Genomic DNA, 60,948 nt, shown 5'->3' with positions numbered 1-60,948 from the left:
GCAAGAGCCCAAACTCTTCAGATCCCTCATTGGCCTCCCATCGGTTTGGGATCAAAGCCCCTGGAATTGTGACACGGCTCCCGAGGCCTGGCGCCGGGTTCTGAGATGGAGTAACTCGTCCTGCAGCAGCCGCTCACTGTCACGCTGTGACGGAGCCGAGGACGGGGACGGCGTTCAGGTGGCTGGTGCACGAGACGGTGCTGAAGGCCCCGCTGCCCCCAGCGAGGAGTTCGCAGGGGGGCCGGCTTCCTGGACCTGCCTCCTGCCTCCTGCGTCGCTTCATCGCTCTGCCAACGACCACGGCACTGTCTCTGAGCCGGCGGGGCGGGTGATCGGAACCTTCTAAAGGCTCTCTCTTCCCAGGCCAGGAATCCGTGACTTCCTGACATTGAAGCAGAACCTGAGTGTTCAAAGGAAGCCTCCAAGGCGGACAGGGCTCAGTTCCTGGCGGTGGCTGCGGGAGCGCTCGTGTGGAGGGGGCAGGTGACAGCCACATGTAGCAACATTAAAGGGGCCGAGCTCCTGTGGGCAGCCCAGCCTCGGCTCCACCCCCCTTCTCCCTCCCACTCCTTCCCCCCTCCCCTCCCCCCTCCCCTCCTTCTCCTCCTTCCCCTCCTTCCTCCCTCCAAAAAGGCCGGTTGCCCTCGAGGGCCCAGGACTCCTCCCAAGGCGTCCTGAGTGGGTGATGGCGTGAGCCGGCGGTGGGGTGCGTGGAGTGAGGCCCGGGGCTCCCACACATGCGCTTGGAGGTTGGTGGAGGCGCTCTGGGTCTCAGGGTTTGGAAAGGTGCTGATGGAAGCCATGCACACCCCCCGCGGGCGGCCGCCCTCCCATGTCCCCTGACACTCGGCTCTGACTTCAGTGACGCTGGACTCCTGCCCGCCCAGGACAAACGCGCCCAGGCCCGCGACCTGCCCGGGCGCCTCAATCGGGACGAGTCCCCTCGAGCTCGCGAATCGCGACGCAGGAAGTGTAACGTGGTTCCAGAAACAGTGGCGCTGGTTTCACAGCCCCGCGCCCGCTGAGGCTTTTGAAAGCGGGAGCATCGCAAACCCCAGACCAAGGGGCAGTGGGAGCAGCAGTCGGAGCCTGAAGACACCAGAGGGAGCGGCGCCCCAGGCCGGGCAGGCGGCAGGCGGCAGGCGCAGGAGCTTAACAGGACGGCCCCCACTGTCCACCCAGGGCCAGGGCCCCATCCCGCCCCGCCACCGACCGGGAAGGTGACCGTCTCCATCCTCGGGGTCAGGGGAGGTGCCTGCTCCCTGAGACATGGGGGACAGAGACCTGGGCCGGCCAGGCCGGGCCCCTTCCTCTCCCGTCTCCCCTCCCCGCTGCCATCACCCCTCCCCTGTCCCGGGAATTTCCCTTCAGGCCCCGAAAGTGACTGTGGTGCTGGGCCGTGACGTGACGGTGGGGAAATGAGGCTGAGGGGAGCCGCTACCGAACACGAAGGACAGCGTGGAAGTGCTGGGTCCCGCGCGTTATACGTGGTCTTTCAAGGCCCTCGTTTTGCTGGGATGAAATGAATGTGTTGCTGGCAAACGAGCAGTCGAGATACTCCTCGTCCGTGCATCGCGCACCTGGCAGCCGGCGGCCTGGGCTGGGCCGCTGCGAAGGCGCCCCGTGCATGCAGCTGGGCCTCGGCCTAGGCCACGCGGGCCTCGCTCAAAGCCACGGCTCCCTCCTGCACACGCTCCCGGGGGCCTGGGCTGGGAGCCTGGCCACGGGGTGCACTGGAGGGACCAGGTGACCGGCCGGCTGCTCTGAGGAGTGTGCCCAGAGTGCCCAGCACCACCGGATAGTCGCTGGCCTCGAAGTCAGCAGCGGTGACCCACCCGACCACACGCACGCACGGCCTCGGAGAACCTTCCAGCAGAGCAGGTGGGGGAGGGAGCAGCCCACCCGCCGTGGGGCTGGACCAAGGCGGTCTGGCTGGGAGGCTCCACCAAGATCCAGAGCCACCGAGACGCTCACGGCCGCCCGTGGATGTGGGCGTGTGGACGCTGGGTGCCCGGGAGGGGCGGGGTGGGGAGGCTTCTGTTTGAGGCTTTTTAAATGGAAAATCAAAGCCGCGAGCTTGGCCTGCGGAAGCATCGGAAGTTGGTTGTGCTGACGGCACGGATCCCAGAATAGGAAGCAGCTGGAGAGTCAGCTGGAGAAAAACAGGGCCTGCGACTCCCTCTCTCCCCTTCTCTCCCACGTCAGCCCCCTACACACACACACACACACACGAGCACTCATACACGAGCACTTACACACACGGGCGCACACACACACACTCATGCATGCACATACACTTATACACACGCTCACACACACGCACATGCACACATACACGCATGAACACACACACTTATACTCACACACTCACACTTATAATCACACACACTCACATACATACACTCACACGCACACACGCACAGGCTCACACACAAATACAACAGGGAGGGGAGGAAACTGCAACACACAATTGAGAAACAAAAGCTGAAATGCACATGGAGCCCAGGGAACTGGCTCGGCCCCTCTCCCTCCAGGAGAAGTGGAAAGCATTGCACCCGGGAATAGAGGCTCCTGCCCATCACACCCCCGGGGAGAGCAGGGACTGCCCATCTGCAGAGCAGAGCGCTGGGCACCCCGTCCTGCCCAGGCCCCGGTCAGTGAGGCGCTGGCTCCTGCCCCTGCCCAGGCCCCGGTCAGCGAGGCACTGGCTTGGGCATGGGCCGGTCCCAGCTGCCCAGAGGCTGAGAGGCTGGTCCTGGGCACGACCACAGACAGGCCACACCTCATTGCTCCGCCACTACCTCCTTCTCCCGCCCTGGCTGCCCGGGTTCCCAGCAGGGAGGCTGGCTCCAGGCAGAGGATGGATCGCCGACTTCTGGGATGTGAGTTGGAAGAACAGGAGGAGCGAGGACAGGAGCAGCGGTGGGCAGGCTGCCCTGGGGGCGGGAGACTCTGATGTGCTCGCTCTGGCGCGGCAAGGACTTCAAACTGTTCCAGACGATCCAGAAATCAGTCTCCCTTTGGATCGTCAGGCACCGGCCACAGGAGCCTCCTCGGCCAGCAGAGCCCCTTCCGCAGGAAGCTGCCAGGCGTGGGGAATGCGGTTCCAGGCTGGGTCTTAACAGCCAAGGCCGGGCCTTCTGAATCCGAACCCGGGTTTCTGATCACAGGCGGCGCGCTGGGAGGAGACCCGGCAGCCAGCGCCCACCGGGCTCCAGGCCTGAGCAGACGGCTCCTCATCCAAAGAAACCGGCAGAAAAGAACCCGAATAGTTTCTGAAATGCTCCTGCAGTAGGAACCGTGGGGCACTGCGCCCCCAAGAAGAAACCCACTTTGAAAAGGAGTTGCTGCAGGAAACAGAAGTGAGCCACAGGAAGCACCTCTCGGTTTACAAATGAGGCCTCCAAAGGAGGTAACAGCGAGATGGTCAGACACTGGGTGCAAGGAAGGGGGTGTGTCCAGAAAGGTCGTGAGAACTAAACAGAGACCAGAAGAGTGGACAGCGGCGTTGGAAGCAGCAGAAAACAGCACGGAAACAGAAGAGAATTGGATCAGTGACGTCCGGGAATGGGGGGGGGGGGGGGGGGGGGGCGGGTTGGGGTTGCTCACCACAGGGTGGGAGGGTTTCCAGCTACATGTCGCAGACAACACCCTCTCGAGGACAAGTCAGGAAGCTGTCCTGAGGAAGGAACAGGGAGAGGCGGTCTGAGATGCGGCGCAAGAGTCAAGCAACGGGCTATGGAAGTTCCTGAAGGAGAAGCCACCTGGGGGGCAGCTGGTTAACATTGGTCGACCCCCATGCACCTCCCCCGCCCCTGGACCTGATGGCTCGGAGACCTGCGCAGGTGGGACATGGGGTAACAAGCCACCAGGGCAGCTCGCCTGGGACAGCAGGACGTTGGCAACGGCCTCAGCCCATTCCGGAGGGACTGGCTCTGTCAGGAACCAGGAGGATTCTCCGTGGTGGTGTGGTGAGACTTCCCGGGCACACGGTTAACTAGGAAAAGCCAGCTGTGGAGAGCATCCTGCCACTTGCGCACAGGGGAGGGGGAAAGGAGTCCACCCGCATAGATTCATATTTGTTTGTTGCTAGGACTGAATTACGCCCCACCTCGTCCATATGTTGAAGCCCTGACCCCCCCCCCCCCACCACCACCACCATGTGACTGTATTTGGAGAAAAAGACTTTAAGGAGGCAAAGTTCAATGAGATCCTAATGGCGGAGTCCTAATCCTGCAGGACTGGTGCCTTTTTAAGGCGAGCAGACACCAAGGTGCATCTGCGCAGAGAAGCAGCCGTGTGCGGACACGGTGAGAAGACGGCCGGCTACACCCCCGGGAAGGGCATTGCAGTAACATCAGGAGCAAAGACAAGGAGGCTGGTTTTCCTTCATTACCTAATGTTCTGGGTAAGCGAACAAGCCAGAGTAAGACATGAATATTGAAAGGGGTGACGTGAGGAGGGGCAGAGACAGCGCTGTCACATTTGCAGCTGACGCATCCACCGGATCAAGCCCCGTTCAAGATCTCCCGCTGGCTTCCCCGAGCTCTCAGAACCGAGGCCAGACTCCTTGCTGGGTCTCCAAAGTGCCCCCTGGTCTCCCCTGCCTGCCCCTTCAAGCTCATCCATGCCACTCACTCTAGGCCACCGGCCTGGCTATTCCATGGATGCACAATGCTCGTCCCTTCACTTCCTGTTCCCTTTGTCTGGAAGTCCTTTCCTCAGGGCTCTACAGGGCCTGTTCTTCCTCATCCTAACAGTCTCAGCTCCGAATCGGCCCTGAGTTGTGTACCAGTGGCAGCCCGCCCCACCACTGTCCATGTGAGTTATTGGTTCACACATTTCTCTCCTGCCCCCCCCCCCGCCGCCCCCAGAAGACCACTCCAATGAGAGGGGGGCCTTGTCTTGATCGCCTCTGTGCTTGGCGTGAGCAGGAAATGAAGCGCGTGTTTAATTATTTTAATTGACTAATTAAGAAAGAAAAGCACAACCAAGGGCTTGGCTTATGTGTCTGGAATAAGATCCAAACAGGCGGGTTTACTTGGGAAGTAACGGAGCTGAAGCTGCAGGTTCCTCACCCAGACACCCCCCTGGGAGGCCCTGGGTCTAATTTTTATTTTGCAATTTTGTATTTTAAAAAAGTTTTGTTTTAAAAACATCCTCTGAAATTGGATAAGCTTCACCCTCCCCCAAACCTGGCTCTGTTTCCGCCATCGAAGGTCGTAACAGACCAGAGGTCAGGGGCCTGGCCCGAGGCAAATCCTGATGATTAATAATAATAATAAACAATAACGACAGCGGTGACAGCAGCCAGAGAGGGGTAATAATAACACCAAGCAGCGAGAGCGGCTGCCAGGCAGCAAGCACCGTGCTGGTCCTCACCACCTTCTGCTCTGTTCCTTGTACCCACTTCTGAGATGAGCAAACCGAGGCTCAGCGGGTCAAGAATTTTGCAGAGCGAGCTGATGGCCACGGCTTAGATGCCGTAAGAGGGATGAGGAAGTGGCCCCTGAATCCTATGGGCTGAGCTGAATTTTGCCAGAGGGCTCGGCCCCCTCTGCTCGGGGCCTGTCTGCCCTTCCATTGTCCTGCCGCCCCCGGCAGGCACGTGTGGGACCCTCTGTGACGTTGTTGTAAGAGTCGCCCCTATCGCTGGCCGTTCCTGTCCTTGGGAGTTCGCCTGCTCGCCCGCGTTCCTCCCCCGGTGGACTTTGCTGTTGGAAATGGCCGAGCAGGGCTGACCCGTCCGTGTCCCTGCGCCCAGGTGAGCCGCGTCGGGGTGAGCGCCGGCGCTGGTGGCCCGGTTCAAGGTGAACGAGTCGACGATGTGCTTCAAACAGGCGTCTTTCAACCGAGACGCACGGGAAACACGCTCAGGAGGGGCCGGGGTGCGAACGGGAAGGGCCGCTCGGTGTTGGGGCGACTGCAGAGCAGAACTACCCGGAACGGCCGCAGCTCCTGGGCCCCAACAGGTCAGAGCGTCTCGGGAGCCTGCACCCCTCCACCCACCCCCGCAGGGTCGAGGCCGGATCTCCGGTGCCATCTCGGGCACACTGGCCGAGTGTCTCTTGGAATCACTTCACTCACACAGACGCAGGACACGCTCGCCCCTCCCCCTGCCCGTCGCCCATGGCGCCCCGGGTCGCTGCAGGAGGGGGTGATAGGCGCCCACCCTCCCCGTGCAGACAACAGGCCCTTCAGCGGCTGCTCCGGAATCAACAGGCGGCGGCGGAGGGAGGGTCCGTGTGGCTCTGGCCTGGCCGCCGGCCGCGGTGCACAAAGGCCCAATGTTCTGGCCCGACCGAGGCGGCTCAGGGTTCCCTCCGGGTCCCCCGTCGCACCCGCAGGCTCGCTGCCCGCTGTTTTCTCAGGTGTCGTGTCAGCGTCGGCTCCGGATGGGGAAGCTGGCGGCCCTGCCTCAAAGGGGCTGGCGCCTGGCACACGGGGCTGTTCACGCAGAGCGTGCACAAGGCCCCCTCTTTCCTGAGGGCGAGGGGTCTGGGCCACGGGCCGGGTGAGCTTGCAGAAGGGCCCGCAGGAGAAGCCCGCGCTGGTGGGGAGGGCTGAGTGGGGGGGTGTGGGGGGAGGTTGGTGCCGGGCAAGAGGGCCCCTGGGGAATCAGAGGTTCATTCATTCCCTAGACCAGCCGTGGGCAAACTACGGCCCGCGGGCCAGATCCGGCCCGTTTGAAATGAATAAAACTATTGAAAAAAAGACCGTCCCCTTTTATGTAATGATGTTTACTTTGAATTTATATTAGTTCACACAAACACTCCATCCATGCTTTTGTTCCGGCCCTCCGGTCCAGTTTAAGAACCCATTGTGGCCCTCGAGTCAAAAAGTTTGCCCACCCCTGCTCTAGACCAAGGTCAGGGTTCTGATCCCCTCTGTTCACCCCTTTGGTGAAGGAGGGCCCCCGGCCTCTGAGTGCGGTAACCCTGGGAGGAATGACCATCCTGCGGAAGGCGGGGGGTGGGGGGGGTGGCGGGGAATGAGGGGGAGGCCAGGAGAGGCTCCGAACACCACCCACCAGGAGGGCGGGGCTCCGCGGGGCTCTGGGGACAGGTGACAGGCCCACAGGGAAGGCGCGGAGGCTGAAGGGCAGGGGACAGAGGGCTGTGGTCACCTGGGGGTCTAAGATTTCCAAGAGGGGCAGGTCGGACACCCCGTGGCTGGGAGCGCGGGCTCAGCTGCTGCCGGCGGTCGGAAGGGAGGGCCTGGGAGCGAACGCAATGAAGCAGACGGACTGAGTTTTCGGTGCTACTCACGTGGGCCGAGGGCCGGGCCCGCTCAGGGAGGAGAGTCCGCGGGCACTGGGCGTGGTTGGCTTCCCGGGCGGGGACCCTCGGCTGTGTGAGGAGCTCCCGGCGTGGGGGCCACGGGCAGCGGGTCACATCCTCACAGTCCTGGGGCTGCCCGCTCGGGCAAACCGGGGACACGCTGCCCCTGGTGTCCACGTGGCTCCCCCTTGGCCTCCGCTCAGCTGTCACCTGCAGGCTCGCCCTGATGGGCCCGGCCCATGGCCTCATCTCTCAGTCCTCCGCCCCCCCACCACGTGCTCATGTTTCCACGTAGCCCTTGCGTCTTATCTGTCCAGCGTTGGACACAATGTGTTTATTAGGTGGTCTGTCAGGTTCATTCATTGACGTGTTCCCACGCCTGAGGTGGAAGGAATGACAAGTCCCGGACAGGGCACCTGTCACCTGTCACCTGCTCAGCGGGTCCCGTCATCCCGAGTCGCTCGGCACGGAAATGCCTCCTCTCTCACTACCCCGTCACCACCCACCATCTCAATGACCTCGCTGTTGCTTCACGGGCTGCGTCTGTCCCTGTGGCTGGCATGAGGGCACCACAGTGCCAGGAAACTTCTGTCTCGTTCAGCGTCCTGTCCCTCCAACAGTGCCTGGTACAAAGCAGATGCAGTCAGTATGTTCTGGAAGTTTCTGTGGAACGCCCCACTATCAGCCTGCTTTCCAACAGACCCTGAGGCTGCTCCCAGCCACATGGAGCACAGGCCTGGGCACTGAGCCCTGGGCGGTGTTTGCTGAAGGAGGCCACTTCCGCTGCCTGCGCGGTCGGCGGACGGAGGGGTCAGAGTCTCTCTTTGAGCCGATGGCTCCTTTGGATCCAGGGGGTCCAAGGGCAGGAGTGGGAGGCGCAGAGCCCCTCCTGCCCGCGCGCCCACAATGCTGCCTTTCACGGCCTCTCGGACGGGGTCGGACGCCGCCTGCCAGCCGTGAGGAGCGGCGGCCGGCTCCACAGTGAGGCCTTGTTCTCGGGCCTCTGCCTGAACCTGCTGGCGGGCGGGGAGCCCTCCCGGCGGCTCAGCTCTGTCTCGGGGACTTAAAGTCGTGTCTGCCTTCTGGGGGTGATGTGTGGCCGGGAGCAGCTGGGTGACCACACTCCCCAGCAGAACGGGCCCCCGTTTTCCTTACGATGCGGCTCTGGTCTGCTCCCCTCCCCCCACACCAGTGACCCCGGGGACCAGCTGCTGACCCACCCAGATGTCACAGCCACGTGCACATCTTCCTGGCCTGACGCCCGTCTTGGCTGGGACGGCTCAGCACGGCTCCCACCCACGGCCACCGAGTCCCGCCTCAGACACCTGCGGCCCCTCCCGCAGGCGTGGCCTTCAACCACGAGGGACGAGGAGATCATCGTCCGGCGGCCGGGCCCCAGCGCGAGGACCCTGAGACGGTCGGTGCCACGGGCACCCTCACTGCTTTGCTCGCCTCCTGGGCTGCGCCCCCTGCTCTCCCCTCCCGCCCCGGCCTTCCTGGCTCACTCCCACCGCACCCTGTGCCTGAGCCCCTCAGGCCCGGGAGCCCAACCTTAGGCCCCACGACATCCCCACGCAGAGGCAGTTTGGAGCCGCGCAGAGCAGCGCGGTGCGTGTTCGTGGGGAAACGCAAGGCGTGAGCTGCTGAGGACACGCCTGAGATAAAAACCAGCTCAGGGCCGTGGGCCAGCAGAGCGGGGCCGGCTGGGGCCTCTGAGAAGGCGCCCAGAGGGTCTCCGTGGGGCGAAGTGTTTCCCGTTACGCCTGGGCCCCCATGAAGGTCTGCCGTCTGCACTCCCTGAGCGTCTGGACTGGTGGGTCCCCAGACAGGCAGCAGGAGGGCGGTGTGGTTTGGGGCCAAGGGGCTGGCGAGCTGGCCATGGCGACTGTCAGTGCCTGGGGTGGGGGGACAAGGGGTAGGGGCACAGGGGGCAGGTGAGCTGCTCCCTTGGGTCATCTGAGGCCCCGGCCAGGGGGACCACTATCACAGCCCGGTCAAAGGGGGGCACGAGCAGGGTCGGAGGCGGGCCTGTGAGGACAGGGCCACGCGCATCCACCAGCCCTGGCAGCTCGGGGATGGGGCCACGTGCAGGCAGCGGTGGGGGGCGGGGCTGCGGTCTGGGGGACAGTGTGAGTGAGGGGCCTGGCGGGCCTGGACCGGGGGTTTGTCTCTGAGTGCGGCCGGTGCGGGCAGACGCGTCGTTTGCACTGACTGGGAGCCGCACTGGCCTCCGCAGGTTGGGTTTCCAGGTAACAAGGGGCCTGTGTCCTACCCCGGCTCCGGCCCGGGCTGCAGGCCAGGCGCCGCCTACACCACCACGTGGCCACGAGAGGACGGGGCCTGGGCCGCGGCCTGCCCTGAGCCTCTCAGAGCCGTTCTGTCCCGGGGCCGAGGCGCTCCCGGAGGTCTGAGGGGCGCACCCGTCCTGGGCGGGTGGCACCGAGGCCGTTCCTCCTCTGTGGCCGCTCCCTGTGCCGTGTGCCCTGTCCTCCCGGCTTCCCTGGGCCTGTTGCGGAGCCGGGGCCCCTGGGTCCTGGGGATCGTAGACCAAGTGGTGTCGCGCAGGCACCATCACACACAAGGCCTCCAGGGTTCGAGCACCCCAAGAAGCTCCCATCTGCCCCCCAACCCCAGGCAACTCCTGAAATCTCACAGTAATTTGCCTTCACTCGACCGTCAGATAAGTGACTTTTTGCAGTAGGAGCCTTTTTAAAGGATTTGAAAATTATTTTATTTTCCCGCTTCGTGGAGTGTGAATGACAAGCTATCTCTGTCTGTGTGTAAGGTGCACAGGTGAGGAGTGGCTATCCCTGCACGTTACAGCGCAGTGACAGTCCGGCTGGCGCACACGTGTGTGTGTGCGTGCGTGTGTGCGCGCGTGTGTGCGTGTGCGCATATGTGTGTATGTGTGCGTGCGTGTGCATGCGTGCGTGTGCGAGCGCATGTGTGCGTGCGTATGTGTGCGTGCGCGTGTGTGCGTGCGCGTGCGTGCGTGTGTGCGTATGTGTGCGTGTGTGCGTATGTGTGCGTGCATGTGTGTGCGTACGTGCGCGCGTGTGTGTGCGTGTGTGTGTGTGTGTGGCACGCACACTTGAGCCCTGTTCTGCCTGGCCTGTGAGCTCAGTGGTTGAGTGTTGACCTGTGATTCCGGCTGAGGGCACACGCCCGGGTTGTGCTCGACCCCCAGCAGGGGTGCAGGAGGCAGCCCGTCAGTGACCTTCCTCTCTCCTCGATGTTTCTCTCTCCGTCCCTTCCCCTTCCTCTCTACAAATCAATAATAATGTATTTTAGGGGGAAAATGGATTCAGAACTTACAAATAAGACTTGAAACAAAAACCCCAACAAGGATTTGAGTGCAGCGAGTATTTAGGGAGAGGGTCCCAGAAAAAGCCAGAGGGCGGGGGTGGGGGGGGTGAGGAAGGGGCAGGAGCCGGAAAGGGTGTGTTGGGGGCCGGTTACTGCTCTGTAACCCATTCCGGAGCCTGGGAGACGGGTGGTCCCCGCCTTAGCGCGCCCCCTGGTGGCTGCTCCCGGTCACACCCCTAGGAGGCCTCCCAGGAGCTCCCGAGCATCACCAGGCCTGCGGCCTCGCCAGGCGTGTAGCATCCGCCCCCCCTTCCCTCCCGGTCCCCTGTGGCCCCTGCAGGGTGACGGGGAAGGCGAGGGCCCTGGGTCTCGGTGTTCTCCAGCCCCGTCGCTGCTTCCCTTCAGCCCCTTCCCTGAGCCCCAGGCTGGGGCGGCGTGGTTCCCGCCTGGTGCCCGTCCGGCCTCGCCCACCCCGCCTGTTTGCACGAGCGGCTCCACTGTTTGCTCTGAATCAGGTGTGACCTCCCTGATGGCCGTGTTTGTCAGCAGCTCTGGTTTATGACCTGGGACAGGCCTGGGCTTAGGGGCGCCTCCCCTGGGATCAGCGGGGCTCCCTGCTGCTGGGCGACCGCCTCCCACGCAGAGCCAAGGGTCTGGAGATGCGCCCAGACTGACAGCGGCTGCCGGGTGGGTCCGCCTGGAGCCGGGCTCTGCCTGCAGGGCTGCTCCGACCCCAGGGGAGGGCTCGTGTGCCCTCTTCCAGGGGAGCAGGGAGGGCACGCTGCCGGGCACGCTGCCTGGGACCCCCCCTCTCCCCGCCTCCGGGAAGGCGTCAACCCTGAGGTTTGGGCTCTGCCTCCGAGCGAAGGGGCTGTGGGGGTCGGAGCGCAGCGGCCGCCCTGACCCGGGTCTCGGCGCAGCGCTGCGTCCCGATGGCGTCGGCGGGACCACCGAGTGGATTTCATGGGCTGAGGCCGCATTGACGCAGAGGCACCCCTTACCCAACGGGTTCTCACCAGGAAAGAGAAGGCCCAGGGCTCAGGAGCCCTTCCTGCCTCCGGGACGCCTCTGCCTCCCGTTCCTGCATATGCATTACTGTATGGCTGTCAGAGAGGAAGGGAGAGAGAGAAACATCAGTGAGGAGAGAGAATCACTGACTGCTGCCTCCTGCACACTCCCCCCCACCCCCCCACTGGGGATGGAGCCCACACCCCGGGCCTGTGCGCTGACCGGGAGGCGCACCGTGACCTCCTGGCTCCTAGGTCCACACTCACCCCTGAGCCCCGCCGGCGGCCTGACTTCCTTTCTTAACGATAGAGGGCGGAGGGGGCCCAGGCTGCAGGTCCCCCAGGCCACCCTCGAATAACCTCCTCTCGTCTGCATCGCCTCTCCCTGGGCAGTTCCTGCGCCCGGCGTGGGTTCCCGTGTATGCGTGGACGGGACGTTTTCTTTCCATTCCCTGTCACTTTCCCCGCCGTGAGCCCTCATGTGTTTTGCGGGTAACAGTGGTTTGGGGGCTGCAGACTGTGGCCCTGAGCACAGGCCAGCCTGAAGCCGTGCTTGTCAGTGAAGTGTTACTGGCCCTTAGCCCCGGCGTCGCGGACCCGGTGCGTGGCTCTGGCTGCGCTGAGACACATGGGCATCTGGCGAAGGGCGCGGCTCCCGGTCCAGGCGGGCACATAGCAAAGCTACGCGAGGTGGCACAAGGGCGGGCGTGGGAAGTACTGGAAAGGCGAACCGGGGTTCCGCCGCGGGGCCTTTGGGAACCAGAGGGAAGGACCCCTGCGCACTGGCCCAGCATCGGGGACTCTGTCAGCCGAGAGGCTGCAGGGATGGCCCGGGCGCTGGACGCCAACACGTCACGGGTTCCCCCAGGCCTGGGCGGGCCGCGCTCCGGTGGGTGGGCTGGTGCCGGGGCAGGTGTGGGTGCCCAGTTCCGGTCTCTCTTCCTGCTGGGCAGACGTTAGTTTGCTTTCCTCACGTAGGGCTCCAGGCCTCTGCCAGCTTCCCACTGAGCCTCGGGCAGCTGTGAGCGCCCGCTCCTGCCTGGTGACTCACTCACAGCGTCTGCTCCAGTTCAACTGCATTTATTGAGTGAAATTTTAGTTGGAGAAACAAACATGAAAGACACCACCTGTCACATGGGCCACTCACATCTTCTGGCCTCACCACCATGACCACCATCATCCCCATCATCACCATTAATTACCACCATGACCACCATCATCCCCATCATCACCATTAATTACCACCACCATGACTACTGCAATCACTGCTACCATTACCTCCACCACCATCACCTCCACCACTGTCACCACCACCATCACATAAATGAGCCAACGTTCCGTTGCCTAGATGCTGGCGGTACCCAGGTCGCCAGAAGCAGTGTTGGAGAGAGCACTTCTCGGGACCTTAGCGCCCCCGACTCGCCATAGCTCCAGCCCCCGTGTGAGGCACAGGCTGGCACAGACAGGCCGGTCGCCGCCGTGAGGGGAAGCTATGGCTTTGCTCCAGTCCCACAGGAAGCGCGTGTGGCTGAGGGCATTGTGTGTGACTGGGGGCAACCCATGACCACCTCTCCTTCCCCCGTGGCCATGTTGGCTTCCTCTCCCTGAGGCCCTTAGAGAAGACCCCAAAGTCGGCGAGGGCACCCCGCCGGGCACCAGGAACGGACGCGCGGCCCAGGCTCAGAGGGCTGGCATCGTCGAGGTGCCCAGACAGACACCCGCGTGGCCATGGCCATGGCGGGGCTTGTGGCTGGGGTGCACAGGAGGGTACCGGGACCCCGGGCCATCAGCACAGCACGCTGCTCCTCACCAGCCTCTGTGCGGAAGATGCCGCAGCCATGCCTGGCGCCCCTCCTGCTGGCGGCCTCTGGGGAGCCGCCACGAGCCCCGGGCCGGCGGGACCTAGAAAAACAAGGGCGAGGCCGCCAGGCCAGGCCTCTCGGAGCGGAAGCCGGCCCGCGCCAAGCAGTTGGCAGAGCCTTATCTGGGTGAGAGGTGCAGGGGAGGGTGAGGAGGGAGCCGTCCGCTGGGACGCCTCAGAGGCAAGGCCGAGCCGGCGCGGAAGAAAGGAGCCGGAGGTGACAGGAGGCGCCACCGTCCCTGCCCACCAGGGCGGCCTCCAGCCACGTGCGGCTCGTGGGCGCTTGACCTGGGACAGTTCCAGCGAGGAGCCGAGTTTTAGGTTAAGTTTGTTAAGTTTAAATGCAAAAGCAGAGACTTGATTCAGTGATGAGAAAACTTTGCACTTATGGGAGGCACACGTGAGGTGGGTGAGTCTAGCCTGTTCCCTGTGTGTTTTACGAAATTCACAGCCTGTGGCACATGGTAGCACCGACCCGCCTGATCCGTTCCCAGTGAACATGTAACATCCAATTGGGTTTGTCCCTCAGGATCCAATGCACTTCGGGTTTCAAAGGCTCCGTCCGAAGAAAAGGCCTGGATGGTAGTTTCTTAACCCTGATGGTGTGTGGGGATGCTATTTGAGAGGTCCTGGAGTAAATAAGATTTTATTTATTTATTTTTTTAAGGGAGAAACTGTGTTCCGTTTATTTCCAAGCACCATTTTCTCTGCATGTCAGAGCCCCCTCCAGGACCCTGCAAATCACAGAGCACTAGCGTTAGTGTCACCTGCTTCTCTTCTCCTCCCGATGTGGCTGCGGGATATTTAAAATGGCACACGCCGCCCTCGCCGGTGAGGCTCAGGGCTAGGACACCGGCCCGCAGACTGAAGGGTCCTGGGGGTGATTCCGGCCAATGGCATGTACCTTGGTTGCGGACTCCATCCCCAGTGCGGGGCGCGCAGGAGGCAACCGATCAATGTTTCTCTCTCATCATTGATGTTTCTATCTCTCGCTCCCTCTTCCCTCCCTCTCTGAAACCAATAAAAATATATTTAAATTAAATTAAATAATAAAATAAAATGACACATGCAGGTCACGTTCGGTTTCCACTGGACGATGCCGCACGGTCGCTGAGGACCCCGGGGCTGTCCCCCGCCGCTGTCAACACCGGCCATTGGCTTCGCTGCCCTCTGCCCTCTGCCCACCCCTGGCCACACCTCAGGAGTAAATGTTTGCCAGCAGGCTGCTGATCACCCAGAGAGGAAGGACGGTATAAATAGAGAAAATGAATCACAAGTTGGAAATTTGGCAACTCCCAGTGTTATCGCTGACGCCGGGACCTCGGTCTCGCTTCTCAAGACCCCACAGTCCTGAGTGCGCTGCTGGCCCGCTGAGCAGGAGGGTTTTGAAGGTCAAGGTGCATAGCGATGCGACGTCTGTTGGTCTAAAGTCATGTCAAATCAGAGTCCATTTTTATTTTAAAAAATTTCTAAATATATTTTTATTGATTTCTGAGAGGCAGGGAGAGGGGGAGAGAGAGAGAAGTATCCATGATGAGAGACAATCATGGACCGGCTGCCTCCTGCACACCCCACACTGGGGATCCAGCCCGCAACCCGGGCCTGTGCCCTGACGGGGAACTGAACTGTGACCTCCTGGTTCCTAGGTCCATGCACAACCACTGAGCCACACCAGCTGGGCTGTAGTTGTGTCTTTTCCGGAACATCCTGTAGCTGGAGTCACGGGGGCAGCCGCGCCACCCTCTGAGGCGCCTCCGTGTGTCCCGTGGCTGGTGCGGATGACACTCCGCCGCCTGGAAGGCCCAGTTACCCCCACCTCCCACCCCAGGGCGCCGGGGCCGCTCCCGGTCCGGGATGGGCCTCTCTTCAGCTCCTGGGGCTAAGCACCATGGGGTGATTGTTGGCTCAGATGGTTGCTCCCCCACTTTTCACTTATCTACCCCTTTCAGGATGCCTGGCACCCCGCATCTGCCCGCACCCCTGGGCCCAAACCGTCTTAAACTTCACCAGTGACTCTCGTCCCTCTCGCCTCTTACCCAGTCTTCATCCTTCTCACCCCTTCAGAGCAAAAAGACAAACCAAACCACAGACTGAGGCATGGTTTTTATTTTAAATCCTCACTTGAGGATGTTTTTTCCCATTGATTTTTTTAGAGAAAATGGAAGGGAGGAGGAAGGGAGGGAGGGAGAGAGAGAGAGAGAGAGAGAGAGAGAGAGAGAGAGAGAGAGAGAGAGAGAAACATCGATGTGAGAGACACACACCGACTGGGTGCCTCCCGCCCACACCCCAGCTGGGGCCTGGGATCAAACCTGCAACCCAGATAAGGTGCCCTTGACCCGGCACCGAACCCTGGACCCCTCTGTGCGCGGCGTCGCTCAGCCGGAGCCGGAGCCGCACTGGCGGGGGTGGTCTGTGTGCTTTCTGAGCACTTACTCCTGCGATCAGCTCTGTCCCCCTGGGACCTGAGACGCTGCCTCTCCCCGAGATGGGAGGGAGGCGGGCTCCGTCGCTCATCTCTCTGTGAGGACGGTCCCGTGTGGAAAAGGCTGCTCGGATCTGGGTGAAGATGGGGGGTCCCCAGGGGACGGGGGGCCCGCCTGGCGCCCCTCCAGCCCCCGGTCACTGGAGAGCAACCTTCGCGTCCCCGTCACATCCCTTCTTCGGGCCACATGTGCGAGGCAGTAAACAGCTCTCCGCGACCCAAATAAAAAGGGCTTTATGGAGCGAACAAACACGAGCCAATGCCAGGATCCCGTCTAAACGAATAAACAAACCCCAGTCCGGAGGCGACGGGCCGCAGGTTTGGGGGAGACGAGCCAAGCGAGTTGGTTTCTTCGTTCCAGGGGGGAGGAGGGGCGCCCCGGGCCCGGTCAGCAAGCCCCACCTCCAGACTCGAGGGTCCCGGCTCCTCGGGGTGGAAGCAGACAGCACCAGTTTCCGCCACCAGCAAGCGGCCCCCCCGGACTTGCATTTAGAAATACAGGCGGTGGCCCCTCGGAGACGGGAACGCCGGCCTCCCGGCCTGGCCTCCGGTCGGCAGTGAGCTGGGGCCCTGGACGGAGGTGCTGGGCCCGGGGCAGGCATTAGGATCAGCTGGGCTTGTCGCCTCAGCCACGCGGGCTCACGTGTCCCCTGCCGACCTGGCACCTGGCCGTCCCCGTTTTGGCCTCGGTCACTCTGTCCCTCCACAAGCCCCCTCCCCTTGTCTGATCATCTTTCCTTGACCCCATTGTTTCATTTTCTGCCCACAGCCCCTCGTGGCATCTGCTGTCTGTGGCGTCCACACGCTGCCTTCTCCCGGCTCCTCAAAGCTGCTATGGGGACACCAGCCCGGTCCCGGCGTCCTGGCCCCATGGCCCACGCTCTCCGCCTTCTCTCTCCGGGTCTCTGGCTGCTTCCACTCCTGACTGGCCAGCTCCCTCTCCGTCCCTGCCTGGAAGGGTGAGCTCACATCAGAGCGTGGGCACGGGACCTCACAGGCGGCCGCCCCCGCCCACGGGCCGAATCTCAGACTGTGCCCTGGGCAGGTACGATGGCTGCTGTGGGTACGGCAGGCACTTGAGTTGGACAGGTTGGTGCAATCTTTCTCCCCAACGCACTCGTCCGTTCGCTCTGGCGGCGTGCGTTAGGCACGCTTCATGTGCTGGGCAGGGAAACACGGAATCGAGCCGTCCTTGCCTTAGAGAACTCTCAGGCTGGGGGGAGAAACAAAACCACAACCAGCTTCTAAGACGGGGTCTCGGACGCAGTGAGCGGGCTGGGGGGAGGGGGTGGGGCAGTGCAGACCCCCTGGAGCAGGGCTGAGTGTTGGGGGCCAGGGAGAGGGTGGCCAGACCAAGCCGAGGGAAGAGAGGCTGAGAGCCGCTCGCAGGGTGGGTGGCGTCACTGTGGTGTGAACCGGAGGCAGGGGGTGAGGCGGGAGGGGCTTGGGTGTCGTCTCCAGAGTCTGGGCCGGGGTCGGCAAGTGACAGGAGAACCGCTGAAGGACCCTGGGCAGAAGGCGGTGCTGTCCAGCCTGGCCTCTTCCACGAGCCACTCCATGGAGCCGAGGGTGCACTTGAGGACTCTGAGACAGAGGCTGCGAGAAGCCCCTAAATTCCTGGCCCCCACCAGACTACATTTCCCAGCACCCCTTGCATCTAGCTGGGGTCATGTGACTGGTTCTGGCCAATGGACCGTGGGCTACGGGCAAGAGTGATGGGGCCACTTCCAGGCTTGGCCCCTAAAAACTCCCGCCAGAAGCTCCGAGCGCTTTGCAGCCTCCCGGCTGGACACAGGGGATGCAGTGGAGGATGCTGGGGTGGAGCCACGATATGGAAGGAGTCTGGGTCCCTCGATCACCTAAGAGAAGACCGCCCTATGCCAGCATGAACGGGCGTTAAGCCGCTGAGGTTTTGAGATTGTTATTAGACGGGGTGGGGGTGCCCTGTCCAGTACAGCGCTGTGGTGGGCAGATGGGAGAAGCCTGAATCGGGGTGGGACAAGATGAGGAGGAGGAACAGGTGCAAGCGATGCTCGGCAGTGCGGTACTCACCACTCGGCGGCGAGCTGGACACAGACCTGGCGGACGGAGAATTCAGGAGGAAGACGAGCCTTGAGGAGGGAGGTGCCACGTCTAAGTCCAGGGTGAATCGTGGGGACCCCGGTGGAGATGACGACGGGGACCAGGGCTTGGGTGACGGGTTGGCACCAACTCCACACATAGATGGTGACCTGAGCCGGAGAGCGTGCGTCACGCGGGGAGCGGTGACTCGGGGCGTCAGCAGGCACCGCTCTCGCCCTCCCTGGTCGGGGGAGGGTTACAAGGAACACGGCGCCCAGTGACATGGCACACGGTCTTCCCGCTCTGGGTTACATCGGGCACCTTCGGAGTTGATCTTTATTTTTTTAATTGTTTCACCAACTAGGACAACATGAGTGAAAAATGAATGTTCTCGCCCAGCTGGCGGGGCTCCGTGGCTGAGAACCGACCTAGGAACCAGGAGGTCCCGGTTGGAAGCCTGGTCAGGGACAGGCCCGGCTGCGGGCGTGACCCCTCGTGTGGGGTGTGCGGGAGGCAGGGGACCCATGATTCTCATGGCTGTGCTCCAGGCAGAGGAGGACTGAGAGGGGCCGTGGAGGGAGCCCCACTCCCAGCCTCCTGCCAGAGGGGACCCCTCTGTCCACCCCCCTCGCTCTCTGGGTGCAGAGATCTCAGGAGAGAACCTTCTGGAAGGTATGCTGAGCACCCCCTCTGCACCCGACTTGGAGCCAGCCGCCGCCGAGGCCACTTTGAACTTGAACTCCGTTGGAATCCAGCTCATAGATCCGTGGCTCAGCCTGGGGCCTCCCTTGGGGGCCTGGGTGAGGCCGGCACAGGACAAGGCGGCCTTGAGGGCCAGGGCGTGGGGGGAGCGAGTGCCTGTGCCCTGTACCTGGGGACGGGCTGCGGGCCCAGCGGGGCGCCCACATCTGGAAAGTGTCAGGTTTAAGGCCCAGGCCGCGCCCGGGTCAGCCCGAAGGACATGCCTGCACGCCCGCAGCTGTGCAAACGCCCGTCAGGTTCCCTCCGAGACAGGGCCCCTTTGTCAGCTTCCCCTCGGTCCCCGGCTGCCCGGCCCCCAGCCCAAACAGCTGCCGGCAGCATCTGTCTGAGGCCGCATTCATCCGCCCCGAAGGAAAACATCGTTAACTCGGCCGCGTTCGGGCTTATCCGCCAGACTTGCCCTCCCCCCGCCCAGGGGCCCCGTGTCCCAGCCAGTGTCCCCCCCACCTCAGTGCATAGGGCGCCCCAAACATTCCGTAGCGCACCGCCGCCCCTGGGAGCTGCCGGCTTCAGTGGTCCTTGGGGGCTGTCACTGGGAAGCCCTTTCCGGGTGGATGGGGTGTGGCTGGTGCCTGGTGGTGATGGGGACACAGTGCATGGGCCCAGGTCCGTGCTGTGCACACGAGGTGGGGATGGACCCGACCGCGGGAGAGGGCAGGACTCGCCGCTCAGCAGCGCTCAGACCGAGGCTGTGGCAGGAGGTGTGGGGCTGTGGTCCCCGGGACGGGCTGTGCCCTTGTGCTTTGCAGAGTTGCATTAATGAGTCACCTATAGGACACACACACACACACCTCACTCTGTACAGGGACTCCCAGGAGGCAGGCTCCGTCCTTCCGGAACGCAATGATGCTTTCTTATTTAAAAAGTGTGTGTGTGTGTGTATATATATATATATTTTTTTTAATTGACTTCAGAGAGGAAGGGAGAGGGGGAGAGAGAAACATCAATGATGAGAGAGAATCATGGACCGACTGCCTCCTGCACGCTCCACGCTGGGGATCGAGCCGGCAACCTGGGCCTGTGTCCTGTCCGGGGACTGAACCAGGGACCGAACCAGACCTCTTGGTGCCGGGTTGATGCTCAGCCACTGAGCCCGCCGTCTGGGCCGGCTCTGTGTGCTCCTCAGCGCTCGCGTGTCCTTGTCCATTAAACTCTGGGAGCTGTTTGCTGACGAGCACGGCAGGTCTCAGAGCGGCTGCTGCCTGTCTCCCCCGGCTCCTGTTCCTCTGCTCTGTCTGGGCTGGAGCAGGAGCGTCCCCTCCACTGTGGTGTCTCCCCCTGGAGAGCCGAGGTGGCGGGTCAGGCTCCGAAGCCGCCGGCCACGTCCACTCCCGCCGGACGCGCTCCTCTCGGCTGTTTGCTGCAGCCCCGGGAGGGGCCGGAGGAGAAGGCCTTCAGCCGAGGTGTGAACCAGTGAGTGACAGCCACGGGAACCCAGGAAAAGCCGTCAGCTCGGACGCGGCTGCGGTGGGAGAGGGGGAGGGGGCCCGCCGGAACCCCCAGCTGGACAGTTTCCATTCTTTGGCCGGAGGCCTCGGGGTCCCTGAGGCTGTCCCAGACACACAGGCAGAGGCCCGCAGACCCCCTCCCCCTCCATGCGCACCCTGGACCGCTGTCCCCGCGTCCCTCTCTGAGCGGCTGGCCGTCCAGTGCTGGTCTTAGGAGCGGACGCGGTCCCCGCCCTCTGTGCGCAGGCCCTGGCCCTACACCGACAGCTGCCGGACACGGAGCCGCGGCTCAGGGGACGCGGCTAAAAAAGACGAGGTGAGTCATTGTCCAGGCCGGGCCGCCTGTGGCGCGTGGGGCGCTGGGAGAGGACGGGCGAGGGGGGCAGCGCTGAGCTGCCCGGGCCGGCCCTGCTGGGAACGCAGCCCACGGCCTGGGTGTCGGCGGGGCCTTGAACCTGAAACCGAGTTCCCTGGGCTGATGGCGCATGGCCAGGGCAGGGGGACCGCCAGGGGCTGGTGATGAAAAAGGCCAGTCTCCCCTCCTCCCTGCCTGGGACCCCACTTTAAGTTCCGGGGGCTACGCTGAGAGGCTCAGTAACATTGGATTACAGTTTTTCCCCGCATCCCTGAAGGTAGTCTGTGTGTGAACTCTGCATATAACAGGTCAAGTTCAGCTCGCCACCCCTTCTCTTCATCTTAAAAAAAAGAATAAAAATTATACACACACACACACACACACACACAGGGTGTCCCCCCAGAAGCGTACCCACACTTTAACAGCTGAATTTTGAAGATGAAATGTATTTTCATAAACACTGCCTTTCTCATTATTCAGTGTGTGAGACATTGTCTGGGGGACCCCTTGGAGATGGATATGTGGGTACGGGGGGGTCTATTTTACAACACCCCGTGGCCGCGGTCTCTGTGCAGACAAGGCGTGGCAGCGGAGCGGGCGGGGCCCCGCGGGGATTCTCCCTGGCGGAGCCGGGCTGGCGCCTGGGCTCCCTCCGGCTTAATCCCGCCATGTCATCTCCGCTGGGCCCTCGATTATTACCCCGCCGTATGGACGGGCGCGGGCGCAGGGCGGGCTTGCCAGTGGCCCGGGCCACACCGCCTCCGGGAGGGTTGGCTGGGATTGGAACCCAGGCAGCGGGGCATCGCCCGGGAGGCCTCCTTCCTTCTCCCGACGGCGCCCCCGGGGCTGGGCAGTGTTGGCAGCTGCCTCACACAGCGGTGAGGAGAGCCTGCACCCAGTGCCCCCCGCCCGGCAGCAGGACGCCATCCGGATGAGATGGAAGAGAGCCCCACGCGGCTCCTGGGCCCGTTGGCCCACAGGCCCCCCCACCTGCTGGGTTTGACCGGGGCCCAGGGCTCGGGCAGCTCCTTGCTGCAGGCAGGTCCCTGAAGGTAACCCCCCAAGGCCCCAGCGAGGGTGTGAAGACCTGGCCCCGCTGTGTGAGTTCAGGCAAACACGGACCCTCTCGGAGCCTCCGTGGCTGCATCTGCTATAGTTTCAACGGGAGTAACACACTCATCCCTGTTGGGTGTGGGCAGCTGCGGGTTCGAGTGTGAGGGTGCGTGGGCCAGGCCTTTGCTTCCTGCCCGTCCTGGGCTCTCCGTGAAGAAGCCTTTTTCTCTGCGCCTTCCCCGCCCCCCCCCCCGCCCCCCGGCCTTTCTCAGCCTGGGAAGGTCCCCACGTGCTCCTATAAGGAGGGACTTCGCTGGCTCCTGGGTGAACGTCCCCCTCTCCAGGAGGTGATGTCCGGGGGTCTCCCCGTCTCCCCAGCTCAGGACACACACGTGGGGACCCCTCGTGGGGACCCTAATGCCTCTTTCCTATTAAGTACCCTTTCTCTGCCCACGCTCGCTCTCCTCTCTCTAATCCAGCGTCCGAAGCGACGTGCTCAGATGCTTCCAGAAACCTGCTGCCGAGTCTCCGCGGACCCCCACCCCCACCCTCCCCGGGGTGAAGCCCCCATCCCTTAGCACCCACGCGGTCTCTGTGGGTGTCCGCCGCGGCCGCAGCGCCTGGCCCAGCGCTGGCCCCCAGGGCCCCAAACACACCCCTTCTGGCTCCCCCCTCACTGCAGGACGAGAGGGCTGCCCGCCCGCCGGCCGGCTCTGCTGCTTGTGGAAATCTCGGCCTTTCCTCCGCTGGCAGTTGCAGGCCACCTGGCCCTGGGAGGGGCAGCAGCCTGGAACCGGAGCTTTCAGTCCAACGGCAGCCCCGGCCTGCGCTTCTGACCCGCAGAGGTCAGAGGTCATGGTCCCCGCTCTGCAGAGGTCAGAGGTCATGGTCACCGAGGTACTTGCGGGGGCCGCTAGCTGGGTGTTTGACATCTTAGTGCAGTTACGTCTCTGCAGCGAGATCCCACGGGGGAAGTGGCCATCGGGGGGCCCGCTGGGTGGGAAAGGCACGAGCAGCCAGGCTGGAGCCAGAGCACAGGATGGAGGGGCTCCCCAAACTAGAAAACCATGACTCATCCTGTTTGACGGCAGCAGCTTCGAGGTCAGAATCGATGCCGAAAAGTTCCAGGTGAAGAAACATCACGTTTTCAAACCGAGTCGGGATGCCCTTGGGCCGTGTGCCCCGCCCGGCACGCCCACCGGCTTCCTGCCGCGGCCTCGGTGCGCGGGGCCACCGGCCACTTGTGTGGCGAGAAGGGTCATCTCGCCGCAGCCGGTCCCAGGGCCGCCGAGCAGGGACCCAGGAAGCCGGCTCGCTCCCGGGGGCCGGGGCATTCGGGGAGCAGGTGGACCTTTGGGTGCTCCTGTTCCGGGAGGACCGGCCCCCCCACTTTGTGCCAGGATACAATAACCAGCCCCCCACCCATTTCAGGGCAAGTGGCCCGAGGGCTGAGGAAGGCCCGTCTTGTTTTTCTCTAGAACGTTCCAGACTCGTGGCCTCATGTCAGTTCTGTTTGGGCAGCAAGTGTCTCATGCTCCCCCTGGGAGATACGGAGACGGTGTAAGTTCACCCACCGGGGGCTTCTCTGTCCCCAGGAGCGCGCACGCTCTCTCTCTCTCTCTCTCTCTCTCTCTGTCTCTCTCTCTAAATGGACTTTTTAGAGAGAGAGGAAGGGGGGGAGGGAGAGAGAGAGAGAAACACTGATGTGTTGTTCCACTTATTCGTGCGTTCATTGGTGGCTTCTGGGTATCGAACCGGCAACCTTGGTGTTTGGGGACGACGCTCTGACCCTCGGAGCCCCGGCCTCTTAGGAAGCCCCCTCGGGCTGGTCCTGGAGGCACCTCGTTTCCTAGCCTCGCGCCTCCCTGCCTGCGCTCCCGGAAGCTCTCTGCACGCAGCTCAGGCCTCACCCAAGAACGACCCCTTCTCAGAGCCGCCCGCCCTGAACGCGAGCCCTGACCTGTCCCCCCGATTATCAGTGGAAGGAGTTTCTTTCCTCCATTAATCTCAGCGTTGGCTTCCTGGTGTGTTCACCCCTGATCCCACGGCCGGAGCCGGGCAGGGCTGGGGCGCGGGGAGGGGGGCAGGGCTGGGGCACGGGGAGCCGGGCAGGGCTGGGGCGCGGGGAGGGGGGCAGGGCTGGGGCACGGGGAGCCGGGCAGGGCTGGGCTTGAGTTCCGTCCACACACTCAGCCGCCCTCTGCCTCCACTCTGCCCTTGCCAGCCCCTCTCCCACTGTCCTCTGCACGGGCCCTGCAGGCAGCTGGGTGCCCCTGAGCCAGGGAGGCTGGGCCCTGGGAGTGGGGGACTGTCAGTGAGCTGAGCTTGGGGAGGTGGGGGAGCAGGAAGATGAGAGGGTCCTTCCCGTCACCCCCCTCCCCGTCCCACTTCCACCCAAAGGCCGGACACAGGCCAGGCCGCGCCCCCACGTGAACACAGGGGCCTCTGGCACCGGGGCGGTTAGAGCCCTCGCCTCCCCGCTGCTGGCAGGGCCGTGTCTGAAGGTCCTTTCATTTGCTCGGCGAGAAGGAGGAACCGGAGGGGCCCCCTCAAACCTGCTCACTCCCCGCCCACCGCTCGGGACGCCTGGGGCCCGCCGCCCTGGTGCCGCGCTTCTCCGGGCGGGCGGGCGGGGCGCGGGGAGAGGCCTCTGCGGCCGGGCGGCGGGCGGGGCGGCCGGGAGGCAGGGCGGAGGCGGCGCCTAGAAAAGGAGGCGCGGGCCGGGAAGGTGCGCGGAGGCCGGCGCGGGCGGGCGGGCGGGCGGCAGGCCCGGAGGGAGGCAGCGCGCAGCCCGGACCGGTCGCGGCCCCTCCCGGCGGCCGGGGGAGCGCGGGGCGCAGGCCTGAGCGCCTCCTCGGCTCTGCCCGCAGGTCCCGGGCGCCGCCCTCGCCCCGCCGCCGCCCCGGGTCGGAGCGCGGCGAGGAGCCCCCCAGGAGTCGGGCCCGCGCCCCCGCCCCCGACATGGTGGGCCACCTGCATCTGCAGGGCATGGAGGACAGCTCCACGGAGCACGGCCGCGAGGGCCTGCTCGACAGCCCCGACTCCGGGCTGCCCCCCAGCCCCAGCCCCAGCCCGCCCTTCTACTCCCTGGAGCCCGGCCTCCTCGACGCGCGCGCGGGGGGCGCCCCCTCCTCGGAGCCCCCGGGACCCGGCGCTGGAGAGGCCAGAGCGGTGAGTGTGCACTGGGCGCGGAAGGGGACCGGGTGGCGGGGGTCTGCCCGCCCGCGAGTCCCAGACGGGGCCCTACAACGCCAAGATCCCCCCAACTCCCCCCCACACCCTCCGCCCAGGAGGGCCCCGTGCGCGGCTCCCAGGTGGGCCGGCCGGTAGGGACCTGCTCCCCGGCCTGGGCCTCTCCAGGGAGTGGCAGCAGGGAGAAGGGGGTGAGGCCCCCAAACCCCCAGAAACAGCCCCTCCCCCGCGGGGGGCTTGAGCCCTGGCCCAGCCGAGCGTACAGACGGACAGACGCCCGCCAGGTCCCTCTGCCGCTGCCCCGCTGCCCAGTTTGCGGTTCCCAGGCTCCCGCTGCCAACATGCAGCCTCTTTTTTTTTCTCTTTTCTTTTCTTCTTTTCTTTTCTTTTCTTTTTTATTGTTTTAAGCGAACCCAGACAGGAACCCCCTTCCCGGGAGGTGAGGGTGTTGACGTGGAGCTGAGGTGGTGCTGGGGGGGCTGGGACCCCGTGCGGAGACCAAGCTGGTCTCCTGCGGGACTTAGTGGGGCTCAGGGCAACCGGCTGGGCGGCGGGAATGTGACTGCGAGTCCCCCACAGGGCAAGTGGGGAGGGGAGGTTGCTCACCCCGTGGCGTCTCCCCTCCCTGCCGGCCCTGCACGCTGACCTTCGGTCCTGCGGGGTGCGCGCGCGTGTGCGTGTGCGTGTGCATGTGCGTGCGTGTGCATGCGTGTGTGCGCGCATGTGTGTACGTGTGTGCGCATGTGTGTGCGCGGCGCGCATGTGTGTGCGCACACATATGCACACTACTCCAGCCCAAGGCACTTTCCTGGGCCTGGGCATGCCGCCTGGGGGCTCCGGGGCAGCAAATGCTCCCCCTCCTGACACCCCGGGAGGCGATGGCACGGGTGTCGTTGATGCCTCTCTCGCCCCTGAGTCCGTGGCCCCCAAACTTGGCCTCAGAATATCTGAGTCCTTTACAGGGCACCATGCCCGCCCCACACCCCGGCAGCCTCATTTGGTGGGCACAGGCCGGCGTGGCTCAGTGGCTGCGCGTCGACCTATGAACCAGGAGGTCACAGTTCGATTCCCCATCAGGGCACAGGCCCGGGTGGCAGGCTCATCCCCAGTGCGGGGCGTGCGGGGAGCAGCCGATCCATGACTCTCTCTCATCATTGATGTTTCTCTCTCCCTCTCCCTTCCTCTCTGGAATCAGTAAAAATATATTTAAAGAAATAAAACCACTACATTGTGGTTTCAATTAAAATAAACAAACACCTCCCCGGGCATTTTTCACGTGCAGCAAAGCTTGGTACCCGCTGTCTCAGGCCACAGTCAGGCGGGGATTTGATTCTGGTCTCTCTCTCGGGGCCGGGGGGGGGGGGGGGGGGGGCGGGACGCCAGGTGGATCGAGGTGACGGGCTGTCTGCAGGGACATTGACCCTGCATGTCCCTCGGGGCTCCCTCGGCACTGTGGCTGGAGGGTATCGGGGCACAGCTCCCGCGGCGCCTGGCACAGCAGAGAAGGGGGCCGGGGAGCAGCCTCCCTCGATTGTCTCGCTGACCCAGAATCCTCCGGAAAGAGCGCTTTCCGGGCGCGCTCTCTGCGGCTGGGCCAGCGCGGTGCCGCCTGACTGGTCTTGGCTGGCGTGGGGGGACTGACCTTCTTTCCTCCCAATCGGCCGGAGGGCGACCCGGGGCTGTTTCCGCGGCAGCGAGGGACCCGCCTGGATAGCCGCCCCGAACCCCGAACCCCGAACCCGTTAGCTGGTGGCTCGTTCTCACACATCCCAGCGCAGGGTGCACCCTGAGTCCCCGAGCGGGCGCTGAGGCCCAGGGGCGAGCCATGGCCCAGGCCACCCAGCTGGTCGGTGCCGAGCCGGGACAGGACCCGGGAGTCTGGCTCCGGGCCTCCACCCTGAGACCATGCACTGCCCCACTGCTCACCGGGAGCTCAGGGAGGGGGTTTGTTAATTAAGAAACAAAGTGCACCCTCGCTGGTTTGCTGGGTGAGTAGAGCGTCGGCCTTCAGGGTCCCGGGTTCAGTCCCGGTCAAGGGCACGTCCCTCGGTTGCAGGCTCCATCCCTGGCCCTGGTGGGGGCGCGTGTGGGAGGCAACCAGTCCATGTGTCTCTCTCACATGGATGTTTCTCTCTCTCTCCCTCTCTCTCTCTCTCTCTCTCTCTCTCTCTCTCTCTGTCTCTCTCTCTCCCCCCCCCCTCTCCCCCTCCCTTCCACTTTCTCTAAAAACCAATGGAAAAATATCCTGGGGTGAGGATAAATAAATAAATAAAAAGAAGGGTAGCCATTGGAAAACCCAGACACAAAGGGCCGTGAACCTACGTGGTGGTGAGATGCTGCTTTTAATAAAAAGAGAGGAAATGGTTGCCATGGGCAACCTCTCCTCAGCAGGGGGCCTGCAGCTGGCCCGCCCGCCTGCCCAGTTACTGAGGGGGCACCCCACCTCCCGTGCACTCCAGGGGTTCACCCCCTGCTCGCTGTGGCTCCCTGAGACGCTTTCCAGGCGCAGACAAGGGCACCGCTCAGGGGGCGGGAGAGAAACCTGACCCGCGTCCGGGAGCCCAGGTCTCGGATGCCCGGGCGTGCAGCGGGCTGGCCTCCTCCCGCGGCCGCACGGCTGGGGCGCAGCCTGCTTCCCGCAGGGCGGCTGCTTCATCCTGACACCCAGTCCCAGGCAAAGTGGGCGGCCTGTCCCCAAACCCTAGAAGCCGGCGTCCTCACCAGCTCATCACCCGTTTCTTATGCAGGACACGCATGTTATATGCATGTATGTTTTGTGCATGTTAAATTCGCTCACGCTTCCCTTCTCCAAGCAGCTCCCATCCCCCTCACTTTTGTTTAATGGGCTGGACCTCCCTCCCGGACGACACCCCATGGACACAGGCCGGGCTCCGCTGGTGCGAGATGGCACCCCACCCAAGACACACATGGCCTGGCCCTGCCTGCCTTGACCGTGGGGTTGTTGCTCACTCTCTGGATAGTCATGTTCCTGGTGACTCCCCAACCCGTGGAGACCCGGAAATCAGTCCTCCATCCCGCCCGTACTGACTGCACCCACTGTATGCCACGCCCAGGGGGACATAGTGCCAGGTGGATGGATAAGTGCCCACCCTTAAGCCAGAAAGATGGGGGGGTACTTTAGACGGGGGGTGGTCAGGGAAGTGATGTTCAACAGAAACCAGGAAAAACATTCCGGGGGTAGACTTGATGGTTGTGTGTGTCAATCCAAGAGAACGGCACGTGCAAAGGTCCTGGGGCAGGAACAGAAGACAGGTGTGTTCCAGGAGTAGCGAGGCGGCCGGCACAGGCCTGAGCAGGGACTTGTAGGCCAAGCTGAGGCCAGAAAGTAAAATTCCATTCAGTCTTTTACACATGTACTTGCGACTGTTTTATTTTGTAAAAGGTATTATGAGTTCCCACACTCCCCAAATTAGAAACCCGAATCAGAGACTTGCCTGAGAGATGCCCGTGAGGACCGGGAGTGGGTAGGGCCTGGCTGTCCTGCAGGGCACCCCAGCCAAGGCTGCCCGCCGGCCAGGAGGGCTTTGCCCGCAGCTGCATTCCTCCCACAAATATTTAAGCCGGGCGGGACCGGGCGTGCAGCCGGGAGCTAGACAGACTCGTCTGTGCCCCGCAGGCTCCCAGCTGGACCGGCACCTCCTCCCCGTCCTGCCCTGCCACGCAGTGGGGACTGTGGGGGTGCATCGGGGGAACTAGCCCTGCCCCATCTCCCTGCCCCCCTGGCATGTGTGAGGGTGCAGCCACCACTGGGGGCGGGGGAGGGGGGGCAGAGGAAGGACTCGGCCCTGCGGGCCCCGCCCCCTCCATCTGCCGGGCTGGTCACAGGTGGAGTGTGTATCTGAGTGGTGCACTTGAGGATGAAGGAGGAGGGACAGGGGGATGGATGGATGGATGGAAGGAAGGACAGATGGACGGACAGACTGAGGAGACGGCTCAGCCCATGGCCCTCTTACAGGCTCAGGGGGCGGGGCCCTGGACCCCTGCTGCTGCTGCCACGCCCCCTCCACTGAGGGGCTCCTCACTCCGTGGCTGGACGGCAGGTTCGGAGCTCCCTGGGCCCCACGCGGAGGCAGCCACGGGCTCTGTGTGTCATCGGGTTGGGCACAAACATGGCTGTGCTGTTGCTACGTGTCCCACTGGCCGGGCTGGGACCCCTGGCCGGGCTGGGCCCGGAGCTCTCCCCCCCGCGGTCATCTCTCCCCCGCGGTCATCTCTCCCCGCGCCCTGTGGGTCGTGCCCGCCTAGCACCTGTGTGTATTTTCACTTCCAGCGCGAGTATCTATCCTCGGGGAGGCACGGGGCCAGGCGGGCGGGGCCTGGGGCGCTTCTCCTGCAAATCCGCCCGCTGCGCCCGCAAAGGAGACCAGGGAGCTGCCCCCCACGCCCACCTGCTCCAGGCTACAAGGGGCTCTCCGGGCCCCTGGAAGGAGCTGAAAGCTGGGGGCCCTCCGGGGGTGGGGGCAGGGAGGGTGGTGCCTGAGAGGCTGCGGAGTCCCCTCAGCTCCCAGCTGGTCTGGGCCTGGGACCCATTGTGCTCCCCTGCCCCCAGGCCTCAGAGCCGCCAGGGAACCTGCACCCCCAGGACACTGGCCTGCACCTCAGGGGCCCCGCCGGGCTCCCAGGCCTGTGGGAGGGCTCCCAGGTGCACAGCCTCACTTTACAGGTGAGCAGACTGAGGCCCGGTGAGCAGGCGCCAAGGCCCTCTGGTGCCCCTCCGCGGCCACAAGGATCCAGGCCTGCGGCCCGGCGGCTCAGGGGGTGAGCGTCGACCTAGGAACCAGGAGGTCAGGGTTCATTCAATTCCTGGTCAGGACACAGGCCCGGGTTGCGGGCTCCATCCCCAGTGGGGGGCGTGCAGGAGGCAACCGGTCCATGATTCTCATCACTGATTTCTCTCTCTCTCCCTCTCCCTTCCTCTCTGACATCAATTAAAAACAACAAAAACAAAAAAACAAGAACCCAGGCCCGGCCCATCACTCAGTGGGCTGGAGTGTCACCCCGCTATGCCTCCTGGGGCTTGCTTCCCGCCAGGGGCCCCTGGGGTGCGAGCGCCTGTTTGCCCCCCCCCCCCCGTGCCTGCCCCCTCCGTGCCCCATCCCCCCCCCAAGTGGCTCCCATCCGAATGTGGCCCCGCCATTGAGGAGCGCCTGGTTCCGGGGCCCAAGCTGCCTCCCTGGCTGTGCCGGGTGCTCCCTGTGCCCACTCTCCGGCTGGCTGGGGGCTGCGGGCCACATGCCATCGGCTGTTACTACGGCCCCTCGGCGAGGAGGCAGCTCTGTGTTCCCGGCCTGGGCCCGCGGGCGGCCGGCCTCGGTGACTTCCGGAGCGTCTGGCCGCCAGGCCCGCTGGATGCCAGCCCGCGTCTGGGGCTCGCCCTCTCGGATCTCCGTGGCGTGCCCAGCTCTGGGCCCTTTGGAAAGCGGCGCTCAGGGCTGCGGCTGCCGTGCCAGGCCGTGAAGGGGCCTTGTGTGCCCTGTTGGCAGCCGGCCCGGAGCCGGATCCGCCTGAATGTGGCTGCAGTCACGCTGACCGAAGGTCCGCTCAGGCCGCATCGGGGTTTGGCCGTTTCTCTAGCCCGGGCAGAGGGTGGCACCCGGGTTGTGCCTCCCTGCTCCTGAGCTTGGGGTGATTGTCTTCAGGGGGGCGGGGAGGGTTAGAACCAGCACAGGCGGCCCCTCTCCCCTCCAGCGCATCCACGTATCCAGACGGGAGAAACACCTCCAAAAACCTTAGTGCCACGTTCCCGTCCCCTCTTAGCTCTTCTGTGGCCACACACCGCCCCCTTGAACAAGGCCCTGGGAGGCACCGGGCGCCATCCCGCCCACAGGGAGCCGCACACAGTAGGCACTCAGCAAGCACCTGCGCGCGGCGAGGAGGCATCCCTTTGGAGAGCACGTTGTCTCTATAAACATCAGGCCCTGGGGCTGTCGCTTTGTTTTGTTTTGTTTTCTAAGTTCCGTCCCCGGAAACGTGGGCACTTGCTGCGGGAAGAAGGCGCGCCGAGGTTTCAAGGTTTGGGGTGTGGATTGGACCTCTCTCCAGGGAGGACCCCAGACCTTCACGAAAAGGAGGACTGGTGGCGGGAGCCGGCTCTTCCAGCGCGTACTCTGTGTGGGTGGTCTGGGCACCGCACGGTCCTCGCCGCGGCCTGGGCATTGGGCGCCCCTGTCACCCCTTCAGAGACGGGGTGGGGGGCTGACAGGATGTGAAGGCCTGGGGGGCTGAGGCTGGTGACATAGCCACCACTTTGAATGATGCATCAGAAGGAAGTCGGAGCTTGGAGGACCTCACACGACACCAGTCCTGTCAGCACTTGTCGCATCCCTGCGCCCCCAGAGGGACTGGGACGTGGGTTCCCATGGCACGGGCAGGTGCAGGCCGAGCTGATGAGGAACTGCTGGTGTCAGGCCCGCAGGAGCAGGAGTGGAGGCGGGTCAGTACGGGCTGGTGTCCCGGAGCCCGGGGAAGGCTGCCGACAGCCACCTGAGGGCTCAGGGGGAGCCATCCGGTCAGATCACGGGCTTTTGCTGGGCTGGCCCTGGGCCTGGTGTCAATGCAGGGTGACCAAGTGCCCGAGTTTCCCAGGACGGGGGGAGGGGCATGAAGGGAGCAGAAAAAGTGAGGGCCGAGCTCAGTCACGTGGGGAGGAGGCCGGGCCTGTGGAAATGGTTTGGGGCCGACAGGCAACAGGCTGGGGCTGGCGGGTGTGTGTGGCCCGTGTGTGTGTGTGTGTGTGTGTGTGTGTGTGTGTACTTGTGCGCACGCATGTGTGTAACAGTGCCCGTGACTCTCTCCGTGTGTACTTGTGCGTGTGCGCACACGTGTGTAACAGTGCCTGTGACTCTCCCCGTGTGTGTACTTATGCGTGTGTAACAGTGCCTGTGACTCTCCCCGCAGCCCCCGCCCCTCCCTCCGAACCCCCCGGCTCTGGAGATGAGGCCCCGGCTGCTGCCCGTGTTCTTCGGTGAGGGCATCGAGATGAACCCAGAACCTGCCCACGAGATCCGGTGAGTGGGGCTGCCTGCGGCTGCGTGGGCACCGGGCTGATGATGGGCGGGGCCAGGCTGAGGCTCCACAGCCCCCTCTCCAGCCCCTCTGGTCTGCTGGGCATGAGGCTCCCCGCTGGCACCTGCGGGCCCGTTCCCCCTGGCGCTCCCCAGCGCCCAGTGCTCCACGCAGCTGATCCAGCCCCTTGTCCCCAAGAGTCCAGGTTCGCCCACTGTCCCAAATGTCCTTGTCGGGCCCCGCACAAAATCTGTATCTTCACTGATTTAAGGGAGAGGGAGGGAGAGAAACATCAATGAGGAGAGAGGACCGTGGATCTTCTGCCTCCTGCACACCCCACCCTGGGATGGAGCCCGCAACCCGGGCACGTTCCGGGACCGGACGCTCAGCCACTGAGCCACGCGGCCAGGAGGCACATTCGTTACCCAGTTCGGGACCCAGCTGGGGCCACGTGTCGCCTTTAGTCTCAGGTGCCCTCTGAGCTGGCACAGGTCCTCTGCCCCTGTGACCTTTAGGCCTTGACCTTTCGAAAGAGCCCTGCGGGTGGGGGGTGGGCGGTGCAGCGCCGCGTGCCCCTGCCCGCCGGGGCCTCGCTCACGCGCCTCCCCCCACCCCCAGCTGCAACTCGGAGGTCAAGTACACCTCGGAGCAGCACTTCCGGGACAACGTGGTCTACGCGCACGTGCCCACCGTCACGGCCTACAGCGAGACCATCGTGGCCGCGCCCAACTGCACGTGGCGCAGCTACCGCAGCCAGCTGACCCTGGAGCCGCGGCCGCGCGCGCTGCGCTTCGGCTGCACCACCATCATCTTCCCCAAGCGCGCGCGCCGCTCCTTCCGCACCACCCTGCACTGCAGCCTGGGCCGCGCGCGCCGCCGCTTCACCGCCAGCGTGCAGCTGCAGCCGGGCGCGCCCCCCGGGACGCCCGCGCCCCCCGCGCCCCCCGCGCCCCCCGCGCCCCCCGCGCCCTCCGCGCGCTAGCGCCCCGCGGGAGCCCTGGGCGCCGAGGGCGCGCCCTGCCGGCCGCTCCAGCCTGGCGGGCGTGGTGGATGCCTCCCGTCTCTGGGCCCCTGAGCGCAGGGCGGCGCCGGGAGGGCGCGCACCAGGCGGTGGCGGCCCCAGGGCCAGGGCCGGGCCGAGGAGGAGCCTTGGCTGGGGGACCTGCTGCCGCGCCCCCGCCCCCCGCTGCCCGGGGCTGGTGGCCTGGCTCCTCGGCCGGGCGTGACGGAAGAGGGGTGCTGCCCAGACACCCGCTGCTCCCAGGGGCGCGTTTCCAGATGTGCCGGCCGCTGCGCCCGAGGCGGAGGCCGCGGTGGCCCCTGGTGGACGTGAGTCCGGGAGGCCGGGCTGACCGGACGCTGAGGCGGGGCAGGTGTTGGTTCTAACGTGTCCGGGCTGTTCCGTGCCTGGGGCCCCGCGTGGGAGGTTGAAGCACAGCCCTCCGGACGGAGGCCTCGAGCTCAGGGTGCGGCCCCTACCCGCCGGCGGTGCAAGGCCTTCCGACCAGGACTCCCCGACATGGAGCCTTCGCGCCAGGGCCCCGCAGGGGCATTGAGGTCTCGGGAGTGTCCGCTGCCACCTGCCTGAGGTCGGGCCCAGCTGTTGGCTTCGAGGGAGGCCGTGGGGGCCGGGCCGCCCGTGACCCGACGGTGGCTCTGCAGTGACTGTGCCGCGGGTCCCTCTCACGCGTGTCCGGTCAGGAGAGGAGGCACCAGACGCGGGCTGGGGGCGCACAGGCCCAGGAGCCCCGAGGTGTCTGTGGGAGCACCCGGGGGGTAGGGGCCGCCGCACCCGCCCCTGAGCGCCCCCCCCGAAGGCAAGGGCTGGGGCTTTAGCGCCTCCCGCTGGCGAGCTGGGGCCTGGGCGCTCGAGTCCAGGAGAGGGAAGAGGAGTCTGTTTCTCAGTATGTGCACTCGGCGCGTGTTCTCTCCAGAGATGCTTCCGGTTAAAGAAATAACTTAAGAGTCGGGAACCTTAATAAAACGTGCAAATGCAAAGAGGCTCCCTCTTCCGCCAGACCCTTAGACCTCGCAGGGGTGGGGCGGGGAAGATGGGCTTTCCTGGGCCCAGAGCTGTGTGCCCCCAGCCCTGCCCCACATGCCAGCCTCCGTGTGCGCACCAGCCTCATGCACAAGGGCCAGGAGCAAACGCAGAGGCCGGGCCCCACCGGGGCTCAGGTCTGGGGGTGATTCCCAGGAGCCGGGGGGACAGCAGCTGTGGGTCAGTGTCCTCCAGGAGGCAGGCAAGTGGGTGTCTGACATAGGCGTCGGCAGGGACACACTCTTCCCCGAGGAGGAGGGTCACAGTAGGGCCCTGGCAGGGGCGTGGGGCCTCCCGATCCCGGACCCTGGACCCTGGACCATGGCCTGGCAGCGCCTGAAGGACAATGATTGACAGGCCCCGTGGCCCAGGCACCTGCACAGCTCAGCATCCTGAGGGCTCTCCTTCCAGCCTCCCCTGCTGTGTCCCCACCACCTGGAGGGAGGTGTCCGGCCCCCACACGGGGGTGGGGCCTGTGGCTAGAAAGAGGCACGTGACTTTATTTCTCAGCCTCTGCAGAGGGGGCACCGGTGAGAATTCAAGCCCCTTAAGCCTTTGGTGCAGCCAGACCCTCCCGGGGCGGGGCCAGGTGCCTCCTCTCACGCAGGCGCAGAAGGTGCGTGCTGGCTCGGGCCCCAGAGGCCTGCACCACCGCTCCTGCCTGTCTCCGGGTTCACATTCGCCAGCCTCAGGGCAAACCCAGCCGTCTCCCCAGCAGCCCCCAAAACAGGTGCCCCACCCCCCGCCTGGACGGGCCCCATCTCCAGGAATGACAAGGACAGACGCAGGTAGGTACCGTCTGCAGCCAGCCTGGGGGGCTGTCCGCGGTCATCTTCACGGTGACCCTGGGAGGGAGCGGGGGACCCTAATGAGGAGGCGGGACTGACCCGCCCCAGCCTGCAGGACAGCCTGTGCCCGGCCCAGAGTGAACCCTCGGGTCCTCATGGCCCCGTGGCTTTCTCGGGACAGAAGGGCCGGAGCCCAGAGCCCGCCCGCCAGCTGCCGCAGGTTAACTCCCGGATTAGCTTCCACCACCTGGCGATCTCCATCCCTCCCTGTCCGTCCCTGTCAAACCCTGGGTCTTTGTACCTTCCCCCCTCCCCCCCCCCCGTGTGTGCACACACACACACACACACACATACACACACACGTGCGTGGGCAGGGTCTCTGTGCCTCTGAGGGCCACGTGTGTCATTGTCCCCACTTTACAGACGGGAAAACCGTCTCCCAGGCAGTTTCTCCCTCACGATCCATCCAGCACCCTCGCAAGCCGATGTGATTTGTAAAGTGAAGGACAGAGCATTTCAGGGAAAACAGCCAATGGTCTTACTGGGTGGCCATTGGCTCGCTCCTTCCCAGAAACTCCCGGGTCCCCCACAGCCTGATGTCCAGCTGCCCTGGGCTCCCCGTGTCCTGGGCTAGGTCTCACCCCTGCCCCAGAGCCGCCACCTCCAGGAAGCCACCCTGGCTGCTCAGGTGCAGCCGACCCCAAAGCCCTGAGGACCCGCCGTCCTTGCCCTCCTGTGGGAGGCAGCTCGCGGGGCTGGTGGCCCGGACTCCCTGTGGACTCCTCTGTGGCGCCCTCCTGGCCAGAGGGACGGGAAGGGGCCAGGCTCCAGGGGAGGGTGCCCTCCCTGCCCCATGGGAGCTGCCAGCTACCTGCATGAGCGACACTGGGCTGCTGATGGACGCAGCTCTCCAGGCACCTGGGCCTGGGGGCGGCACAGGCCTGGGGAGGGTCCAAACCTGCCTCTTCACCAGCTTCCCAACGTCCTCAGACTCGGGACATGGGCCGACAACTGTCCTTCCCTCACCAGCCACATGGCGTTTCCCGAGGACTGGTCCTCGCGGCACCATCACGGGGGGAGGCGGGGTCAGGGTCAGAAGGAGAAGATGGGAGGGATGAGTTCTCAGAGGCTCGGGCCCCAGCTGGGCTCTGAAGCAGGTGCAGGCGTTTGCCAGGGAGACGGGGATGGGAAGGGGAGGGGGCATCTGGGCGTCCGATTTACAGGCGGAGACGGGGTGGGGCGGGATGAGCCCTTTGGGGTTGAGGACTGGCTGTGGCGGCTGGAAGGCAGGGGGTCCTGTGAGGGCGCCAGGAGGCGTGAGCGCTCCCTACACCCTGCAGACACCCCCACGTCGGGTCTGGGCCACTGGCCCTCACCCGGCTGCCCACGCTGAGGCCAGGCGATGGAGGGGACGGGGCGGCAGAGATGACACCCCCCCGCCCCCCATAGCACATGTCACTCTGGTCTGACCACAGCCGAGGGATCCTGGGTGGCACCAGCAGGCGTGGCCAGTGCCACCTGACCCCCCCCTGGGTTCCTGGTGGGGGCACTTGAGCCCAGTGGAGGGAATCCTTCGCTGGCCCGACACTGCCACCTGCCTGTGGGCGCCAGTACTGCAGCGGGAGCTGGGCTGAGGCCTGTTGGTGCAGATGAGGGAGCAGGGCTCAGAGGGCACCCAGGGCGTCCCCAAGGTCACACAAGTGTCACCCGAGGCCCGGAAGCCAGGCGTGTGGCTCCACAGCCCTCCGCTCACTCGGCCTCATGGCCCAGGCTCACAGGGACTAACGGGCCGCGGGGCCTGAGGATGCCGGCTGCTCCCGCCCCCCCACCCCCCCGGGGCCTCGCAGGTCCACACCCCGGGAAGCTTGGAGGCAGCAGGGGGGCCCCCTGGTTCCTCACTGCCCCCCAAATCCTGTGGGAAGGGCTGAACGTGAGGCTGAAGCCTGAGGTCTGGTGAGGGCGGAGCCGCGGGGTCCCTGGGAGCCGCCCCTCTGGGCATCGAGGACGCCTGTCCCTGGGTGGCCTGTCCTGGGTGGCCGCGGCCAGTGGCTCTGGGCTGGGGAGCCACAAGGCGGAGGGACCGGGACCACAGGGCCCCGGCGTAGCCTGACTCGAGCGAAAGGAGAATCTCCGCTTTGCCGACTGCCTGTGGGGTTCACCCTCTTGTCCGGGCTTCCCGCACCTGTCAGAGCCCCCGAAGGCCCCCGGGTCCTGGGGAGCAGGCCTGCTCCAGCCTCAGCGCCTGCGGGACGGCCTGAGGTGTCGTCTCCGGGGCAACGTCTCCATCCAATGGCCGGGTGGGGCTGGGGCCTGGCCCCTCTGAGGACAGAGCCCAAGTGGGACACAGCCAGGGTCCTCGCCCCTGACCTCGGCTCTGACCCCAGGGTGGAGGTCCTCTGACCTCTGTCGGGAGGAGGGGTGGCTATCAGGGGTCATGCTCAGGTTAGCGACACCCTGGGGTCGCTATGGGGGAGGCAGCTGGGCCTTTGCAGGTGCGTATCTAACCCACAGGAAGGGTGTCCCCAGGACGGTCACTCAGGAGGCGGGTTGGCCAGCACCACCCGGCCCACCTGGGTCCCAGGAAGGGGCAGAGCCCTGTGTAGAGGGGGCCTGAGTGCTGGGCCAGAGGGGGGACAGCACCCTGGGCAAGGGCGGCCTTCCTCCCACTGGGTACACAGGCAGCAGGGCCCCGAGGCCCCACAGCTCACACAGCGTCTCCCCCCCAGGACGCCTCCTAGGAGCCCAGCACCTGGGCCGTGGTGCGTGGGCACAGGGTGGGCACAGGTGGGCAGCGAGGTCTCCCAACTGCCCTTCCAGAACCAGGCACCCGGCCTGGCAGCCACTGAAATGGTCACACGTGACCAGGACAGGCGGGCGCGGGGCTGTGGGTGAGGGAGGCAGGTGGGCGGCAGGAAGCGCAGGAGGCACAGGGGAGGGGCAGGAGGGCGGGGTCCCGAGGCCCTGGCGCCCTGGCACGGGGAGAGGGCTGAGGCTCGCTGGGCTCCTCAGGGACGCGGCCGGCCCGACTGCGGCTCCCGAGTCCGGTTACCCAGCAGCCGAGGAGCAGACGGGCAGCTGCTTCCGGACCCAGCGGGCGAGCTGTTCCCTCTTCCGGCTGGTAGTCCAGACAGTGTGTCCGCTCGTCACCGGGACGCCTGCCCCGTGTGACGCCTGTGGGAGAGCCCTCAGTGCCCTCAGGGGGGCATCCTAACCCAGCCGCATGGGCCCCGGCTGCTGAGTTAGGAGCATGTTCCTTGCCCCCCCCACCAACAGGGTTCCCTCCCATGGACCCCCACCCCTCGACCCCCCTCCCTGGCGCCCAGCCTGAGATAAAGCAGCAGCAGCCGTCACTCGAGTATAATTCGCTTTTAATGAGAACAATGTGTGTAAATGACAGAACGCCACCGCCGTGCGCAGATGGCGGCCGCGAATACCCATCGAACGCATTCTGCCCACGGAAGGGAGGGAGGGCGGGCGGGCGCGGGGGCTGAGCCAGTGGCCCGCCCCTCGGCCCGTGGACACGACGCCAGGGCCGCCGACGGGGGCCTGCGCGCGCCGCTTGAACGGTAAGCGGGTTGAAAGCGCAGCAGCAATAATACTGGGTGAGTCCTTCCTTGCGTAAAACATCTGAATTAATTCATCGAAGGTATCAAAAATATACCCTGTAAACCAACACATTTACACCTGCCTCTCCCACCGCCCCGCCAGCGCGCGCACAGAGCGGTCCAGGTCCCCGGGCCACGCGCCCCAGGCCGCACCCGGCCCTTCTGCCCGCCCGTCCGGCCTGACGTGGTTTCCAGCAGTTCTCAGGGGCCCGGGCGGCCCGCGGGGACCGGGACGAGCGCGCTGCGGGCTGGACACGGCCCGTGTCCGTCCGTCCAGAGCGCGAAGCGGGGTGCGGGTGGAGGGGGGGCGCGGGGGGTCCTAGCTCAGTTTACACTTTGGTTCCAAACGCGTTAAGGGGGGGAGGCAGTGGCGTGGGAGGTGCGTGGTCGTCCGGCTTTGGGTCCCTGGCCGTCCCAGCTTCTGTGTGTGGCCGCCGCCCGGCCCCGCCCCCCCCACCCGAGCACCAGGTAAACAACCCCTGAGAAAGTCACTGCACAGGGCCAGCCGGGCGGGAGTCCCAGTTAAGGCTTTAGACGGGCAAGGACGCCGGCTCGGATGGGCGGACGATGGACAGGCGGACGCACAGGCGGACGCGGGGGCTCCTTCCTCGTGGGGGAGTCGCCGCCGCCCGCCCTCACCTGGCCGCTGGGGGTGCTCGCGGGCCCGGCCGTCCCCAGCCCCTGCGTCAGTCACTCGCTGTCGGACAGCGTCTCGTACTGCGAGCAGAGCAGCGGCTTGGGCTCCTCATCCCAGGCGTGATGGGGGCCGGCCAGGGGCCCGCCCGCGGGGAGGCCGGGCGGGGGTGGGGAGGCCATGACGCCCGCCTGCAGCCGCATGATCAGCGGGTTGTAGGGGAACGGAGTGGAACCTGCCGGGGAGACGGGGAGACACCGGGAGGTGCCGGTGAGCCAGGCAGCCCCCCGCAGGCCCGCCCCCGGCAGACTCGGGCCGTGGCCTCCTGGGCCGAGCAGCTGTCCCAGCCCCTTCGAACTCCTGGAAGGTTTCTCCAACGGGCTGGACCCACAGGGCCCCACCCCAGGGCCACTCCGCAGCCACAGACCTGTGGTCCTGTCGGTGCTGCTCTTCCCCCAACACCGGCAGCGCCGCCTGCACAGCCACCCGCCAAGCCCGTGGGTGGAGCCCGCCGCCTCCCTCTCCCGGCTTCCGACCCTCCACCCTCTCTGGCCACTCACACCCTCTCCCTCCCCCGGGCCTTTCTCAGGAGCTTCCTGCCACCTGAGCCGTCCCTAGAACAGGCCCTACCACGTGCTCACGCACAGTAGGTGCACAGGCAGCTGGCGGGGCCAGGCCTAAGGTTGCAGCTGCCCCACTCCCACCCCCACCCCCACCCCCACCCCTACCCCTGTGCCCACCTGCAGATGAGGGCCGGTCCTCCCACACGCGGCTGGTCAGCGGCGTCCGGCGGCTGCAGTCCCCCTCCGAGTGCACCGAGGAGACGGAGGGGGGCCGGTCCCCGGGGGCCAGGCCTGGGGCCGGGGACTTGGCTTTCCGGCTGCTGGGTCTGCCTGAGACCTTGGCTTTCCCACCGCCGCCTGCAGGAGACACAAGGGAGGAGCCGTGTCAGACGCCAAGCAGCACTCACCACGGGGAACGGAGCATGGGGCGAGGGGCGGGGGGTGAGGACCCCCCAGGGAGGAGCTGGGGTCTGGAGGTGAGTTTCTACCAGAGGGTGCGGGCTGAGGGTCTGCAAAGCCCCTCAGGCTGCCCTGCAGCCTGGCTACCCGCCCGGCAGCCTTGGGCTTGACCCAGGCCGCTGCCCGGGCTGTGCCGACCCTCACGGTCAGCAGGCCTGTGGGGAGCGGCCAGACCCCGGGGCCAGGCCTGGGCCTCCGTGAAGCCCAGAGACTCTGAGGCCGCAGGGTCCGGGTCAGGCCTGGCCGTTGCTCCGGCAGAGCGTGGCCCAACGAGGGGGGCTGGCCCACGGACACTGGCCTCCTCCCATCAGCCCGAGGGCCGGCGGTGGACATGCACGGTGACCCCAGCAGGCGCTGAGCCCGGGGGTCCCCCTGACCTCGAGTGGGCGGGTCCTCGCTCCAGCCTGACCTCCCGCAACGGGACAGACGGGGAGCGGGCGGCCCTGTGTCCCGGGGGAAGGCGGGTGGGGCGCGGGCGGCGATGTGAGTGTTTTTAGAAAAGCAGCAGCTCCTTTGGGCCTGGGGGGCGAGGGGGCCACGGGGCCACACGGGGGGGGGGGGTGCCCGCCCGCCCAGCTCGGGGATTAGCCACGTCCAGAACCACGTCAGACACGCACAAAAGTAGTCAGAAGCTCTGAAGCCGAGGGGGGGGGGGGGTCGGTGAGCGGAACCGGAGGCAGAGGATTAAGGACACGGGGTGGGGGGGCGGGGGGGGGCAGACGGGGCGGGCCGAGCGAGAGGCCTGCAGACCTGGCGAGGTGAGTGCGTGTTCGCTCCGTCCGTCGGCAGCGGTTATGGGCATAGCAGCGGGCAGGCCGGCACTGGCATTCAGAGCGTTAAAAGCATTGGCGCCGAGCGGGGGCTCCTCCCACTGGTCATATTTACCCATGAGCGCCTTTCTAATAATGGCCTCCAGCCCCAGGTTGGTGCTGGCCTGCTCGGGCAGCGCCTGGCTTCGGCAGGTCATGAGGCCTGGGAGAGAGACACACACACGGGCCGGGGACACGGAGGGGCAGCGGGAGGAGGGAGGAGAGAGAGTACACAGTGAGCACATTTCGGCAAAGCAACACGATTCCTCACCCCCTGCCCCCTGGTTCCCCTGCCGCTGCGTCGGGGGCCCTGGGAGCGCGTAGGCATCCCCGGGGGGAGGGGGTTTGGGGGGGGGGCTTAGGTGACGCCCCAGCCTGCTTTCTATCCTGCCCCCTGGGAAATCAGGGGCACCTTCTGCCCCCCCTCCACCCCTAGTCCCAGCTGGGGCGGCTTCCTGATTTAAATTCCCAGTGGCCCGCAGAAGAGGGGGACCGGAGGGCCGCCCCGTGTGAAGGGGCCGCTGGGAAATTAAGTCGAGCCGGAGCGAGGGACTAGGCACAGGGCGGGGCGGCAGGAGGCTGGGGGAGACTCGGGGGGGGGGGGGGGTGGTGGTGGTGACGGGGCGGCTGGTTTCCCCCGCCCCCCCATGCCTCTGCCCCTGAGGCCTGGACCCTCAGCCCCGCCTGCCCCCCCACAAGCTGGGCCTAACCCCGCCCCCACCGGGAGCCACAAGGAGAGAGAGAGAGGTGCAGAGACGAACGGTGAGGGGTCGTAGCCATGCAGTTACGGTGCGTGCGGGGGACAGGGCAGAGCTGGAGACAAGGGCTGGCCGCCCGCCCCTGGGAAAGGGCCGAGTCGACGCGCTGCTCCCCCCGGAGCCGCCCAGAAGCCGCTGGCCACCGAGCCTCCTTCCTGCGCCCGGGTGTCCTGACCCTGGCGTTTTTCTGGGATCCGTTCTGGGCACTTGTGCCAACCCCGGGGAAGGGGTCTCTCCCCAGAACTTTCTCGAAGCCAGACTTTGCCGGCAAAGCCGCGAGCCGCCGGGCAGCGTCTCCGAGAATTTTAATCCTTCGCTCCGAGCGAATGTGAGGATGCCCAGTGACCCCCGCGCGGTCCGAGAGCGAGACCCGTGGCCTGTGCCCACGTGGCAGCCTCCACATCCCGTTTCTATGGCAACCGGTGGGCAACTACGTTATTTTTCTTTTCGCCGCCAGGGGGCGCCCTCTCCCACGTCCTGGCTGTGTCTTGGCTCTGGTTCGTCAGCACTTTAAACACACACCGAACTGTGTCCCCCAGAAAACGCCAGACTCCCAGCAGGGCGAGCGCCCCGCACGCTGAGCAAACCCCGGAAACGCGGAAACCTCGACGCGGAGCATGCGGGCCGCGACGGCCTCTGGCCGGGTTCGGGCTCGGCGGCCACAGGTGTCCCTGGGCCTCGTCCGCAAGGTCGCGGTCCCTGAGCTGACCCTGCGGGAGGCGGCCCGTGTCCAGTTACAGCGGCGGGAGCCCTGGCACCCTGGGCACGAACGTCCGCAGACGCGCGCACCCGTGGCCCAGTGGCCTGTGTCAGGTTCAGAACGTTCCAGAAACACTCGTTTCTAACCCCCTTGTTGTTCTGGACGGACTGTCTCCTCCCCGGGGTCCCTGGGGAGAGCTGGGACCCAGCAGGGACCCACCAGGGGAGCCAGCAGCCGGCTGGTCGCACAACCCAGCAGCCCTCTGCTCACCAGCCTGGGGACGCAGGCCCCCAGGCACGGCAGCACATGCCCCACTCCCCCAGCTCAGGGTCCCCCGGCAGGGCCAGAGCTCAGAGTCCTGCAAACACACCACCTCTGCACACGGGGCCCGTCCACGGAGGGTGACAGCCCCCCAGCGGCTCAGGGCTCAGACCCCTCACACCAGACTCAGCCCCACCTAGTCCTTCCCTGAAGAAACACAGCGTGGCCCCTGCCCGAGGACGGGGTCCAACCCCAGGGGGCCCCTGAGCCCACAGAGGGCTTCAGTTTTAGCTGAAAAATGGCCGGGAGGCTCAGTGGTTGAGCGTCAACCTATGAACCAAGAGGTCGCAGTTCTATTCCCGGTCAGGGCACAGGCCGGGGTTGTGGGCTCCGTCCCCAGCAGGGGGCGAGCAGGAGGCAGCCGAAGGGTGTTTCTCTCCGACGTTTCCGTCACTCTCCCTTCCTTTCTCTCCAAAGACCAATAAAAAAATACTTTTAAACGTGTGCGAACTTCAGCCCCGTCTACGTGACACAGCCACGTGGCTGCTTCGACTTCCCGGCTCGAATGTTCACGTAAAGCGGATGCTCTCACTGTAAGAGGTGCCCGCACAGGCCCCGAGGGAAGCCTGTGCACCCCGAGTGCGAGCCCAGGCCCCTCCACACAGTCACATTCCCTCTGGGACGTCGCAGGTGAGCCGGGCAGGTTCCCAGACGGCCGTCCGCACACCTCACCCCGTCTAAACGCACCCGGGGCCTCCTCGCCAGCCTCACTGGCCCCCCCAGGGCTGGGGTAGACAGAGGAGGGGACACCTTGGAGCTACAAGGACTCCGGTGGGGGCAGTGCCCCCGGGACTCCAAGGCCAGGTCCCCCAGTCTCCTTGCACCCTGACCTCCCGGGCGCAGCTGAGCTGGGGAAGGGGGGAGGGGCCGGCGCCCATGGGCCAGGCGGGCGGTTACCTGCGCCGGTGATGGCGGGCATGTTGAAGATCTCCGTCCCGGGCTGGCCGATATCTGGAGGGGTGAGGAGAGGTGAGACCCACAGCCGGCGGCCCGCGCCCTCACCCTGCTGCCACCTGCGGGTCTAGACACCCGGGCGCTGGCTCAGTGCAGACGGGCTCCTGCCGGGGCAGGTCCTGGGGTTGTATTTCCAACCAGCTCGCCAGGCTGCTGACCTGCTGACCTGCACCCCCACCCGCAAGGCCCCGAGGCACCGGCTGGGCCAGGGACTGTCCGCAAGTTTGCAGGCCATTCCCGCAAAGAGGAGCATCCACACAGGAACCAAGCGGCCGCCGGTTCGACTCCCGGTCAGGGCACAGGCCCGGGCTGCGGGCTCGATCCCGGGGGGCGGGGCTGTGCAGGAGGCAGCCGATCGATGATCGTTTCTCTCTCACTGATGGTTCTCTCTCTCCCTCTCCCTTCCTGTCTCTCTAAAAAGAAAAAGTCAATAAAAACGTATTCAGAAAAACACACAGAGGAGGGTCCGGCTCCCCCGACGCCCCCGGCCCGAGGCCTCCTGAGACCCGGGACATGGCCGGTTCCTGCCGTTCGCTGTCCTGAGAGCGGCTGCGGGAGGCTGGGGTTCAGGGCACTCACCACGTAAACGGGGGACCACCCACGGGACGAGCACCGTGAACGGAAGACACGTGACCCCAATGCCCGGTGCCCGCACGGGGCTGAGCACAGGCCCTTCACACGCCTATTCCCTGGGCGCCCCGGGGGCGGGCGCTGCTGCCAAGTGCCTATGGCATAGAGACCAGCCTGGACCGGGCGAAGGGCCTGGCAGGGTGGTCAGTGGTCCCCTCCCCTCCCCCACCGTGGGTCTCCGCGGCCGCTCGGCACCCAGGCCCTTACTGTATTCGGGCTCGTTCCGGTTGTGGGTGCCGAGCTTCTTGTTGATCTCCTGCTTCTTGGACTTGACCATGGCAGAGGTGCTCTCGGTCAGCTTGCTGAAGAAGGCGGGCGGCTGTCCGGTGTTGCCTGGAGACTTGGAGCCCATCCTGCCGGAGGCCGGACTGGGTCAGCTCCCCGCCGTGGGCGTGCTCACCTCCCGCGACGGGGCGCTCACCCCCCGGCTGCCCGAGATCCACCCCCAGCCCCTCCCTCAGGCCACGTCGCCTGCACCGGGCGGCCAGAGCTGAGAGACGCCAGCCCGCCGCCCGGGAAGCGGCTCCCCAGGCCGGGCCGTCAGCTGAGCAGGTGAGAGGAAGCCTTGGTGAAGCCCGAGGCCACGGGCGGCGAGGGGCTGTCCTGAGCCTCCATGGTGGGCGTGGGGGTGGGGGTGGGGCTGGTGTTAAGGTACCTGGACTCCGCCTGCTCCCCATCGCGGTACAGCGGGGGGTACAGGGCGCTCCGGGGGTGCCCGGGCTCTGCCAGGCCCTCCGGCGGGGACACGGGCTCGATGCCGTCCTCACCGCCGCCCAGGGCCGCCGTCTTGCTCGGCTCCGGCGACCTGCGCGGAGAAGGGTCCCCGCGGTGGTCAGAGCTCAGGCGCCCCCTCGCGAGGGGCCCCCTCTCCCCGCCCCCGGCAGGCGGCTCCTCTGAACCAGGGCTCGCCCGCCCTCCCGGGAAGAGCCGGACGGTGTTTTAGGTGCCGTGGCCACCTGTGGTCTCTGCTGCGAGTTTTTTTCTTTTTCTTTTTTACAAACATTAACCCAGCCCGGCCGGTGTGGCTCAGTGGAGAGTGCTTTGACCTATGAACCAGGAGGTCACGCTTTGATTCCCGGTCGGGGCACAGGCCCGGGTTGTGGGCTCGATCCCCAGGAGGGGGCGTGCAGGAGGCAGCCGATCCGTGATTCTCTCTCATCGTGGATGTTTCTCTCTTCCTCTCCCTTCCTCCCTGATATGTATTTTTTAAAAATTGAAAAGTAAAAATGTAACACCGCCCTCAGCTGTGGGCCGTGTGTGAACAGGCTGTGGCTGGACGGGGCTCAGGACGGGTACGCAGGCCCCTCCTGCACCCGTGCCAGGTGCCCCACTGCCCCCGACACCCCGGGGCTGCCACCGCTGCGTCTCACTCAGCCGGTGCCCCCCGACCCAGAATGGCTCCACCCCGGAGCTGGGGACCGTCCTCTCCTCGGCACCCCAGGCGCCCAGGGGGACCCGGGGTGAGTGTGCCAGCCGGCGGGGCGCTGCTCTCAGGTACACGGCTCTGGTTCGAATCCCAGCCCCGCCTCTTACAGGCCGCGCCCCGCGGGCAAGTGAGTTCCCGCCTCACGCCTTAGTGCCTTCATCTGTGAAATGGGGCTTTGCTGCCTACACCTCCCGGGGCCGCGGGGAGTCCTGGGTAACCCGGGTCAGGTGTTTACTCGGTGCCCGGAGCCCACGGACACGCCATTATCTGTCAGCCGTGACCTTGAACCAAGGCTCCTGTCTCCGGGGCCTCAGCGTCTCCTCTGAACCCTGGCACCGAGGGGCAGACGGCTGACGGGGCCTCCCGCAGGCTGACCGGCAGGGGGCAGCGCCCCGGCCCGGCCCCAGCACGCACCTCTTGCCCCCTTCGCTGTGCGGGGAGCCGCGGGCGGGGGCGCCGTGGTCCGGGGGCGGGAGGTAGAGGTCGCTGGGCGGGCGGCGGAGGTCCAGGACGGGGCAGGTGGCGCCGGGGAAGGAGTAGAGGGGCGCGGGGAGGGGCGTGCCGAGCTGCTGTGGGTGGTGCCGCGTGTAGTCCTGCGTGATGACCTCCTGCGGGCCGGTGGGAGGAGGCATGGGGTCAGGGGTCAGGCGGCGGCGTTCACATGCCGAACCTTCTGGGGGCGTGGGCTAGACTGAGCTCTGAGGGCGGAGCCCGGCTCGGTCCTGGGCTCCCTGCCCACAGCGGCCGCGATGCCCCGCGTAGCCGGGGGCGTGGAACCGGGGCTCAGGCCGGGGCCCCGTCAGCTGGACGAGGGGCAGCTGCAGAATCTGACTTGGAGACTCGGGGGTCCCCAGGCCGCCCCGCCAGGACTCCGTTTACCCATCAGACAAGAGGCTCCCCACCTGCCTACCCCCTGCCCCGCCCTGGGCCCACCCCCGATGCAGAGGTGACGAGGAAGGGTAGTTACACTGATGTGCTGGGCCAGGGTGACCACCCGCTGGTGACCTTTGACCCCCGGTGCGGTCTGGAGCAGCGGGCTGGAGGCGGGCTGGCTCTCGGACAGCGGCCGCAGGTGGGGGAGGTGCGTGGCCTCACCGCCCAGCTTCCCGGAGCCTGTGGGCAGAGCAGGGCGGGTCAGGGCGGGGGTGGGGCTGGGCCGTCCCCCAACCTCTGGGCGCCTCGGTCTTCCGGTCTGCGGGATGGGGTCACGCCTATGCTCGCAGGGCTGGTGGGGGGGGCCCACCTGGCTGCTTGTGCCGCAGGTCCCCCTCCAGGTGGCTCTTGTCCAGCTCCTCGAGGTGCTTGGGGAGCCCCTTGTCGTGGGCCAGGCTGGGGGAGCTCACGGGGCTGACGGGCTCCACCCCGTCGGGGCTGTAGCTGCCGCCGTGGTAACCTGCAGCGTGCGAGCCTGGGTCAGGCCAGCTGGTGCTGGGAGCGGGCTGCCCCCGGCCTCCCCTGCCTGCCCCGCGGGCTGGTCCCCAGGCCAGAGCTGGGCATCTGGGCGGATGGAGAGGGGGTGACCGGAGCAGGGGCTGCTGGGTGGCCAGGGTCGGGGTGCACTGAGGAAGGAGGGAGAGGGGACAGCAGAGAGGGAGAGAGATGGAGGAGAGGAGAGACTGGGGCACCCCGGCAGGCAGGGTGAGAGAGTGGGGGGACAGAAAGAGAGAGAAACTCAGACAGAGAGAGATCGGGGGCATGAGCTGGGGGAGAGAAAGACGGGGGAGGGGGGTGTGCCTCTGGGAACGGGGGTGTGGATCGGCCGTGATGGGCTGGAGGGAGTGAGGTCTGGCGGGGGGGGGGGGGGGGGGGCAGGGAGTGACAATTAGTCTGAGGGTCCCCCGCAGCCCTAGTCCAGTAAAGAGGAGCCCGAGCCGGGGCCGGAGGTGGGAAGACTCCCCTGTCCCAGAGCAGGGGACAGCGGGGGGGGGGGGGGGGGGGGACACCCGGGGCCAGGGCATCCCATGGCTCCCGGACAACCTGGCGGGAGGCAGGGGTCAGGTCCCCAGCTCCTCCTGGAAAGTGGAGCGTCCCTCCCCTTCCCGGCGTCCTCGGCGGGCGTCCTCCACACCGAATCCTCCATCCACACACGGCAGCAGGCTGCGCCCGCGCCCCCGGGCCCACTCCCTGCTCCCCGGGCGAAGGAGGCGCAAAAGTGGGGCGATGGGAGGCGCGGCGGGAAGTCAAAACCACAGATCCATTCATTTAAGGAAAAGAAGCGAAAATCCAAAAAAAAAAAAAAATCATGATAAAACGATGTGCAAAGGAGGGGGCGCCCCCCCCACACCGGAGGGGGGCAGGCGGCAGGCAGCCGGCGGGACGGCAGCGCGTGCAATCGACGAAGACGACGTGGGAAAAAAAAACCAAAGACCAAAATCAATGAAAAATGGGGGGGCGGGGGCGGGGCGGAAAATAAAAGCAGAGATCGAAGTATCTTTAGGCCACGAAGACGGGGGGCGGGCGCGGCGGGCCCGGGGGCTTACCGTCGCGAGGGGAGTCGGCGGCCAGCGAACCTCCTTCTCGCGGCCCTTTATCGTGAGCAATTTGACGCATGATTATCGCGTCTATGAAGGTGGCCGCTGTCAGGGTGGTCTTACCCAGTGCTCGGAGCTCCAGTTCCTGGATGGAAAAGGGTTTACTTTGAGTCTTTTCCCGGTGCAGGTCCGCGGCCGGCGGGTCCGGGCTGGCGCGGTGGGCGGCGAGGCTCTTCGCTGGGGTGCGGGCGATGGCCGCGTGGCCGGGGCCGGCGGGGGCCAGGGCCCGGGGCTCGGCGCCCTTGCCCGGGGAGGAGGCGGGCTCCAGCCCGGCGCGGGCCTGGGGCTTGGCGAGGAAGGTGTGGCCCGCGTCCCCGCGGGGCCTCTCAGGCCGGCTGACCCTCGGGGCCTCTTTGGGCAGCAGGACGGGGTCCAGGAGGGTGGGGTAGACCCCGTCCAGGGTGCTGCCCAGCGGGCAGTGGGCGGCGGGTGGGAATGTGGCGGCTGGGCGGACGGGCGAGGAGGTGGAGGTGGACCTGGGGGAGGAGAGGGGGGTCAGGAGGCGGCGGGAGCCACGGCTGGGGCCTGCGTCACACCCTCGCTCTGACACCTGGGGGCGGGGTGTCCCCTATTCCCCACTGCTCCCTGGATAAACCCACCCTCCTGATGCTGGCCTGCAGTGTGACCTCACCCACCCATTCATTCATTCATTCATTCATTCATTCATTCCTTCCTTCCGTCATCCTTTCACAACTGTGAACGGAGCCCCCACTACGCGTCAGGGACACAGCACTGCACGGAACAGACAAAAGCTCCTTGCGCTCTGGTTAAGAAGGGACTGTAGACGTGTGAACCTACAAACCGGACCCTATGGGAGGGTGGTGGGTGGTGGGTGGAGGCTACGCGTCGGCGCCGTGAGAGAGGACGCCGGGGAGTGCTGGGGCGACGCCGGGGCTTCTGGGAAACGAGCCGTCACGTTTCATAACGAGTCGCGGGGAGGACGGGACGAGGGCGGCCAGTGTGTGGGGGGGAGGGGGGCGGCAGGAACGGGAATGAGTTTGGAAGAAGCGGCTCCATGTAGACAGGTCCCTGGGCAAGAGCAGGGGGTTCCGGGGAGCCCCTCCCCCAGCCCTTGGGGTATTTGTCACCGGAGGGGACCTGGGCCCCTTGTGAGAGGGAGCGGGTTTGGGGGCCTCGCCCTCCTCAGGGAACCGCTGGGTGTTGTCCAGGCAGGAGGGGTACCGTCTCCTGTTTGAGGGCCTTGCTTCAAGGTTGTGGGGGGGCCTGGGGGTCTGTCCACAGACTCCCCTGAACCCAACACCTGTCCACCTCCTCATCCATCCACCTGGCACGTCCTCACCTGGGTACCCACCTCATCATCTACCATCCGCCTCGCATCCTGCTCCCGTCGCCCACACTGACCTGCCTGCCGTCTCTCCATCGATCCCTCCATCCATCCATCCAAGACCCATCCCTCCCTCCATCCATCCATCCAAGACCCATCCATTCCTCCATCCGTCTATCCACCCATCTGTCCATCCATCCATCCCAGTCACCATCTCGTCACCGACTCACCCACCCACCCATCCTCTCAGCTCCTCCTCACCCCTCTCCCCATACACCCACCGTCTAGGCACCCTCCCACCACCCACCTGCCTCCCCACCCATCAGCACCCATCTGTCTCCAACCTACAGGGCCACCCACGTCACTATCCCTCAGCCGCCCGCCCGCCCGCCCGCCCGCGGCCCCGCCCGGTGCCAACCTGGCCCACCTCAGGACCGTGGGCGTGCCGGGCTCCACGGAGGTGGCCACGCCCTTCATGCTGGTGTTGTGCAGCACGCTGGGCCGCTGCTGGACGGCGTCCTGGGTCCGGGGCGAGATGGGCGAGTGCTGGTGGGGGTGGGAGGCGGGGCGGCTGCTGCTGCTGCCCCCACCCCCGCTGCCGCTGCCGCTGCCGCCGCTCTGCTCCGTACCTGGGGGGACAGGCGGCAGGTGAGAGGCCGGCCTCGGCGGCCGGCGGGCAGGGCCGGGGCGGGTCCCTGGGGCCTACCGGGCCTCCAGATGGGCGCGTGCTCCACCGTGGCGCTGGACGTGAGGATGGACTTCTCGCGCTCCCGGTCCCGGTCCCGGTCCCGGTCCCGCTCAGACGAGGACGTAGTGGGTTTTGTCAGGTGGGTGGGGCCTCCTGGAAACCAAAAGGCCTGCGGCTCAGCCCCGGGTGGAACAGAGCCGGTGAGGCATCGGCCTGGGGGCGCCCAGCCAGCCGCTGGCTTCCCGACCCCGGACGGGGGCAGGGGCAGGCGCTACCTGGGGAGAGCGGGGAGCTGCTGAGCCGGCTACTGAAGTGCTGGGCTGCGGAGGGGATGTAGGCCAGACGGTCCATGGCGGTGGCGGCCGTGCCCGGCGTCGGGGGCACCAGCACGGGCAGGTGTGGCACTTGGGACAGGTCGATGATGCCTGTGGGGGAGGCGGCGGCGGCTGTAGCCACGGGGGAGGGGCCACAGGCTGGCCCACCACAGGCCCCCGTCGGACACCACACCCTGGGGTTCCCTCCCGGGTGCACGCGCTGCCCCGCGGGGCCCTTCTGAACGCCAGGGGCTCCGGTGCCCTCCCTGTGGCTGCCAACCCGGCAGTGGCTGTGCCCTGCCGTCGGCCCCGTGTACACGGCCACACGGCTGCTCAGCCTCAGTTCCCTGCCCATCCCCACCTTTAATCCTCACTGAGGACGTTCTCCTCTGGTTCACAGAGAGAGAGGGGGAGAGGGAGAATGACACATCGGTGGGTTGCCTCCTGCACGCACCCGACCAGGGCCCAGGCTGGGGAGCCTGCACCCGAGGTTCGTGCCCTTGACCGGAATCGAACCCGGGACCTCTCGGTCTGCAGGACGACACTCTACCCACTGAGCCACACCGGCCAGGGCCCCCATCCCCACCTTTGAAACAGCTCGGGTGACCCATTTTCCCAACTGGACCCGAACTAGGATGTGGGCGTTCCAGAACATTCTGGAAGTTTCTCCCCCAGAGGACGACTTCCATGGGCGCATGCAACGCCACCCCAGGCCCTTGCGAGTCAGGGAACCCGAAATCCCGACAGCCTGACCCCAGGACCACGCACCGCCCGGCCGAGCCTCCCGGGTCCGTGCGGCCATCGGACGCCAGCGCACGCCCACCAGCCGGGTGGCCCCCACCCACACCTCCGCGGGGACACACGGTGGGCACCTCCTGCTGGCCTGCACGGGGGAGGGGGCGGGGGGGCCCGGGACCACCCACCTCGCGGGCCGGCGGCGTAGTTGAGCGCCAGCGAGGACTCGCGGGGGGCCAGGCCGCGCAGCATGTCGGCGCGCTGGGCCATGGCGGTGGCCGCGTTGTGGTGCATCTGCTGGGAGGTGATGTAGTCGTTGATGATGGTCTGCCGGTTCTCCAGTGCCGCCGTCTCGGGGTAGCCGCGGATGAGGTAGGGCGGGTACAGGTGTGGGTAGGTGGGGTTCGGGGCCAGGTGCCGGGGCAGGTAATAGGCAGCGGCCGCTGGGAGAGGGACACGGGGTCAGAGGTCAGACACCCCACCTGTCCTCGTGCCCCCCACGCCCGCACCCTGACTGCGTTGCCCCAAACACCCCAGGAGAGAACTGAGGCCTCTAAGGAGAGAGACAGCTGTTCCCCAAAACACGTGGGGGGCTCTTGGTGACGGTGTTCTCTGGGCTGAAGTTCTCCCAGCTACAGGGCGTGGGAAATGTGGGTCCCCGAAATACTGAGGGGGGCACCCGAATATTCGGGGAACGCCCACTGGAGCTTCCTGAGATCGTTTGTGATTTTTTTTGTTAGTCCTCACCCGAGGATATTTTTCCACTGATTTTTAGGGAGAGGGGAAGGGAGAGGGAGAGACAGAGAGAAACATGGATGTGAGAGAAACACATCGATGGGTTGCCTCCTGCACGCGCCCCAACCAGGGCCCGGGCTGGGAGGAGCCTGCAACCAAGTACGTGCCCTTGACCGGAATCGAACCCGGGACCCTTTGGTCCGCAGGCCGAGGTGCTATCCACTGAGCAACACCGGCCGGGGCTGTTTGCGATTTGAAAGGCGCTGACCAGGCCCTCGGGGAAAGCAAACCACTGGGAAACGTCACCCCAGCCTGTCCCTCAGGCACTGCGGGCAAATCCCAACCGGGCAATCCCCACGGCTGCACCGTCAGCCTCCCCAGCTCTAAGCCTCAGTTTCCCCAAACGGCAGCGCCTCGCTGATGCACGAGGAGCCGCACGAACGGGGCCCCCACCCCGGCTTCGGGGCCTGTGCGCCCGGACAGGCACCTGCGTCCAGGGGGATCCCGCGGGGGATGGCGGCGGGGTCGAAGGCCAGCGGGATGTGGCCGCGGTACAGGTCCACGCCGCTCACGCCCCGCAGGAGGTGCTCGTACGGCGAGAGCGGGTGCGGGTGGTGCTCGGGCGCGGCGCTGTGCGGGGACTTGGCGACCTCGCGGGGCGTGGACGTCAGCTTCCGGTCCTGGGCCGCCTTGCTGGACGAGTGGCTGCCTGTGGGCCCAGAGCGGGGCAGGCATCAGGCCCCTGTGCCCCCGGCCCTCCAGCCCCCCCACGGCCCCGAGGCTGGTGTTCATGGGGGTGGGGGGCCGGGTGTCTCTGGGGCCCCAGGACCTCACCCACTGATTTGCCTCTTAGTTTTTTGTTTTGTTTTGATCGTTTACTCATTTGCTTCTAGTGTTTTGTTGTTGTTTTTTTGTTCTTTTTAAAAAATATATGTTTTGACTGATTTTAGAGAGAGGAAGGGAGAGGGAGAAACTTTAATAAGAAACATCCGTGGTGAGAGAGAATCATGGATCGGCTGCCTCCTGCACACCTCCTACTGGGGACCGAGCCCGTAACCCGGGCCTGTGCCCCGACCGGGAATCGAACCCTGACCTCCTGGTTCATGGGTCAGTGCTCAACCACTGAGCCACGCTGGCCGGGCTGTTTTATTTTATTTCTTAAAAAAAAAAAAAAATCAGCATGCGTTTGTTTCATTCACTCAATCCATCGAACAAAAACACTCCGGGAGCCCCGGGCAGCCAGCGCTGTCCCGACAAAGAGTCATCAGTGACAATTGCAGCGCGACAGGCGCTCGGAGACAACTGAGACGGGGACGAATGGGGCAGAATGGGCGAGCAGCCACCCTGAGGAGGTGGCCTTTGGGCAGGACCTGAGGGAGGACAGGAAGCCAGTTGGGTAAAGACCTGGAGGTGGGGCACGGCACGTGCAAAGGCCCTGGGAGCAGAAAGGGGCCGTCTGGCTGAGCCGGGGCGGAACAGTGGGCGGGAGGCCTAGCCGCAGGCTCCCGAGGCGGGACGGACAGGCCAGCTTCCCTCTGGGAGCGGCGAGAGGTGCCGGAGGGATGTGCTTCAGCAGGGGGTGGGGCTCAGTGCGAATCTGGCTGCTGTCTGAGGAGCAGGCGGGGAATGGCGGTGGGGGAGGCGGGGTTCCCGAGCCGGATCTGGGGCAGAACCCACGGTGGCTCGGTGGGCGCCCCCGGGGCCCGGCCTGAGCTGAGCGTGGGCAGCGAGGCAGTTTCCCGAGATGGGAGTCCCCCCACCGCCCCCCCATCCTCCCCCGCGCCCCACGCACCCTCCCCCGCACCCCACGCACCCTCCTGCAGGCGTGGCGTGGGCTCCCGCGTGGTCCCGGGCGAGCCGCGGGGGAGGGGGCCGGCGAAGGAGGCCGCGTGGTCCTCGTAGGCGAGGGGGCTCTGGCGGGGCTTGCCCAGCTCAGGCACGATGACCGGGGCGCCCCGCGTGATGGAGCCCCCCGAGCCGCTGCCCGCGCCCGACCGGCCCTTGAGGCTCTCCTCGTAGCAGGCGCGCTCCAGCGCCCGCGCGTCGGCCATCACGTCCAGCGGGTGCACGGCCGGGAAGGTGCGGCCGGGGCTGCCGATGATGGAGCGCACGTCATGCTTCTTGGAGCCCGAGGAGGCTGTGCCCGCGTCGTACTTGAGCGGGGTGCCCTGGGGGGAGGGAGGGAGAAGGGGGGTGAGCACCAGCCACAAACTCAGCCTCGGCTGCTCAGTTACAACACGGGGAGCCACAGGCCACACTGGAGGGGCCCGGCCTGGCCTCGGGCCTCAGCCGCCTGGGGGAGGGTCAGCAGAAGGCACAGAGGCCAGCCCGTCCTGGAGCAAGTGGGGGACCGGCTCCTGGCCCCTGGGGTTGGCTGGAGCGAGGCCAACACCCCCGGGGGCGAATCCTCCCTCCTGTGAAGCGGGGCCTCCGCACGAAGGCTGGGCAGCGAGTTCCGCTCCCACGCCCCCCACGCCCCCCACACCCCGAGGCTTCCGGCCGGGAGGTCAGGGTGAGGCCCCTGCTCCCGCCAGCAAGGGCAGCTGAAGACAAAGGCCCGGCCCTGCCGGCCGCAGGGAGGGGACCCGCGTACTGGGCCTGGTGCCTGCAAGCCCCACAGCTCCCCGTCCGCTCGGACATTTGCGTTATTTCATAAGAGGGGGAAACGCCCTTGGGGTAGGGAATATTCTAGAATCAGACGGGCGTCCCTGTGGCTGGCCCACGGCTCCGCGGCCCCCAGCGCGGTACCTGCGTGATGGAGCCCTCCTTGAGCGGCCGCGGGGCCAGGGGCAGCTCGGGGGTGCACCGCAGCTCCTCGCGGGGGATCTCGTGGACCGAGCGCCCGGCCTCCTTCACCGTGGCCACCAGGCCCTCGTGGGGTGGCTTCAGCTTCAGGGCCTCCAGGGGGCGGGCCTTGTAGGCCTCGGCCAGGTCCCGGGGCGGCGGCGGCGTGCCCTCCAGCTTCAGCAGCTTGGCCTCGCGGCGCAGGTAGTCCTCCTGGGCCTCCACGTAGGACCGAGGGATCCCTGCGGGACGGAGACGGCGCCACCTCACACCCGCGACCCCGGCCCCCACCTTCACCGGGGCCTCCTCACCAGCGGGTTCTGGGCTCGAATCACATGACCTGACCCCCCTGAGCCCCGACGTCCTCACCTATAAGAGGGGCGCACTGGCCCCCCTCACGAGCCTTCAATGAAATCACACGCAGGGCGTACCCCCAAAAACGTTTCCACGCTTTCACGGCCGACCGATGGCTCGATGTCAAAGAGGAACTGTCCCTTCGTGAACACGGCCTTTACCGTTATTCAAAGCACGCGGACACGTGTTTGGGGGACGCTCTCCAGTTACAGAGCGTCGACCGGGGTGCGCAGCAGCCGCTCGCCGCAGACCAACCAACGGAGAGCCCAGGTATCTGACCCCCAATCCTCCCGCCCACGGCACCTCCTTCTCCAAACCGTCCCGCAGGTCACATACAGGCAGCGCTGGGGCCAGCGCCAAGCACACAGCAGGCGCTCAATGGATGGTGTCAGCGAATGGGGTGGGGGCACATTTTGCTCTCCTTGCAAATGAGAAACGCCCCACCGGGCCTGTGTGTGTCCCCGTCACTGCAGGTGTCCGCACGCCTTCCCAAGCGCCTGCCCTGATCTGGTTCCCCCGCACTCGGGTACCCCCCCCCCCCCCCCGCCTTGCTGTCATCTCCCTGCAGCTGCCGTGCGCCGTGGGGGTGGGGGCGGGGTACCTTGCGTGATGGAGCCGCGGATGTGGTGCTGTTCTTTCAGGTGGTGGGGGCTGTGTCGCTCAGGGGGGATGGCGCGGCCCATGAGACCTGGGAGGGAGCGGGCGAGGGGCTTGTGAGGCGGTCCCCGAGCAGCCTTGGGCGGTGACCGGGGTCGGGGTCTACAGCCCCCAATCCCGGGAGGGGCCCCGCCAGCCACTCGGCCGTCCCCATGATGGTGGTGGCGGCTGAGAACCCAGCAAGCGGTGTCCCGTCTCTGGGCCCAGAGAGAGCCTCAGTTTTCCCATCTGTAGATAGGGCTGGCCCTCCCCCCAGCTCCCTCCGGGAGGCGCCCAGAGACCAGCTCTCTCTCGGCGGCTGGAAGCGGGTCCCCGGGTCCCTGGCGATTCTGTGTGGACTGAGAACACTGGGCCGGACTCCCACCTTCGATGCTGCCCGCGGCGATGGCCCGGCCCACGCGGCCCTCCATCATGTCGTAGGTGCGCTTTGGGGCGGCCGTCTCGTGGGCAGATCCCGAACTGCTCCTGCCGTCCTCCTTGGACACGGACAGGCCACCTGCAAACAGGCCAAGCTCACGGTGAGGGCGGGGCCGCCGCGGGGCGATCGTGGGCACGGGCCTGGGACCCGGAAGCCAGCCAAGGCGGGTGCACGCAGGCCCCTCCAGACTGAGTTCGTGCCCTGCGATCCAGCCCCGGGGCCGGGACAGGGCCCCACCCACCGGCCCCTCAGCCCTTCCAGGGGACTGACTGACACAGATGGGAGCGGCAGACACGCCTCCTGCACCCTGAACCCGACCTGCCGGGCTGCTCTGTGGGCGGCGTGCCCTCGACCACACACCGGCGGCCATGTGAGTCTGTGCACAAACACGCCCGCACAGTGACGGCTTGTGACACGAACACACACACACACACACACACACACACACACACACACACACGAGCCCTGGTGTGAACTCACAGGGCACACACCACCATTCACGTGTTGATGAATGTGGGGCTCTGTGCGTGCAGGTTTGGTGGCTCTGCCGCCCGCCCCCCGCCCCCCGCCCCCCCGGGATCCTTGAGCCACTGGCTAATTCAGAGACTGCAAACTGGGACCAGCCGACACACTGCGGCTGCTATCGATTTTGTTCTCAGAATTAAATGCCGACGTTTAAACACTGGGAGGTTTCGGACACACAGGGAGAGACTAGAAGTCTGGCCGGGAGCTCACATTCGAACTGGGGGACAATCAGCTGCTGGGGGACCAGAGAGGCAGGTGCCCCGGGAGACAGCGCCCGCTCTCCGCGTCGCCACAGTCCCCCCCACTCCCTGCTGCCTCAGCCGCTGGCCCCAGAAAGTGCATGAGGAATTAACAGCCCATTTTACAGATGATCAGCTCAACCCTAGAGGCTCAGGACTGGTCTGGGGCCCGAGTGGAGGTACCACCCAGTGCTCTCTGCCCACAACACCTCGACTGACAGACTGACCCCAGGCCCTCCATCCCCTGAGGGCATTCAGCCGAGGCTGGCACAGTCCCCAAGGCCGTCTCCACCAGGTGGCAGCAGAGAGCGGCCTTTCCCTGAGCCCCATGGTGCTGCCTCCACCTCCCAGGACCAGGACCAGGACCAGGACCAGGATGTGGGGGTGGGGGCCGCGGGCACAGGCGGAGGCGGACGGAGGGGAAAAGGCGCCCGCTCGCCTGAGAAGCAATTGAGGGCCCGGCAGCAGCCAGCCGCCAGGAGGGGTGCCCATTAGCGGCTTTTATCTCCCCACCCCTGGGTGCCCGCTGCCAGGAAACGCTCCTCCAGCGTCTCCTCCCTGATTAACTCCTCCCTCGGTTGTGAACCCAGAACCAGGAAAGAGAGGGGCCGAGGGGCCTGGAGCCGGGACCCGGGGCACAAGGCGGGTGGAGGTCAGCGGCTTCCGCTCTCCGGGCCTCCGTTCCCCATGAGGCCGACTACCAGTTTGTTTCCTCCACGGTAAAGACCTGGGCAGAGGTAGGGGGCTTGCGTACCTGCTGGGACGGGGAGCTCACTACCTCTGAACGTACTACTTCCCAGTGGCACCCCAGCCCTGCCTCCCTCCTCCCCGACCCTGGGCCTCCTTTTCTCTCGAGGGGCCAGGAGGGGGGCCCCCAGGGCCCTTGGGCATCTTGCACCCCTGTTTCCTTGCTGTAAGAGGAGAACCAGCTCTTCCCCCGCTCCAGCCACTCAGGGCTGACGGAAGAGGCACCTGCTCCCACCACGGTGTCCCCTCTGGCTGCCCTTTGGCCCCAACCCTGCTTTTCTGGACCCCCGCCCCCCTCCCCACCTTGACCCCCTCCAGAAACGCCAGGGTCTGCGGCTGGGAGGACGGGCCAGGCCGGGCGGGCAGGTTCCCCGGACGCGGGATTAACAAGGGGACCTCCTGTCTGCACGTCCTGAGAGCGTCATCCGAGGGGACTCCAGATGCGGTGTCCCAGCCCCGCACCGCACGGCCCCACGGGTCCTCTCCCCCCCGCGTCCCCGAGCAAAGCCCGTGGGGGGGGAGGGAAGCCACGCCCCGCCCGCGGCCCCCGGGGGACAGGCTCACCCTCATAGGACAGCACGTGGCCCTTCTTGCCCTCGTAGATGACGTGGCCCTTGGGCAGGCCGTCCTCCCGCCCACGGTCCAGGCGGCTTGGGCTGTCCTCGCCGATGATCCGGGTGATGGTGCCCTTGTACAGGACGTCGGCCGGAGTGCCCTGGGGGGTGGAGGGGGAGAGCTCGTGTCCCCACGGGCCCTCCAAGTCCACCCACGTGCCCACGTGTGGCCGGCGGAGCCCCCTCAGGTAACCTCCGAGAGGACGGGGGTGGGGGTGGGACTGGGTCTGGAGCCTGGTTCGTGGCCTCAAACAGCGGCTTTTCCCAACGAGCTGCTGTGTGGCCTCGGGGCCGTCCCGTCACCTCTCTGAACCCCCGTCCGTGCATCACAGAACACAGACCGTCCCCACGTCCCCGCTCAGCCCAGCCGCCCCCCATCACTACGCGCCTCTCCTCCCGGCCGCGCGGCTCAGGGGCCGAGTGTCGACCTACAAACCAGGACGTCACGGTTTCAAAACCTCTGGGTCCAGAGAAAAGCGGAGAGTGGACGACCCCTCTGGGGTGGGACCCGAGGCCACTGGGGTCAGAAACCCCGCCCGGTGGCCGGCCTGTGGCTGAAGCTCCTCCGTGATCGTATGAGAGAGCGAGTGCGTGCGTGTATGTCTCTCTAAATGGGTGTCTATGCATGCATGTGTGTGACCCCTGACCCCGGAGAGGCCCAGAAGGGGCCCTCTGCAAACCCGGGATGGGGCAGACATGGCTGGCGGACCCCAGCACCCCTTGCGTACCCGCACGGGGCTGGCCGTCCGACTCCAGCCCTCAGGCTGTGAGCACAAGGTCACGGTTAGCCCAGGAGGAAGCCTCTGTTCCCTGGGACTGAAGTCACAGACGCGGCTGGAAAGCACAGTGCCTGCCGCCAACCTCCAGGACGTGGCCTGGCCTTGGGGGGGGGGGCGGGCGGTCAAGCGAACTCCCCACCGCCCCTCTCAGCCTTTGTACATACTGTTCCCTGGGCCTGGAATGCTGTTCCCCAAATTTCCTGCAGGGCTCAGACCCCAAAGGTCTCCCCTCTGCTGACTCGGTCACCCCAGGCACTCTCCCCCACAGCCAGGGTGGACGGACGCCCAGTGTCTGCCCGTCTCGCACCGTGGCCGGCATCGCTCTGCCGCCAGGCCAGCTCCCCGGGACGGCGTGCTCTGTGCTCTGTGCTCTGTGTTTGCTCGGCACCACGGACACAGGGGGGTTGCCCGGGGGAGGAGCTGCTATACCAGGATGTCACCCCGCCCCCGAGGCAGGTGCCACCAGTGACGGACGCAGAGGGGACAGAGGGCCAGGTCAGGGTCCCGCCCACCCTGCGGCCCGCCGTCTGGCCCGGCCCCGCTGCACCCGAACTCACGTGGGTGATGGAGCCGCGGTAGGTGATGGGGCTCTCGGCGGGCACCCGGGCGGTGGGCACGCCCTTGCTGATGCTCCCTCCGGAAACCGAGCCCAGGGTCGTCCCTGGAAGACGGGGACACGCGGGCTGCAGGGTGTCTGAGACCCAGCCCAGGCCCTAGAGGCCCCCGACTCCCCAGCTGGGTCTGGGTGCAGCGCCCACGCCCGCCTCCACCCTCCGAGGACGGAGGAGCAGCTGCTGGGACACAGGGCAGACCCGGGCCTCACGCCCTCCGCCACGGCCTCACCTCTCAGCACGGACGTCTCCTGGGCCGTGGGCACCCCCAGGCTCTCCGGGGGCCCCGCCTGGCCCCGTGGGGACAGCTGCTCCTGCTTCACGCTGCTGAAGGGCGCTGGGGACGGGCGAGAGCAGTGAGCCAGGTGCCCCTGGGACAGGGCCCCTCCCCGCCGACCTCGGGCTGGGCCCAGTGCCACGGGGGTCCGCAGAGCCAACCCCCGAGTTCCGGCCAGAGTCCACAGGCCACGCTGCACCCCCCCCTTCAGCGACAGCTGCATAACCCAGGTGCCCCCCCGACAGGGACAGCTGGACCACGCGTGGGCCCTCCGATGGCGAGGCCCCGATCCTTACCCAGCTTCTTGGGGTCCAGGGCAGGGGCCAGCCCCATGGCGAGGGGGCCCACGGGGACCTTGGCGTGCTCCGAGTACGGGATGTGCAGCTGCACCGACAGTCCCTGAGGGGACAGAGGTCATGGGGTCACCGGGCCCCCGCGGAACCTCCACCACAGGCCTCAGCCCAGCCAGAGTGCCCGGACACCCCCTTTGACAAGGGCCCAAGGGGGGACCTCGGGATCACAGAGGCCCGAGAGGCCTGGGGCTCGAGTCCCGGCCCCGATGCCCCAGCGCACAAGCCACGGCCTCTCCCGAGACTGGGTCCCCTCGCCCGTGAAGCGGCCATTACGACCTGGCGTGGCTTAAAGGGAACGGCTCACGGCCTGGGGGCCACGCGATGCCTCGACCCCCGCACCCCGCGCTGCACAGGGGGCCGCTGTGTGTCTAGCACCTTTCACAGAGGGGAAACTGAGGCAGGAGAGGCTGAGGAACTTGCCGCAGGACACGGTCTGATTGCACAGCGTGTGCTTGCCCTCCCCGGGAGTGACCGCCTAAGGTCCTGACAGGCTCCAGCCGGTCGGACCCAGCAGAGCCCTGAACAGAGACGACCCGGCCCCCATCCAGACAACCCGGGTCCCCGGGGCCCATTCCGCCGAGCCCCCCGAGGAAGGCCTGTTCTCCGAGCACCAGGCCTCGCCCTGGGGGTGGCACCCACCTGCCTGTCCAGGACGCTGGGGTGCTTGGAGGAGGAGATGAGGGGCGGAGGGTTGGAGATGGTGGGCGGGCGTGGCAGGACGGGCCGGGTGCTGTCGTGCAGGCCCAGGGACAGCGGGTGACCTGCAGGGCACAGGTCTTTC

At 66.1% G+C, this 60,948-nt stretch overlaps 2 protein-coding genes and 1 long non-coding RNA gene across 18 annotated transcripts in view; 2 read left to right on the top strand and 1 right to left on the bottom strand.

Annotated features, from left to right (window-relative positions):
• Positions 1-20,040: 20,040 nt before the first annotated feature.
• LOC118655485 lies at positions 20,041-23,667 on the top strand. Its single transcript, XR_004967279.1, has 3 exons — positions 20,041-20,172; positions 20,454-20,523; positions 22,298-23,667. It is a non-coding gene; the product is annotated as an uncharacterized LOC118655485 (long non-coding RNA).
• A 703-nt stretch (positions 23,668-24,370) lies between these two features.
• Positions 24,371-33,850, top strand: LOC118655484 (refilin-A-like). The gene is made up of 3 exons (XM_036307353.1): positions 24,371-24,786; positions 31,726-31,835; positions 32,452-33,850. Exons 1-3 carry the CDS (start codon positions 24,577-24,579, stop codon positions 32,813-32,815), a joined length of 684 nt encoding a protein of 227 aa, XP_036163246.1. The 5' UTR covers positions 24,371-24,576; the 3' UTR covers positions 32,816-33,850.
• Positions 33,851-38,013: 4,163 nt separating this feature from the next.
• The window catches only part of NCOR2 (nuclear receptor corepressor 2), a 136,574-nt gene continuing 113,639 nt past the window's right edge, over positions 38,014-60,948 (bottom strand). For 8 of the 16 annotated variants that reach the window (XM_036307327.1, XM_036307326.1, XM_036307332.1 and 5 more), the window contains 24 exons: positions 60,807-60,928; positions 60,111-60,213; positions 59,770-59,874; positions 59,484-59,587; positions 58,098-58,248; positions 55,969-56,100; positions 55,549-55,635; positions 54,558-54,835; positions 53,623-53,977; positions 52,297-52,518; positions 51,263-51,517; positions 50,301-50,450; positions 50,044-50,178; positions 49,756-49,966; positions 48,002-48,528; positions 46,765-46,914; positions 46,489-46,634; positions 45,936-46,129; positions 44,751-44,900; positions 44,303-44,448; positions 43,409-43,462; positions 40,674-40,895; positions 39,642-39,821; positions 38,014-39,136 (listed from right to left, as the gene is read on the bottom strand). In XM_036307327.1, coding sequence (XP_036163220.1) covers positions 38,958-39,136; positions 39,642-39,821; positions 40,674-40,895; positions 43,409-43,462; positions 44,303-44,448; positions 44,751-44,900; positions 45,936-46,129; positions 46,489-46,634; positions 46,765-46,914; positions 48,002-48,528; positions 49,756-49,966; positions 50,044-50,178; positions 50,301-50,450; positions 51,263-51,517; positions 52,297-52,518; positions 53,623-53,977; positions 54,558-54,835; positions 55,549-55,635; positions 55,969-56,100; positions 58,098-58,248; positions 59,484-59,587; positions 59,770-59,874; positions 60,111-60,213; positions 60,807-60,928 — 4,358 coding nt within the window. In that variant the 3' untranslated portion in view covers positions 38,014-38,957. The remainder of the gene's footprint in view (positions 39,137-39,641; positions 39,822-40,673; positions 40,896-43,408; positions 43,463-44,302; positions 44,449-44,750; positions 44,901-45,935; positions 46,130-46,488; positions 46,635-46,764; positions 46,915-48,001; positions 48,529-49,755; positions 49,967-50,043; positions 50,179-50,300; positions 50,451-51,262; positions 51,518-52,296; positions 52,519-53,622; positions 53,978-54,557; positions 54,836-55,548; positions 55,636-55,968; positions 56,101-58,097; positions 58,249-59,483; positions 59,588-59,769; positions 59,875-60,110; positions 60,214-60,806; positions 60,929-60,948) is intronic. The other 8 variants (XM_036307335.1, XM_036307342.1, XM_036307336.1 and 5 more) reach the window with 6 other exon arrangements.

Source organism: Myotis myotis, unplaced genomic scaffold (genome assembly GCF_014108235.1).
Source record: "Myotis myotis isolate mMyoMyo1 unplaced genomic scaffold, mMyoMyo1.p scaffold_m19_p_47, whole genome shotgun sequence".
NCBI lineage: Eukaryota > Metazoa > Chordata > Mammalia > Chiroptera > Vespertilionidae > Myotis > Myotis myotis.
This window is presented reverse-complemented; position numbering and strand designations above follow the sequence as displayed.

Excerpts from the sequence above, each read along its gene's own strand:
- LOC118655484 (XM_036307353.1), top strand. The coding sequence starts at position 24,577 with ATGGTGGGCCACCTGCATCTGCAGGGCATGGAGGACAGCTCCACGGAG. Across the intron at positions 24,787-31,725 it reads GCGCTGGAGAGGCCAGAGCG|CCCCCGCCCCTCCCTCCGAA; the intron begins GTGAGTGTGCAC and ends CTCTCCCCGCAG. Across the intron at positions 31,836-32,451 it reads GAACCTGCCCACGAGATCCG|CTGCAACTCGGAGGTCAAGT; the intron begins GTGAGTGGGGCT and ends CCCCACCCCCAG.